The sequence below is a fragment of the Panthera pardus genome, unplaced genomic scaffold (genome assembly GCF_024362965.1).
Source record: "Panthera pardus isolate Hobbes unplaced genomic scaffold, ASM2436296v1 HiC_scaffold_15, whole genome shotgun sequence".
Classification (NCBI taxonomy): domain Eukaryota; kingdom Metazoa; phylum Chordata; class Mammalia; order Carnivora; family Felidae; genus Panthera; species Panthera pardus.
The window spans coordinates 65,222,739-65,294,827 of record NW_026526710.1 but is presented as its reverse complement, the minus strand read 5'-3'; the positions used below and the strand labels follow the sequence as shown (position 1 = coordinate 65,294,827).

Here is a 72,089-nt window from a genome sequence, read left to right as displayed (position 1 = left end):
TGCTGAAGCAAGTGGGTGTAATTGAAGGAGCAACACTGTTGACTGTGGATGAGGGGGTGGAATCCAATGCACACGTGAAGGGTCTGGATTCACGGAGCATATGGACAGTCTATTATACAGGGAAGGACGGCTAAGTAAATGGGTAATAGGTGAGAAGGCTAGTGTATTTGGTGGTGGGAGCCTGAAGAGATTCCCGGGCATAAACTGGGACTGTCCCAGGAAAACTGGGATATGTGGTCATCCTACTTATGACTCACTGACAGTGACAACTCTACTCCAGCTGAAGAACACTGATGACACCTGCCCTGCCGCTACCACCAGTCTTAGACCCGGAGTTCCACTGTTACCTCTGCCTCCAGAATGGATTCTCCACTGCCTCCTTCTGACTCATTAGCAACAATTCAAAGTCTGGGGTGGTGGTGTCTGATTGATTGAACCTTAGTCACACACCCACTCTAGCTGCAGGGGAGACTAGGAAAGCATCTAGCCTTTCAGCATCTAGCACCTTCTCTAGTAAAAGGAGGATTCTGCATCCTACCACCACTCCTGCAACATAAGAGGAGGCAGCCAAAAATTAGCAAATGTCCTCTACGGTCACCATTTCCTCATCTTTGACTGAGGCCTTGAAAAGCAACCAGCATCCTCTGGGTCTTTTTATTTAATCTTAAAAACATGATTAGGAGTTCAATTGGGGAATATTTGATTAATGATATAGATTCAATCAGAGTGCATTTACTACTAATATTGCAATAATTTCACATTGGAAGAGGTAACTGTGAACAATACATTCACTTTCTAAAATGCCAATTTTACACAAATAAAATCCATTTGAAATTGATTAACTCATAGCCACTGATATTTTCCAATAAAATATGAATGATTTAAATTATTCTTAATCAGTATTATAGAAGGCTTGAAGTTTTCATGGGTTTTTCCCATAAAACATTTTACCACTTCATGCCTCACTGTCCATTTATAAACAGGGTTGCTGAGGCTTCTCAGAGCTCGGGCCATACCCTCTAATCAATACGCCCTGATTAGGTACAGCAATTCCCTGACTACAAAAACACTATAGGTCTGCTTTTCTTAAATACAAACAGATACTTGCTAACTTAAGAGCTACATGGCAAGGGTTATTTGGCATAATATTTGCAACGCAGAATTTCCTTTCAAAGTAATAACGGAATAAAAACAATAATATGTTCACTCGGTGCCAGACGCTATGTCATGTGCTTTGTATGGATTATGTCACTTAATCCTCACAACAGCCTTTCCAAGTGCATGGGATTATCAACATTATGTTATAGATACAAAAAACAGATCACAGAGGTTAGTTTTTTTGTACAAAGTTTTACTGCTACTAAATATTGGAGCCTAGATGCAGACTCAACAACCACACCCATGTGGCCATCTACTATGTACCACACACAGACACACACACACACACACACACACACACACACACACAGACACTTTGTTTTCATTGTATAGCTAGGCTCCCAAACCAGCCTACAGAAGTAGATGAAATATAGGGGTGCCTGGGTGGCTCAGTCGGTTAAGCGTCCAACTTCAGCTCAGGTCATGATCTCACAGTCTGTGAGTCCAACTTCAGCTCAGGTCATGATCTCACAGTCTGTGAGTTTGAGCCCCGCGTCAGGCTCTGTGCTGACAGCTCAGAGCCTGGAGCCCTCTTCCGATTCTGTGTCTCCCTCTCTCCCTGCCCCTCCCCCACTCGTGCTCTGTCTCCCTCTCTCTGTCAAAAATAAATAAACATTTAAAAAAACAAGTAGATGAAATATATATGTTTTCAGTTTTTAATGTATTAAATTATTGTGTACACACAAATTTTCTTTACAAATATCAAAATGCTTCAAGAGAAACCTAACCAGAGAGGCACAATTAGATCGAGTAGGCCTGCGCTCTTTAGGGGCCTACCAGCTGCCCAAACCTCCAAATGTCCTTCCATGTTTGTGGTAGGGGGGAAGTACCTCCTGATATGGGAATCATGCAGTACAGAACTCCCCAATTCAAATTATTCTCTGGATAAAAATACAGGGAACTAGACGGACACTGTATGGACCACATTCTCACCTCCTAATTTCCTTTTCATTATTGCCCTGATCTAAATCTTCCTTCTCTACCACACCCTCAAGCTGTTGCTATTTTCCCTCCTAGACCTTATGTCCCACAGGCTTGAGCACTGGGGAGATCACTCCTTGCTCCACATTGCTGCTCTCAAATTATTTGCCTCCTTCTTCTTTCAAAAGCTTCAACTCCTTTGATGCACATATGCCATCAGCTAGAGAACCAGCTTCCCTTTTTCCTTCTGTCATCCATACCAGCACTGAATGGAGTGCTTTGCTCACAGAGAGAAGAGACAGGGCAAGATCAGCTTCGATTGTGGGCATCAGTCCCCATGATCAGTGAGTCTTTCCTGGCAGCCAATGTGTTGTGTATTCCTCAGTGATTCTGACTCCAAGAAGCGGTGCTCAGAAGTGTTCGGGCTCCTATTGCTGGCAGCTGGCTTTGTGATGATCTTTGCTATCCTCCATGTAGCTGGAGTCCTCCTCAGGCACTGGGAACCAGTGCGTGGTACTCTGCAGTTTCCAATCACGTTTTAATGGCTAGAACCCAGTCACACGATACGCACTTAGATACAAGAGAGTGTGTTAGAGGGTAGACCTCCAGCAGCTACTTTCAGCGATGAATCTATATTATAGAAGAGGAGCTAGCCACTTATGTCACACTCCCAGAAGAAAACTCAGCAAGCACTGGTAAAGCAGTATTACAATCCACAGGACATTTTATTTTCACAAAAAGTGCGCGCGCGCGCACACACACACACACACACACACACACACACCACATAAAATGAGATTTGACTCCTCCTAGAGACATTTCAACAAAAATTGAAACCTTAAGCTGAAGCGTATTTCAGCCAGGGGAATTCTGGCCGCCAGTGACTTCAGCGACTCACTTGGCAGTGTGCACGGGGAGCTGGGGGGCTTCTTTGTGGTTCTGACACCTCAGTGCATGGAGCTTCTGCCAACACACAGGTCAGCCCTGTCAGGCACTCCCTAGGCGTTTGACCACAGAGACAATTGTGAAAAACAAGAACAAAGAAAAAAGTAATGCTAGGGTGCCTGGGTGGCTCAGTAGGTTAAGGGTCTGACTTTAGCTCAGGTCGTGATCTTGTGGTTCTGAATTCAAGTCCCGTGTCGGGCTCTGTGCTGACAGCTCAGAGCCTGGAGCCTGCTTCCGATTCTGTGTCTCCCTCTCTCTCTGCCCCTTCCCTACTCATGCTCTGTCTCTCTCACTCTCAAAAATGAATAAATGTTAAAAAAAAATTTTTTTAAGTAATGCTACATCAAGGTCCTGCAACTGGTGTGCACTAACTTCTAAGGGTATCTGAACACTTGCATGAACTTTATGCAATCCAGTTTTCCATTTTCTGAAATGGGAGGAACAACCCAAACCCCAGAGCAAGCATAATATTGGGAGGGAGCCACAATGACTCCAATAATCGCACTGAGAGTTCTTTGCAGTCTTGTGCTTCAGTGTGTTTTCAGACCCAAGGACATTGTTGTTGCCAGCTCCGTCCCCTTAGTAAGATACCTTCACTAAACACCTACAAGGGCTGGCACATAGGTTGGGTCCTTTTCCAGTAGTATCTGGAGAAGTGCTGGCTCAGGAACCTTTTTTTTTTTTTTTTTTTTTGGTCCGAGGAACATCTGGAACTAGAGGATGTGATTAATAAAGACTAAAACACATCATCATCCAAAAGGCAATCTGGAATAAGAGTGCTCAATCTAGACATGCCCCCTTGCCCTTTTGCTTTCTTATGACTTCCTCCCTCACACACCCATCCCCAGTGGTTTTCTTTCATTGCCTTGTTTTGCACCAAAGAAAACAGGAGTATGCTGGAAAGGCAAATCCAATATTCTTGATTGACTGACAAAAACAATAAAATGTTAACTGAAAACTATCTGTACAGCAGAAGGTAGATAGTACCCAAAGCACATGGATAATCAAGGTCTGGCTCTTCCTCAATATCCATCTTCATGAATCTCTGAAAGATGTAAGTCAAAGGTGGTGATGCTGCTTTCTGTTGTGAACCACTGACCCATTGAAAAATCAATGGAGGGCCACAAACAAATAAAAAGCAACCTAGTTCTTTATTTCCCTTGGAGAAAGAGAAAGTATTGAACTCACCTGCTTCCTAAATTATAAATAAGGAGGCCATGGAACAATTCAATAAAAGAATAACAGGGAAAAGAATGAAGAAAGAAAGACTTATAAGACTTAGCAAAAAAAGGCAAAGTTAACTCTTTTTAACACTTCCCTTGAGAGCTAATTATCTTACTAATATTCTTAATTTTTACATCAACCTTAACATTTTAGCACAGTGGCTAATAACCAGACAGTGCAAAGCAGAATTACCTGTGATAAGTAGCAAAAAATGTGTATTCAGGGGCTTACCAAAAGGTTTCGATTCATTAGGACTCTGTTGTGTATATGGGTGATTCTCATACAACATTCTGGTTCAGACATTGGATTTAGCTTATGCTTGCAACAAGTCAGCTCCATCAAACACACAGGGGTAAAGAATTCTACTTCTCTATACCAGCATCAACATCATGGTCCACCATTGGACTTGATTTGGCCAATGAAATGTGGGCAAAATGGTATGTAGCACTCTGAATCAAAGCAGCTCATAATTCATTAGCTTTTTCCCCTCTGTCACCACGATTAGAATGTCCCAGAAAGAGGCTGCTCCATACTCCTGGATCCCACGGCAAAGAATAACGATGCAACTGACCTTCAATGAACCTGTAGCATGAATAAAAGTAAGCTTTTGTTTTTGTAAATCACTGAGATTTTGAGATTGTTACTGAAGCATAATCGAGCCTATCCTGACTGATACAGCTACTCCCCAAAATAAAATAAACGTTTGACCTTTTTCATGGGTTGGATGATTTCTATCTCTGCTTTAAGTAAAGAAGGGAACTAACACTTATTAAGTGACTACTACCTGCCTGGTGCTTTACATAGTGTCTTTTCAGTTTTATGACAGCCCCATGAGGAAGAAAGCATTATCTTCATTTTATAAACAAGGAAGCTCTGACTTAGAAAACAAGTAATGTGCCCAACTTGAGCAGTAAGTGATTGATCTTGGAATTGAACCCACCACACACATTTATTCTCAAATCCATACTCTCCACCACAGAAAACTGCTCAAAATATACCTACTTCCATCATTCTGTCTTTTTTCCTTTCTGCTCTACCAGGGTTTCTGTTTATGATATTAGAAAGGAAGGCTTATATCAAGGAGAACTGGAAATGAATGTCTTAGGAAGTGAGAAAGAGAACACTAACTCTGAGCCAGCCCCAATGCAGAGCACTCACTCTGGGGTCCCAGTAATGGACCTCATAGCACGGGTTTGAAACAGACGACTGTTGGGAGCATGTCTTACATGCCAGCAAAAAAAATGCCGATAATTAAATGAAAATGAAATCATCAATGCAAATTGCATTAAAATGTAATCTAGCTTACTTATTTCACAAAGAAAGAGGATGCTGGTAGCTGATTATAAAATATACCCAAAGAGCTTTGATTTATTGCTGAAGGAATTACATATTTATAACTCCTTTAAAAATAAATTGTCATGCAAGTGTCATGCTGGGTTCTGCATCTCCATTGCTCCCAAAATAAACATGGGAGTGCAGCCCAGAGTAAGCTGCAACTCCCCAAGAGCAAAGCCTTTCTCATGATCTATCAAAAGGAGGCCAGGGAGTCAAAGCTGCCCTTCCATTCTGCAGAGCGATCTTCTCATTCCATTCACCTGCTGAGCCATGTGCTACAGACAAGAGTGAGAACACAGTCATGAGACTGTGACACTCCTCCCCAGGCAGGACGTGACTGAGAGCAAAAGGTCACACAGTCCTTGAGATAATACAACACACAAAATTCACCCACCCCTTCACTCACTCACAGCATATAAGATGTGATGTGCCTGCAAATAAATATTTACACTGCTTTCAAGAGTAAGAGTCACCCGAGGTGTCATTTCTACCATAACACAAAGCAGAAGGATTTGGCTTTATCAGCACCCAACACTTCTCCGCGCATCACCAGCACCAGCTCACTGCTCTGTAAAAGTGGGTAGTTCGTCCCAGATTAAGCCTTTCTCCTCTTTCTGAAATCATTCTCCCACTTCCTAAGACCCCCAACATTCAGTTCTAGCATTTATTTAATACCAGGACCTTACTCACCTGATCTGACCTCCCAAGGTTCTTATCTCATTCATAAACATCATAGAAAGAATTTGTCACAAAACCTCTCTCTCTCTCTCTCTCTCTCTCTCTCTCCAGGAATGATCACATGAGCCATTTCATTATCTCCTTGATGCAGACATCCACCATCAGGTAAAGAAGAGGTTTGAGGAGAAAGGCTCCTTCATTCCTCCCAGGCAGTCCCCTGCTTTGCTGATAGAGAAAGCTAGTCCGATCTCTGCCTTTATCTCCAGGCACCAAAACCTCCACTGTTTGACGGGTCTCAAATTCCCCAGATGCACACAGTGCTTTGATTCAGTCCTGGGGGAAGCCACAGGAACACTGAGAAGTAAAGCATCATAGGTAAATTTGCTGAAAAATCAACTCTGAATGTCAGGAGTTGCAGGTTTTAGACCAACCTTTGTTTTGGATAAGCTGTGCTATTGCCTTGACATGAATTCTTGCTGTCTCAGACTTCCCCATTCTGTTTTCCTGCCTATGTCTTTATTTCCTTTATTAACCATTATTTGTTTGAAAGTTTTCACTGAAATCCAGGTCAAAGAACACCTCTGTGTGAAACGTTCTCTGATTTCCCTCTTTTTAGGATCACCCTATCCAATAGATTTGGCATTTTGGTATGTAATTACTCATGGTCTGGTATCGTTTAATTATTTCCCATTAGAATGCCATACTTCCTAGAGGGTAAGTGTGAGATTTGCTATCTGCAAAGCATTCCTCCTTCCTGTGAGGAAGATCCTGTCTTCCATTCCAAGGTGGTTCTGCTCCATCCCTATGGTTGGGGTGGGATTAACCTCACACCCCACCACCACCACCCAAGTGTGGACAGCAGACCCAGATTTGGCTAATCAGTGAAATTACTTCCCTTCTCAGTGAGTGTTTCTGGAATTAAAAGTAACCTAAGATAGGATCACTTCTGGAGCCATTTTCCCAGAGAGTTCAGGACTGTAACAACAGTGTAGCCCTGAGACAGCCAGCAGCCATGATGCTAATATGTGAAGAATACCAAAGTGAGGTGAGTAGAGCTGAGCTATGGGAAGAGCGGATACTTCTTGATACCTCTAGATCCAGCCATACCTGGAGCTAAATGTATTCCTCTGGAACTTAACTTTTACATGAATTAATCCTTTGTTTCTTCTCAGTTAGTCTCAGTTGACTTTCTGTCACTTGCAACAGTAAGAGTCATCACTAGCACATCTCCCCAATCTAATTATAAATTTATGTTATTAATCTTATACTTCTTTGTATTATTTTGCAGGAAAATGAAGTGGAAACAGCCTGGACATTGCTCCCCATATTTGAGGACACAGGCGTATTTGAATAGAAGAGAATAGTTAGGAATAGTGCCTCGCTTTCTGGAACACAACATGAATAGGCCAGACATCATTGTAGTACATCAAGTGGCAAGGCCCTTAGAAAAGAGCCAGTTGGGCCTGCTGGCAGGGGGTGGGGGAAGGGGGGGGTGGGGGGTGTCAAAGTCTCTATAATACAATAATGCAAGCGTTTAATATTTCAGAACAAGGGAGGTTAACTCCGCATTTGCCCCAGAATTCTTATTTCCTCATGTGATATTAAACTATGTTGTCTTTCAGAACACTCACTTTGGTCCAATGTACTTGCTTTATGGGTAAACAATAAGGAAATGAGAGGTAGCTGTGGAGACTAGAATTCACTCTTCCCAAACGATTACCAGTTAAGTCAAGGAGCACACTATTAAAATCTGGCTAAAGAATGGAGCATTTCATTTTACAAGAAATTGAGGAAACAAAGATCCCACCTTTGCTTCCGGGGGCAAAGTGGGAGGAAAAAGGCCTTTCTCACAAAAGCTGAGGGTGGAGAGACCCAGTTTGATGAGTTTAAAAGGACAAAATACAGGAAAACAGGGAAGAAGCAAAGATAGGAGAGGGAACATTCATGGCATATCCTCTACTCCAAGGTCTAAGCCTGAACTAGCCTTCGGAAGTATGGTATAGAAAAATCAATTCTGCTGCAGACAGATTCAGTCTCTGACATTCTAGCCCTCTAGATGTGTACTGCTAAGACTCTTTTGTGTCTTTTCGCAGCCTAGAGATTTTGATCTGGGGAAGTCTGGTGAGGTGGGAAAGGACCCTCATCTGGTTGTCTTGCATGGTAGAGACACGGTAGAAGACCTGTTCAGAATACACAAGGCAGTAAGATCAGATTTCTAATTAGTAAGCCCTTCCTCCTCAGGCTGGCATAGACTACCCCTTAGAGAAAAAAAGAAAGGACAGTGCTGGATCAAGGTCATATGCTACAATGCCCAGGAATGACTATTTGTTCTATTGACATTTAACCCATGCCATTTCAGTAAGAGCTGGAGGTCTGTATCTTTATTATTAATGTTCATCAGAAATTCGGTTCTCTGAAAACAGTGTTGCTGAGTTGTTTGGTGTTTCCATTATAGAATATTATAATGTTTTTACTGAATGGGAAAACACCCCCACAGAGAAGTATACAGGAATGGTATGTTCTTAATCACCAGAAAACCATTGAAAGAAAGAACACTCAATGATTTGGAAAGGGAAGAGTAAGAAGAAAAATAGAGGTTTAAAATATGGTATATTAGAGAATCTACTTTTTGTACCCTTTTTTTCAGGATAAAATAAATTGAAAGTCACAATTCAAAGACTAGGTCAAAGTAACCACTCTGGAAACAACAAAATTCATTATTGGAAGATAATTATTGTATGATAATACTAAAAATGACAGGGAATTCAGGAAAATTACAGTTATCCCAGACTCATACCCAACGAAACCAGACAAATGGGTCATTCAAAAGCTCCCACTTGGAAACTACAGCTCTGGTATGCTCAATTTTCGGTGAACTTAATAGGAAGTCTTGGAGAGCACACTGAAATACAAGTAAAAAGAATTAAAGTTTCATCTTATCTCTGCTACTAATTACCCCTGTGACCTTGAATAAGCCATTCAAAGTCCCCAGAAATCAAACAAGATGATCTCCAAGGGCCTTTGAACTCTGACCTTCTATGACTAAGTGGAAACTAATTTAGGTTACAGGAGAAAATCTCAAACTTAGAAAAACTGTGAGTTTCACAGTAACATGTTGACTGATAAAAATCCAAGGGCAGTGATTTTATTGAAATTACAATAAAAGCCACCATTTAATAAGTACTTACTACATGCCAATCCTTTACATATGTCATCTCCAATCATTAAACTTAGAGAGATATATTATTATCTCTATTTTACAAGTCTAGAAACTAAGGCTCAGAGAATTTAGGTAAACTGCCCAAGATCTACACAATTATTAAAAGTTGGAACCAGGATTCAAACACAGATCTTATTCTTACTGTATCGCTTGTGTCTCTTTTTTACTGTAGCTAACTGCCATTTTTATAATTTACTATGTAAGAAATCACACAAAAAGTAAAAGAAGGGGCGCCTGGGTGGCTCAGTCGGTTAAGCGTCCGACTTCGGCTCAGGTCATGATCTTGCGGTTTGTGATTTCGGTCCCTGCGTCAGGCTCTGTGCTGACAGCTCAGAGCCTGGAGCCCGCTTCAGATTCTGTGTCTCCTCCTCTCTCTGCCCCTCCCATGTTCATGCTCTGTCTCTCTCTGCCTCTCAATAATAAATAAACGTGTAAAAAAAACTAAAAAAAAAAAAAGGTAAAAGGAAATTTCTGAGATCTATGATGTGATGAGAAGGACCATAACAGAGATGGATAGCTGACCACCAAAAATTTGTGCCCATCTGTAGGAGGAATGTGGCCAGAAGACAGACTCATAGCCAAATAATACATTTCCTAGTACAACCCCACTTGCTTTCAGGTGGGGCCATGTGGCTGCCTTTTCAACAGAACATGAAGGATGTGATATTTTTCACTTATAGACCATCATTTTTGAGAAGTACACGGGACTCTCACAAACCCCCTCTCCCCAGAAGACTAGAGCAGAGAACTACAAAGCCATGGCGGATGTCGCCACAAGATGGAAATAGACTGAGTTCCTGAATCACTGTGTGAAAAAGATCAGCCTGCTGTCGAGGAAGAGCTATATTCAATTATCACCTTAGTGAGGAAAGCACTTTTATTATGTAAGAGACTAACATTTTAGGGTTCATTTCTTACATCATCTAGCATTTCCCTAATAAGACAGGGTGCCAGATAAACTACACAGTGATCTCCTCGTCTCTTTGCCCCTGGTATATCCCACTAACATAATGTTTCTCAACCTGAGTGTTGAGGACAAGTCAGGGAGTTGGGGAGGGAGGTCGGGGAGCTGCTATTCCATGTCTTAAAAGGACAGGGAAGGGGATAGAGAAACAGTGTGTCCAGTTGCCCCAGCCCATTCACAAACTCATCCCATCTTGGTAATTAATTCCTGCACATATATATATTCGGTAAGAATGTCTTGGTAATTATGATATGTACCAACATACAAACTGCACTCAGCTTCATAACACCCAGCCATGCATATCAGTTGAGACACATTGCCCCTAATATTTGAAGATCATCACACCCTTGGGTCAACCCTTAGCCAATCTTTAAAACCAATCCTATCCTCATGCAGAGAAATAGAAGAAGGACCAGACCAGCACTTCTGTGGTTCTCCATTAGATTGGCTTGCTTACTATGTTTGTTTCCTAGGGACGTCATTACCAATTACTATAAACTGGGTAGCCAAAACCAATATACATTCATTCTCTCATAGTTCTAAAGGCTATAAGTCTGAAATTAAAGCCAGTTGTTTCTCTCTGAGGACTATAAGAGACATTTTGTTCCATGACTCTTTCCCAGTTTCTGGTGGTTTCTGACAATCCTTGCCTAGTAGGCACACGACTCCAATCACAGCTTCTGCCTTCACGTGGACTTCTTCCCTGCATCTGTGTCCAAATTTCTGTCTTCTTATAAGGACATCAGTCATATTGGATTTAAGGCCCACCTTCATCAAGTGGAACTGTTCCCAAACTTGTAGATAACATCTATAAAAGACACTATTTCCGGATAAGATCACCTTCGTAGATACCAGGGGTTAGTCTTCAACACATATTTTGGGGGGACACAATTCATCTATTGCAGCTACTAAGGCAGTTCTCATCATATCGCCAGATTTTTATAACTGGCCTACTACAATCTAATCTTCTAAAATTAAGCCTTATTGAACAAGGCTCCTTGGAAGAAGGTTCAAACCTTATGCCCCTGTGCACAGGTTCCAGCCCTAGCATTCTCGCGTGTGTTTTCACCAAAACTGGGGTCCTGCCTCTGCAAGACCAACCAGAGTGTCTCTTCCTGCCTGCCCCTGGTATCCTTTACACAGACTCTAGATGTCGGCCTGCTGCACACCACACTGTCACTTTGAACGGACTCCTCATTCATCCACCCTAGCCATTACTAATGGACTGGACTTTCCACTCTTCGTCAGTTTGACAAACTACCCCCATCCCTATAGCCAACTAACCTCAATGGAGATCGGTCCCAGGCCCAGAAAATGCACCTGTGATCTGGGGAGAGGGAATTTGGGAGAGGGAATTTACTCGAGGAGGAAGAGTCAGGAATGAGATACCAGACCCAGGAAAGTGCTGAAAGCAGACAAAGCCCCTTGAGGAGAGCCCAGAATTTGCTGTTGTCATGGAATGTACTGCAGAGTATGTACTGAAGAGTCTGAGCTGTCATGCGTGTACTGAAGCATCTTTGTAGAGGATGGTACATGTGGGCTGGGGAATATTCCCAGTGCGATTACAAATTCCCAGTGTCTGGCACAAGTAAGGATATGCAGTCACCAGAGGCCAAAGCAGAGGAGTGGTCAGAAATGCAGGAAAACTGGCACGAGTTGGGGAGAATGCGGGTATCCGAATGCAAGGGAGGAGGTTAGGAATCCCATAAGAGCAGTGTAGAACATTGCTTCAGGTGTTTGTGTCTAGTCATGTTCTGTGGTAAATCTGATATGAGGCAAGTTTCTTGCTCATGTACTTCTTGTTGGGGCAGAAACACATTCCAAGGGATGGGCAGCCCTGGGCCCATGGAAGAGGGCATATGGATGAAAACAGTAAAAATAGAAGCACAAGACTTTTTAAAGCCAGGAGATCATCTTCAGTTCCCTTACTTTACAAATAAGGGACCAAGTTCCATTTGCCTATTATAACCCAGGGGAGAGACACACACATGCAGAGAGAGAGAGAGAGAGAGAGAGAGAGAGAAGGAAATAATTTCCTGCCTCAGTCACTTTCCTGCCTAGTTGCTAACTAGGAATCATATGCAGATAGAACTACAGGCAACCTCATTGCCTTCCAGAGTGTTAAGTTGCAGGCTCTGATACGAAGAGATGCCTTGCTGGAAGGGGACTTCCCAATGGACTCTCAGAGATTCCAGTTTGGAACATCCAAGCCTAACTATTTGGAATTTATAAAGCTGACTCCTCTGCTTACTAGCAGGTGGCTTCAGTGGCAGCATCTGGTTTGGGTGGAATCACCTTCTGCCCCCAAACGGTGCAGAGAAGGTTTGAGAGCAAGGACTGGGCAAAAGAAACTCTTCCCGGTCCCATGGCCCCAGATCCTGCTGAGAAGCCTGTACTGCTTTCTAAGATGTACTCGAAAAGGAAGTCCCCGGACTGGGGCAGCAGGAGGCCCTCCTCGAGAGGCTGGGCGGTAATCAGACCCCACTCATTAGCAAGCCCAATTCTCAGGACAATCAGAGCGAGGAATTTTCATGCTCACCTGTCGTGTTGAATCAATCAGCGTGACAAGCTTGTTAGACTCGTGTCACAGCGGGGCCAAGCTGCCTGCCAACCCATTCTTGTGAGAAGCTGCTAAAAAATGAAACAAAACAAAAGCCCCCCCCCCCAAAAAAAAGCCACAAAGCCAACAAACTGTGACAGTGTGAAGGGACAAGGACCCCCCCACCCCCAGGGATCAAGGGCAACTTTTCAGAGTTGGGCCAAGCCTGTACCTTGAGTCCCTGAGGCAACCTGTCACCTGCTCCTCAAAGACATATGACATTCAAGCACGTTGGCCCTTTGTGAGAAGTGCAGGTAGTGTGTCTGAAGAAGGGCCTCTTTATGCCTTGGCTGCTGTCAGGGTTCAGTTTCCCCATCCTGCAGGGGACTAGACGCTCTCCCTCAGTTCTGGACTCCCCACCAATCTCAGCACAGCCAGGACATTTGAAGTTAATAAAATTCAGGTGCTAAGAGGCAAAGTTTTAAACAGGTCACTCCAACTCTCTGCCTATCTGACTTCATTTTTAAAAAGCTTCATTCCCAGAGGGTCTGGTAAGCAGGGTGTCACAATCAGAGAGTGCACTAAGAGAGGACTTCGGGAGTGTTGGGTCCAGCCCCGTCAGTTCTCAGAAGGGAAAACTGGGGTACTATAATAGACTGCTAAAAATATAACATGTCCCAGATATATTATGCTATATAATACAATGTTTAAAGGGGTAACTTTTGAAACTTTAAGAGTAAAGATGACAAAAGTCACATAGATGCAGGGTGTGGCTAAAACCACCTGACATTCCTGAGCTATTCAATAAGGGAGAGGATTAGTTTGCTAAGGGTCACTGTGATGAAGTTCTGTAAACTGGGTGCCTTAAAACCAGAGAAGCATAGTCTCTCGCTGTTCTAGGGGCAAGAAGTCGGAAATCAAGTTTTCAGCAGAGTTAGTTCCTTCTGAAAACTCTGAGGGAGAATCTGTTCCATGCCTCTCCCACATTCTGGTGACAGCTGGCAATCTTCAGCGTCACTCCGATCTGCCTCCATCATCTCATGGCATTCTCCCTGAGGCTCTTCACATCATCTCCTTCTGTGCACGTGGTTTCCCCTCTTCATGTAAGGAGCTCAGTCATATTGTTCAGAGCCCACCCTGATCCAATAGGACCTCATCTTAACTTGATTAGATCAACAACAACAGTCACAGTCACAAGTACCATTGGTCAGGGCTTCAACTTATCTTTTGGTAAACACAACTGGACCCATGGCAGGCAGCAATATCTTTCCTGACTACTTATGCTTGAGGATAATAGATGTTAAAGGACTTTGAAAAACACACAGTTTGTATACACACTTTTAAACATTGTAAACAAACTGCATGTTTTTCAAAATCCTTTGCCATCTATTTTCCTTAAAAGGAAGGAGAGGAAAACATTTCCCCTGAACCCCAATCCACATCCTCCCTGAGCAGAAAGAATCCACATCGCTTCTTCAGAAACCCAATCTGTGTGTACATAATGACTAGTGATGACAAGGCAACAGTCTTCCTTAGGTGAAGTTTGATTTCTCAATCACTTATGCTTTAGGCAAACACAACTGATGCCCCAGACACCAGTGGTCTGCCATCTTTTAGGAAGAGTGAGGTCCCAGAGAGAGAGTTGTGAAGGACTCAACAGGAATCTGATGACTGGAAGTAAACCAGGTTCCTTTCAAGGACCGTAAAAGATAGGAAAAGTCTTGCATTTCTACCCCTGGCACTTTCCTTCCTGAATCTCAACCATTTTTGCTACTTTTCTGTAGCATCTCAGTAACTCCCTGGGGCCTTGATGAGATGAGATGCTCAAGGTTCAGACCACCTCACCCACTCAAGGTAGTTAACTGGCAAAAACCAGGACTGGGGGTGTGGAATGTCCCACTTTTCAGGATCATTTACTGGTTTCACCTCTATAGAGAACTGAGATTTTCAGAAATGTAATTGAAAAGGCAGAGTCTGACTGGTTTCTGGGTTTGGAGTGTAGATAAGAATGCCAAAGTTTAGGGGAAATTTTCAAAATGGATTCCATAAGAGATGGAGTGAGCCTAGTAATTCTAAATGAGTTTTGGCTTCAGCTTATAGCCTTACTGCCCATTAAATGAAACTTTTCTTAGGGGAGTCAGATTTTAAGTTCAACTCATTATAGCTTCCACAGAGTGAAACAAGGTTTGGAATACAAGGTTTGACTGAAAGACCAGGAGGCCATTTGGTCTCCTCCAGATCGTAAGTAATTAAATATCTGGGGTGACCGGCCTCACTATCTCCCAAGCACTGTGGAGGTCACATGAGAAGACCATGACCCTGTCTCTTCCCTCAAGGAGTTTAGAATATCCTGGGGAGATTTGATTCATGTATCTGAAACAAAGAATTTTAAATGATAGCATAAAATATAGCACTAAATAAAATATAATCAAGGTTACAATGTAGGAGCCACAGGCCATCCATGTAAGGAAGGACTGATAAGGAATGACTGATTTTATGTGGAGTTACAGGGAAGAGTCTCCATGGAGTCTTGCCTGTTCACCCCCCACTCACCTGGCTAAGGTGTCTGAAAACCTTCAGCCTGAAGCTTCAGAACAATGCCAACCATTATCCCAATTTTTCTCAACTTTTTGGCCACAACACACAGTAGCAAAAATACTTTCTTATTGCAACTCGATACACACAAAAGCATCCAGAAACAGTACAGTTCTGGATTCGTTCCTTTTGCTTTTCTAGATCCAGTCTCTACTCTTTTCCAGGTGATGCCTATGGATCCCATCTGTAAGCTCTCTTGCCCTCCTGCCAAAGGTAGGTTTGGCCAATGGGAGGCACCAGCGGGACATGCAGATGGCAGGAGGAGAGCGGGGAGGGACATTGTTTTATACTGGTTCCTACCTGCCAGCTTGCTGTGGGATGTCCACTTCCTTCTTGCAAAGATCACAGCTCCTGTCAGGCATCCCTCTCCTTACAGCATTCTGGAAGCTCGCTTTCTGTTTACATCTCCAGGCCTAAGAATGATAAAGTCTCTATGCTATTATCAGGCCCAGATGCTGAACCATCTTTCACTGCTTTTGCCTTTGTAAATAGTCTTTTTATTAAACAGTCCTCAAGTTATTCAATTTGAGTCTCATCTGTTTCCTGACAGTACCTTGCTGATTCAAATCCTTACCCTGACCACATGTGATGCAATCTGATGTTCTTTATTCCATTCTTTCAAAAAAATCCAAACAAACCCTTGTCTCTCACTTAATTGATTTCATAGTCAATGGGTAGTGACCCATAGTTTGAGAAAGAATATTCATTTTCATCAAAAATAACTTAGCTTGTTATTCTAACATGTTCTAACCATATTCCCATCAGTGGAATGTCTGGAATTAGTCTTACGGCTGAGAGAGCTCCTGGCCAAGCAGGCATTCATTGATCTGCAGCCTGTCCTTTATTTATACCTGGTGCCCTTTTGAAGGTTTCATCCCTATAACTGGGCTTCTTTCAGTCCTGATTATTGGTGTCACCTGGTTCCTAGTTGGCCTGTAACGTCTCCTGAGTCTAACCCCTGTGGCCTGGTGTATCAGTTTCCTAACTCTGCTGTAACAAATTACCACAAACTGAGTGGCTTAAAACAACATAAATTCATTCTCTCACAGTTGTAGAAGCCAGAATTCTGATGATTCAAGTTATCAAAGGCTCTAGGAAAAATTCTGTTCTGTCTCTTCCAGCTTCTGGTAGTTGTATGCATCTGGGGCCTGTGGTTTTATCACTCAAATCTCTGCCTCTGTCTTCACACAGCCACCTTCTCTCTGTGTCTTTCCTTCTTTGCATCTCTTATAAGGATACTTGGCCTCGGATTTAGGGTCTACCTGGATAATCTAGAATGATCTCATCCCAAGATCTTTAACTTAATTACATCTGTAAAAAGCCTTTTTGCAAATAAGGTCACTTTCATAGAGTCTGTGGAATTAAAGAGTAGACCTATCTTTGGGAGTCATCATTCAACCCATCACACCTGGAAGCATGACAAACCCATAGTTCTTGTAAGCTCCCTTGCATTCAACTTGGATAGACCCTCAAGCCAAGGCAATGGCAACAACCTCTCTAGAAGGATCACCATAGTTCAGAGACTGCTGGGTATGACCAAGCATCAATACCTACAATGCCAGATCAGGCTTTGAGCCATTATATTTTGGACTGTTAGTCACATTGTTTGGCCACTAATTACCTACATGGGTCTGTGCCTCTGCTCTGGCAATACCCAGCCACGATTTCTTTTTCTCCTGACCAGCTGACCCCAGGCAGCATGAGCCATTAAACCACAGAGCAAGTGATGTGGGCCCTGCAGAATGGAAACATTTTGAAAACTGAGCAGAAAGGTGGTAAAATGTGGGGAAAAGCATGAACGAAGACACAAGATGGCCCTACTCTTTAATCAAGCAACAAATCTGATTTGAAGCTCAAGACAGCAGTAGCATCCTTTTTAAATTTCTGTGAAAGCAAAAGAAACGTCTTCCCTGCATGACTCTCAACATTTCTGGGTACTCATCTCAGACACTGCAAAAATTGCTCCCTGCAAAAATAAAACAGTGCTACTGGTTTCTTTCAAAGGTTATGTTATGAAATTGACTGTTCATAGGAGTCTTTCTCCATCTTCTGTTCAGGAGCACTGGACCATATCCATCCTCTGTGCTAGGCACTGTCCTTTATAAGTCAACATGCTCTATTTACTTTGCTGTCGTATCTGATTTTGTGAAGCTCAAAGTGGCATACACGGCACTCAAGATAAATAGTCGGCATTTTCATGAGCTTTTAGACTATATCCCATTGTCTAAACCTAAAACTCAAGAAATGAATTCAAAGCCTAATAATACCAATAGTCTCCTTTGGATTTATTATACATCAAGCCCACAAGACTCAGATAATAAATACAGGCAGTGCCAAGTAATGACAATACAGAGATGGCTCTTACCTGAGCCTTTTGAATGTTATCAGTTGAAGAAAGCCATGGTTTTCATTTTGCTAATCTCAACAGAAAAGAGTAAATTGGCCAAGTCAGAGAAGAAAGCCTCTTCCCCTATGCTGTGGAATGAAGACTACCCAGTACTGCCCCATGTGGGAAATACCTCATGTGAAAACTGTTAAATTAGATGAACAGGATGTGACAGTTTCCATGAAGATAATCATGGCCATCCCCAAGTTTTGGGGCCACTTACATTGGTCTGCTGTAGCCCACTGTGAGAAGCAGAAGTTATCTGGGCCCTGGGTTATTTCCCTTTGAAATACCTTTACCTGGCTTTCCATGACTGGCCATTAGCAGCATCGTCAATGGTGCAGGTAATACAATGGGAATAAACAAAAAAATAAATGAGCTTGACATCTGAAAGTATGGATTTGAGTCTTGATTTTATTACCTACTATCTAGTGAACCTGGGCTAGCCATGGAGGAGCTCCCTGAGCCTCTATTTTCTCATCGTAATGTAGGAATAATAGTAATCCTTCATTTATGGAGTTGCTCTGAGAGCTAAATAAAAATAGTCAACAAGTTTTTATTGAGCAACAATTATGGGCCAGGTACTGTCCTAGGCATTAGGGTATATGAGACAAAACAGACTAAAAAGTCTTGTCTTCACTTAGATTACATTCTAGTGATAGAATATAGACAATAAAGTATTAGGGTTTTTTCCCCATTTTTCTATCAAATAACTTATATTTTTATTACTAATCTGAAAGAGCTTGAAAATATAACCTAGATGCAAACCTTTTATTTGTTATATGTGTTCTGAAAATATTCTCCTACTCTGAGGTTTGTATTCTGTCTCTTGTTATTTGTCCTTTGTGAGCAGATCTTCATTTTAATCTAGTCAAATATACCAAACCTTTATTTTATGGTTAGAGTTTATTGAGTCTTGTTTTTCCATACACTGAGGTCTGGAAGATACCACCTATATCACCTTCTAAAAGCTTTTATGCTTTTCCACTCACACTTAGGGACTATGTATACCTGGAATTATTTTTTATATATACTATAGAAAAGGGTCTTATTTCACTTTTACCTGTATGACTATCCAATCACCCTAGCTTTATTTATCGAAAAAATGTTCTTTTCCTTTGGTCACCTATGGTCACCTTTGCCAAAGATCAAGTGTCCATACATATGTCAATAAATATCTGGATCATCTCTTCTGCTCCATCAATCTGGTTTTCAATCCTTTTGCCAATATCACACTATCTTAATTACTATAAATTTATAAGTATCAGTAATGAGTAGGCCAAGTTTCTCAAGTGGTTTTTTGTTTTTTTTTTTCCTTCAAGGGTGTGTTGACCTTTCTCAGTCTTTGGATTTTAGCACAAATTTTAAATTTTTTTTAACCTTTATTTATTTTGGAGAGAGAGACAGCGTGTGAGCAGGGGAGGGGCAGAGAGAGAGGGAGACACAGAATGTGAAGCAGGCTCCAGGCTCTGAGCTGTCAGCACAGAGCCTGACGTGGGGCTCAAACTCACAAACTCTGAGATCATGACCTGAGCCGAAGTCGGATGCTCAACTGACTGAGCTACCCAGGTGCCTCTAGATTTTAGCACAAATTTTAGAATAAACCTGTCAAGTTCTAGAAAATACCTGCATGGTATTTCGATTGGGATTGCAATCAAAATCTCTGGGACCATTTGAAAGAACTGACATCTTTGACATAAATCTTCTTTAATAAATCTATATTCTGTAGATTATTTATTATATTATAGATTGTATTATATATTATATTATTATTTAATATAATATATTATATATAATCTGTTATATTCCATAGATCTATAGGTTTGTGGTCAATTTCTGTAAATATCCTATGTGGATTTTAAAATACATGTGCAGTTGTTGGTATAGCATTCTACATATGTGCATTAGGCAATTTTGTTAGTTGTGCTGTTCAAATCTTCTTTCTTATTAATAAGCTGTGTTGACTTCTGCCAATTACTGAGAGAGGTATTTTATCATATCCACTATGATTGCAGATTTGTCTATGTTTCTTTGCAGTTTTATCAATTTCTGATTTACATATTTTGAGCCTGTTGTTAAGAGCATATAAATTTAAAATGTAGATAAAGCCCAAATTTTAAAAATTCATCAAGGAAATGGAGCCTAAAAAATGACAACAGATTTGAAAAAAAAAAAAACAAAAAAAAAACAAAACCTAAAAATTCTAGAACTGAAAAACAAAGCAGTAACAAAAATCAAGAATTCAATAGATGGTTTTAATCCCAAATTAGACAGCTGAAGAATTAGTGAACTTAACATTAGGTTAAAAGAATCTATCAAGATTAAGCATGAGCAGGGGCACCTGGGTGTCTAGGTGGGTTGAGCATCCGACTTCAGCTCTGGTCATGATCTCACAGTTCATGAGTTTGAGCCCCACATGGGGCTTGTGGCTGTCAGCACAGAGCCCACTTTGGATCCTCTGTCCTCCTCTGTCTCTGCCCCTCCCCTGCTTGTGCTCTCTCTCTCAAAAATAAATAAAACATTTTTTAAAAAAAGATTAAGCATGAACAAATAAAAGGGTAGAAAATGCAGAGGAGTAGGTAAGAGACATCAAATGTGTAGTGACAGTATGTAACACACAATTAACTGCTGTTCCTCCAAGAGAAGCAAAAGCAATATTTGAGAATACAAAGCTGAGAATTTTCCAAAACTGATTAATTTAAGAAGCCAAAGGCATTTAAGTAGTCCAGGCCATCTTCATCTAATTTTAAGACCTAGGGTTTTTTGGTCTTCCCAGAGGACTGAAGTCCAGCTGTGGTGCATGTAAGAGCTGTTTTATTTTATTTCCTAATTAGCCATACCTCCCAAGGCGAAATCCTGGACAGATCCTAGATTCCTAGTGTTTTTATCCCTAGTCCCAGAAGGCTGCCAATGTGCAGCTCAGAAGCTCAGATATTGTATCAGCTTATTGTATCCAATAAGAAAAAAGGAACCACTCTATGTATTTCTAGCAGAGAGAAATTTAGTTGTTCATAACCAGAGAACTGGTTGTAAAAAACTATTGTAAGAACCGAAGGAACAAAAGGGAAGTTGCTTTGTGCCCTGGTCTGAACCCCACTAACCCATGTGATGGCCACTGCTCCTTCCACTGCAGTTGAAACTGACCCACTACTCCTCATCAGAAGCTCAGAAGTCGTCCCCACTGATGCCGCAGAAACCAGCACCAAAGCTGTCGGGGCCCACAGTTATTATCAGAGTGGGAAAATATCTTCTTTCTCTATTATTCCATCAGCACAGGACCACCCAGAGCAAACCTACAGTTCTACCAAGTCAAATTTACTGGCCTGTTGGGACAAGGGAAACACCAGAGGAAACATGGAGCATCTCACCAAACAATAGAAATGACCGAGTTATTCCGGGATTTGTGGGAAGGGTGGCGTTTAGGTGAAATTTAAATAAGGCAGTGCTGGGATAAGCTCAAAGCAAAGCAGGGCTACCAGTAAAGGGATCAACAACAGGTCTGGACTGCAAGGTGGATTTAGGGTCCTGTCTCCTTAGAAACTAAAAAACTGGGATAGATGTGGAGTGTTGTGACAAGAAAACCACTTAACCTGAAACTACAAATGGGCTGAAAATTGAGGTTGCTTCAAAGCATCTAAGACCCTTTGGGCAAAAGCGAGATGTTTCATTCTTAGTGATATAATTTCAAACAACAAATGATTTAAAAAATTTTTAATGTTTGTCTTTGAGAGCAAGAGAGACAGAGCAGGAGCAGGGGAGGGGCAGAGAGGGAGACACAGAATGTGTCTTCACAGAATGTGAAGCAGGCTCCGGGCTCTGAGCTGTCAGCACAGAGCCCAACGTGGGGCTTGACCACAAGAGCATGACCTGATCAGAAGTCGGACACAACCAACTGAGCCTCCCACGCACCCCACAACAAGAAGTGATTTTAGAGAGAAGTATTTTTCACTGGTAAGGGAACAGTAGTCACTTAAAGAAAAAAGTCATTATGACTGTTTACAACTGCAGCGTGTCCTTGGAGTAATACTGCTCCCCATTAACTTGGTAGTTGGCTTTATCTGTGGCTGTTATGTTAACATGATGAATGGCAGGGCAGATTTTTACTTTGTCAATCTGGGTTAATTTTTATATTCTCATTCCTTTCTTCTGTTTAGTTTTCCACGGGTATTCCCCATTGCCAGAGACTAATTGGAGGTCCACTGGAAAGGAAGTCAGGATATGTAGTTCTCAGGCTTTCTGCCCCCTGAGATACAGAGCAGAGTCTTGAAAAGAACTTGAGAGCCAAAAGGAAAATCAATGCACAGAACGTACCTCTTCAAGTTCAGCAAATGCCCTCGAGAACAAAGTGGTCCTGAATGATAATCTCCTTCTAGTTGCTCATCTCTATCAAGATATTAGCTTATGGTCCCTAACTATCTTTTTAGTTCTCTGACACTTTAAAGAAAATGATTTTTAGATTTTCCTCAGATATTTTAGTTGCTTGAACAGAATGGCTATTTCAGTGAAATTATCCAGTTTACCACCCCATCCACTTTATGATGAATCTTGCACATTTCTATCAACATAATCTTCCTAAACTCAGCTCTGATTATGTCAAGAGATGAGCACCACACAGGCAAATGAGAAATGATGCCAGCCAGTTTGTGGGCAAGAACATTTTGCTTGTGGGTAAGCCCCAATGCTGACCTGAATAAGGGTATGTGAGCTCAGGACACAGGGCATTTTTTATTAGGTCATACTATTCAATGTTCTTCCATCCACTAATCCAAAATATATTTTTCCAATCTATGAATCCTTTCAGTAAAATGGAACCCATATGTTTTTAATTCATGAACAATTGACTCATTAACAAATTATATGGTGAGAACAAGTTGATGTCCTCAAACTTTTCAAACCTTGCAGTGAGGCTTGTTTCTCGTTCTTTTCCTTAGAAACATAAAATTTATTATGCTAAAAAAATTTTTTTAAATATCCTATACCCAACTCTACATGGTCTCAATCTGCCAAAGCCTAGAGAAAGCTTAGAGTGTCTATCAGGAGGGGAAGGGTGTTATGACCTAAGATAGTCCATGTTTCTCTAACTTTGTTGGATTGGAATTTCACCCTGTCTTTGACTTTCAGTCTTCACCTCCAGATCAGTGACATCAAATTTTCCATCAATATAGTTCACCATTTACAAAGGACTTTTTCATCCATTACTTTGTTAGATTTTCAGTACAACCCCATGAAGGCAGCACTTCTAGCCAGTATTTTTATTCCCATTTAATAGAGGGGAATATGTGGCTCAGAGAAGTTAGCTGTTTTACCCAAAAGTTCAATGTGTGCTAGCCTCCAAAATGGCCCCCAATAGTCCCTGCCTCTCATATTGTACCAGGATTGGGCTACATAACCAATAGGAATCAGCAATAGTAATGGTATGTCACTTCTAAGACTAGGTGCTAAAAAGGTCATTGCTTCAGTTTTGGACTCTCTCTCCCTCTCTCTCTCTCTCTCTCTCTCTCTCTCTCTCTCTCTCTCACACATACACACACACATACACACACACACTCACAACTCACAACTCAATCTGGAGTAAGCCATCTGTCATATTATCGGGGCATTCAGGGAACCTAGGAGAGGCGCATGTGGTAAGGAACTGAAGTCTCCTACCAACAGCCTGTGAGGAACTGAGACCTGCCCAAAGCCATGTGAGTGAACTTGGTCCCAGTAAAGCCTTCAGATAACTTCTGCCCTGACCAACAGCTTAACTGCAACCTCATTTGAGATCCTGAGCCAGAACCACTGATCTGAGCTATTCCTGGATTACTTGCAGTAACTGGGAGATAATAAATGCTCATTGTTTGAAGCTGCTAAATTTCAGAGTAATTTGTTACAGAGCAGTGGATAACTGATACACAGAGCTATATCTGCTCCACAACAGCATGACACAACAGTAATACATCAGTATATGTATCTATCATCCCCAAAGTGGTGAATCCTATATTCACTAGGAAATACAAGCAGTTTCTGAACTCAAGATACAATAGTTTTAGGTAATGGGGAAAGTTAGGGAAGAAATAAGTTTTGTTTATGGCAATACAGAAACTTGTTCCTTTATAATGCACTTTTTCATTCATTTTTTTCTAAGTAGACCCCAGGCCCAGCATGGAGCCCAATTTGGGACTTGACTCACAATTCTGAGATAAAGATCTGAGCTGAGATCAAGAGTTGAATGCTTAACTGACTGAGCCACCCAGGCACCCTTGCAATTCTTCATTCTTAAAAGCTTCGGGGCAATATTTTCCATTTGATCCCAACAGAATAGTCTCAAGTTGGAAGCCACCCTGTACTTTAAAGTCCACTTTCTAGGGGCACCTGGGTGGCTCAGTCGGTCAAGCGTCTGACTTCGGCTCAGGTCATGATCTCACTGTCTGTGGGCTCGAGCCCCGTGTCGGGCTCTGTGCTGACAGCTCAGAGCCTGGAGCCTGCTTCGGATTCTGTGTCTCCCTCTCTCTCTGCCCCTCCCCCGTTCATGCTCTTTCTCTCTCTGTCTCAAAAATAAATAAATGTCAAAAAAAAATAAAGTCCACTTTCTAGATCATAAATATGCTCACCAGCCAGCTCTCACCTGCTACCAAGTGTCTACTTGCCTTCATGGCTTCCTTCTTCTGAGAAGTAGGACTACAGCTATAGTTATTTTCTCAGTGTTTACCTAACATGTTTCTATATCCTCTAATCATCAGTTCATAAAGAATGTTATCCACTGGAGTTCATGGCAAACTGGGTTATTGATAGTATTTCTGAGTCAAGCCATACTCATTAAACATCTTAGATTCTGCCTAACCAAGGAGTTGCTATACCTTTCACCCAACTGATGAGAGGAGTCCCTAGAGGTACTTAAATCCTGAAGGGTTAAGGGCTTTTGCTATTCACTTGTGAAACCTTCTACCCTAACAAGGAAAACTCCACAAAGCTCAGCATCTGGCCTCTGTGTCCTTTTATATTCTTGAAATCTGAATGCATTCTCCACTCCTCCCTCTGCATATTTTATCTGAATTCTATCCACCACTCAAAGTTCAGCAGATACCTGGGAAGATTTTTCTAACCCCAATCCCAACCCTAAATGAGTTTTCTCTTCTTTGAAATCTAATAATTCATCTCATTTTTTTTTTCGTATTTCACTTGATAAACGGTTATTTTGTTTCCAGAACATGACTGAAACTCTTTGAGATGGGGGAGTCCTCAGTTATGGAGCACATACTCAGTGGTAGCTTCCACCAGCATTCTTTACGGATTACCAAGTACATGGATGTCATCCCTCTGTGAGGGAGTTGGGTGAGTACTGCTGAGTGCTTAACTGACTAGCAGGCTCAATCTTGTCAATGGATTTGATAAATGATACAAAGTTCTATCTCGAGTTCCCAAGCCCCTACATTGGATTTTCTTCAGGCTTCTAGTAGATATGCTCATTAGTGTCTCACTGTCTCTATCTTGTCCACAGCCCCTGAAAGGAGTGGCTCTGAGCCACACATGACTGCTGGTACCACTGACTGGGCAAGGGATAGACCCCTGACTCAAAAATGGACGCTCTCTTTAGGACTGTGGAAGAAAGAGGTCTCTATGAGTCTGAGGAAGTTGGATCATGAAAGGCGTGAGACCTTTTAGTTCAAGGTCATACAGTTTAGTCAGCATTGGCACTGTGCCAAGACAGTTTGGAATTAGGAGGGAGCAGAAAATCCAAAGTTATTTAGAAGAAAGGGGTCTGCAGTAGGACGCAGGGGAACGGAGCCACTATCCAAATGAAGCAGTACTGGGAAAACTTGAGGTTCCCTGAGACGAGAATGGGACTGCCCAAGCCTGCCTTTCCATTGTTTCCCTGTGGCCTGGCAGAACCTCATTTCCTATCCTGGATGCTCAGTACAGTCCCCTGTAGTCCTTCAATAACCTCCCTTGATATCTGGGCTAGTCTGAGGGGTCTCTGTTCCTTGCAATTAGCAAAGCTAGAATTAAATAATGCTCAATATTTTAAAAGTAAAACAGGGATAAAGGGTAAGCAATTCAGGTTCATACTGATTCTGAAATATTAAAGTCATCCTTAGGCTGTACGTATACCTAGAAAAAGCTTCTCTAGTAAAAGCTTCTCATTTTATAGATGAGGAAGATGATACCCAGAAAGGAGAAGGGACTTACTCCAGGTCACACAGAAAATGGTAGAACCAAGACCAGGATTCAGGTCTCCTCCTATTGTCCAGGGTTCTTCTATCACTTTGCCACCATCAAGTTAGCTCTTGCCAATGACTGTTCTCCAGGGCAGGCAAAACAGGACTAAATTAAAGAGAAATAGCAGAAATCATTAGTACCTCTCCACCCCAACCTCCCCAGTGGATTTTGGGGGGGAATTTTGCTTAGATCTCAGGCAAGCTAAAAGAAAAGAGGACAGAGATGTTGATGTGGTGTTTCTTTAAAGACCTGGGTCAGAGACACAGGAGAGAGGAATGGAAGGAGTTACTGGCTACCCATTTGAAAATACCATCCATATGCATCTTAAGAGGACACCAAGAAGGAAAGTTTATCAATTTTCCCATAAAAATATGAGGTCAGTCTGTTAAGAAGAGAAAAGTATTGCAACTTGTTGGAGAAATTGTGCTGAGCAGGCTGAATTGCCTGCAGAATGCCCTTGTTATATACATGCTTACCGTAATATACCTACTGGATAATTTCGTGCTTCAAACAATCAAAATTATGTTGTGTTATAATGTATTAGATTTCCAGTAACCACACAAACATCTTCAGTGGTCCCATTTCCTTGTGCATTTTTGTACCTTAAACATTTTAATATCACTGCAATTAAATGAAAATGTTCTCAATGTATTTTTTTAAATGCTTATTTATTTTGAGAGAGAGAGAGAGCGCACGTGCGCGCGCGCGCTGCGCGCGAGAGAGAGAGAGAGAGAGAGAGAGAGAGAGCATATGCAGGGAAGGGGCAGAGAGAGAGGGAGGGAGAGAATCCCAAAAAGGCTCCTTGCTGTCAGCGCAGAGCCCAATGTGGAATTCAATCTCACAAACCCTGAGCTCATGACCTGAGCCGAAATTAAGAGTTGGATGCCTAACCGACTGAGCCACCCAGGCACCCCTCAAAGTATTTTTATTAAGATTTAAGTTAACTCATTTGAGTGTCTCAAACAAGTGAAGTAAAGGTGAGCAAGATGCAGAATTTTAAAAAATGGTATTTAGCCTGATAGATGGGCCAAGAGGATACTAGAAGAAGGGAAATGGTCCCACAATTAGCCAGTCAGTGATGAATAGGCCTAAATGCAAACAGAGAAGCCCCAGGATCACTATGAATGAGAAGGAAGAGGACGCTCTCTCCTTATAACAGTTATTTCTAACATTTATTAAGCATTTACTCTACACCAGGCATGGTACTAAGCACTTGATATGCATTGTTTCATAAAATCTTGATAAGAATCCTAGTAGGCAGTATTACTTACATTTTCCTCATTCTGTAGATTAAAAAATACCAGAGCTTAGGGAAGTTAATTAACTTTTACCCAGGTCTACTGGCAGTAAAGGACAGTTCTCACTCTTAAAAAATGAGAACAAACTGAGGGCTGATGGGGGGGGGGGGGGAGGGTGGGAGGGTGGGTGATGAGTATTGAAGAGGGCATCTTTTGGGATGAGCACTGGGTGTTGTATGGAAACCAATTTGACAATAAATTTCATATATTAAAAAAAAAAAAAAAAAAAGGACAGTTCTCAAAGAACCAACGCCCTCAGGGCTTTCTCCCTATCTTTTCATTTCTGTTTCATTCTAAACACCAGCTTTCTGCTTCAGTCTCTTCCATGTGTTAGGAAGCATGGGCAAAAGTGGTTCTGGGGCCATGTTCATACAGTTAATTTGTACTATCTTAAGTATCGTAATATAATTAACCATATAATAACAACAGCAGTGGCAGTAGAATCCAAGAGAAAACTCTTTAGTTTGTATACGAAAAATTCCAGGGAAGTGTTTGATTGGCCTGATCTGGTCCACATGACAACCCTGGGCCAATCATTATGTTCAAGACGGTTTTATGACTACCCATACCCGAGGTCACATACCCACCCCTATGATCAGTAAAACAGATGCCGTGACTGGCGGTATCCCCAGAATTCCATTATTATAATAGGAAAGGAGGTAGGTGGATGGATGGTGGGCAGATAAAAGCAGATACCCACACAGCTCCTACTGTGAGTGATAGACCATAAAGTGGAGAGCCCAGAGGTATACCAAGAAGAAGATAAAACAGGAAGACAGGCATGACGATGTCACATAACACAGTGTGTCCAGAAACCAGCAAGTATTTTAGATAGGTCTGAAGAACAGGATGTGTATGGCAAGGGCGTTAACATCTGAGATTGAAAATCTTTGGGGAACTTTATGTGATATCCCAAGAAGCTGGTACTATATCCTGAAAGCAAAAGTGAGTCACGGAAGGATCTTCAGCATGGGGATAATATGATGAGTTCTGATTGCAAGAAAATTCAGTTTTAGGGTAGATCTACAAGAAAGGTTAAAAGCAGAAAAACCGGTGTGGAAACACAGTAGTTCAAGTAAGAGAAAATGAGACCAATAAGGGCAATGGCAACTGGACTGATGATGAAGAGAGGGCGAGCAGTGATACTAAAGAGGCGGGATTCATAAAAGAAAATCTGAATCCTTCCTGTGAGGCTAATCACCGATGCTCAGCCAACTTCACGGTCACCCCAACAGGACCACCAACACAGCAATGAACCACAAGTGTCCACGCAAACAGAACCCAAATCGTGCTGGCTTCCAAGAAGCAGCAGAAGCAATAGCAACCACATACCCAGAACCTACAAGCCTTAAATTGAAGCTGCTGGTTTTGCAATTCATAAAGGACACTTCAAGCCCGTGGCCTTGCAAATGGAATGATGAGTGCAGAAACTTATCCTGTAGGTCTGTTAACCAATTGCCTGTGACAACCAGGTCTCTCAGGAGGCAGCTGGGCCCACGGAAAGGGCTGGGACATGAGGGAAGACAGATCCGGGTTTGGCTCCTGGCTCTGACACCTTCTGTGTTTCCTTGGACCGGGACTTTCACTCTCAATCCTCTGTTTTCACAGGAGATTTTTTTCCCTGGAGATGATGCCATTTCTTTCTCAGGGGTTTTATGAGGACCACAAATAATAGCATAAGCAAGAACAAAACAAATTTCAAATGTGGTTGGAAATGAATCTGCTTGGATCACTAGTTTGTTTTGCTCAAGGGGACAAAGGAAGAAAAGTCACACCATGGAACATTTATGCTTCCCACCAACAAGTGAATTCTTGCCATTTATTTACTGAGGTGACAGAGTAAAGCCAACCATGTCATGAACACTGAGTTAACCATCACAGTGTGTACATCAAAATTGAGGTGAATTAATTTAATTTCTATAACATTTTCTAATGAATTATATTTTCTTCTTTAACTTATAATGAATAAATAAGAATTCTTACCAAAACAATGTAAAGTTTTGCAACAATCACAGACACATGGGTAAGGGTTACATTTCCATAGGAGATAGCCATGAATATTTGTAGATAAATAGCAGTCATCACAGGAGGGCTTATCCTTTTCAGCAAGTAAGTAGTGAGAAATTTAATGTAGTAGTTCAGAATACAAACAGATATAATTTCCAAAGAACATTTGTCCCACCTGGCTAAAGTTTGTTCCTTTTCTTTCTTTCTTTCTTTCTTTCTTTCTTTCTTTCTTTTTCTTTCTTTCTAATGTATTTTATTTATTTTTTGAGAAAGAGAGAATGAGCAGGGGAAGGGGTTGGGGGGAGGGACAAAGGATCCGAAGCGGGCTCTGCACTGACAAGGTGACAGTAGTGACCCCCATGTGGAGCTCGAACTCATGAACCTTGAGATCATGATCTGAGCCAAAGCTGGGTGCTCAACTGACTGAGCCACTCAGGCACCCCTAAAGTTCTTTCTTATTGGACATTTTATAGTAACTGATTTGTAAATATTCCTCCTCTCCTATCTTCAAGGGAAAGGATAATGAACTAGCCCGAGGCTTTCTATTCCCATAGTCTCTTGGGTTAAGTCTCCTTTTTCACTCCTATTTTCTGTCAATCTGTTGAGATCTATAGCAATAGTTCAACCACAATTGTGGCCTAGAAAAATTGTGAATTGAAAAATATGACTTTTAATTTCATTTTTCCATATATGAAAAGTGCCTAGCTTTTCATATATCATCATCACCTAGCCTGATGAAAGAGCTCAGGCAAAACAGGACTCACTCTGCTTCCTGTCTGGTCTGTGCTCTCTCTCACTCTGGAAAGGCTGGCAGAAGTCCAAGCATCAAAGTTCTCCCTGGGGAACTCTCTGCCATGGGGGTGGGGGTGGTGGGCAGAAGGGGACAGAGTAGACCTGGTTCTTTCTAAATCTTAACCAGAAAATGAAAACTGGTTTGGGGCCAATATAGTCGGTAACGTTTCATGATAAACAATCATAAATCACACATGTGGAAGAGCTACTTTACTCCTCAAGGAAAGATAATTTCTTTCTTCACCTGGCTTCTCCCTGCTCTCATAGACTGGCTGAGATCCATTGTAATAAAAGTAAATTCACCTTGCAGGTAACTAGAAGGAAAAAAGACTCCACAAAATTGGCACAATAAACCTTCTCCGATTGCAAATACACATCACATAATTCTAATACAGGTGACCCTGGATTTAAACTTGCTGAACTTGTGATGCCCCCTACTTTTACACCACAGTAAAGACCAAATCCCACAGTGATGGCTTCTAATTCTTCTGCAAGCAATGCTTCAGCCTGCTGACTGGCAGCCTGATGTGCTCACCACGGTTGGCAGTGGCTCAGCAGACATCATCTGCAGGTGCACTTAGAGCAAGTGAATCTCTTTCAAACTGCTCTATACCTCATCTTTGCAAATTCTCTCTAAACTTTTAAATTACTTGCTCTTCACTGTGTCAAAGAAAAAGAAAATTTGATGGAATACACAGAATGTCAAAACTACCCACAAAAAAAAAAAAAAAAAGGCAAGACAATCCATCTCTTTGCAAAGGAAACATGAGAGCTTAACTTAGCAGTAGGAGAAACGAATGTGAATGAGCAAACTTCCAAGTCCAGACCGTCACACTCCATGCACAAACACAATTCTGGAGTTCAAGGAAACATATCTGAAGATACGAAGAGCACTGGGCCACTGCAGTAGATGGTCTTTTTTAAAAATGAAAGGGCATTATTTATCAGATGGAAAATCTTACATTATGCAATAGGGTGCTGAAGCCATGTGCCACTTCTTTGCCGAGTTGGACAGAGCTAGTCACCTTGGAAAGGGTCTGCCGTAATGAAAGAAGAATTTTAAGGGGTCTTCCTTATCTGATAGGTGCTCATTGTTCTAGAAGTGTATATAACAGACTTTTAAAAATTGTCTAATAAGTAGGCTTTTGAAGTGTAGAACTGATGCCAGAAGAAGGTAAAGTAAGTTGAATGATTTTTCTTGAGGCATTTTGAGAGGGAAGGAACAAAGACCCCCCCCCAATACCTGCTCCCTAAAATCCAACATTAAGAAAGACTATTAGTGAAGACTAGGGCTGTCTGATCCAAGTTCTGCTGGCCTAAAGAGATCCCAGGCACTCTAAAGCATGACTGTGCTGGTGTGCTAGTTCCAATGGAAGAATCTGAGTGTGCTGGTCCAGGCTGGAGCTAGAAGCATTTCTATATTTGGCTACCTGACACCATGATTCCTGCTTTGAAAAAAGCAATGGGTGAGCATGTAAATGTGACCAAGAGCAACAAAAAGGCCCTGGACATCAAGCACGTGGCACCACAGGCAGGATCTGGGTGACCGAAAGCATCATCCCACGATCCAGAAGAGCCAGTTGGAAGATGGAAAACTAGCCTTCATATGAGATCTCACATAAGGGCCACAAAAGCACCAGCAGGGCTGACCTGTTTCTCCAGTTATTACACCAGAGGTATGAACTGATTGGGAAACTAGAGACAGGGAAAAGTCCACAAGATGGAAATATTAACTGCCTGCTAAAAGCACGTGTCAGGGATTGAACAATTAATTTGAAACCATTATACTTAGTACAAGTATACTTGTACACCAGAGGTATGAACTGATTGGGAAACCATTATACTTAGTACAAGTATACTTGTACACCAGAGGTATGAACTGACTGGGAAACTAGAGACAGGGAAAAGTCCACAAGATGGAAATATTAACTGCCTGCTAAAAGCACGTGTCAGGGATTGAACAATTAATTTGAAACCATTATACTCAGTACAAGTACTGAGAAGAACTCAGTACAAAAGGCTATGTATTATATGCTTCCATTTATGGGAAAAATCCAGAATAGGAGAATCTATAGAGACAGAAAGTATATCAGTGCTTTCCTAGGGCCAGGGGAGGGGTGCAGAGTGGACAGAGAGGGATGCTAAGGGGTACAGGGTGTCTTTCCTGGCATGACGAAGATGTTCTAAATGGACATTATGGTGACGGTTGCATAACTCTATGAATACACTGTAAATCATTAAGTTATACATTTGAATGGATAAATGTTATGGATGGGTAAATTTTATGGTACACAAATTATATCTCACTGAAGATGTTTTTAAAAAGAGACAGAAAGAAACAAAGTCCACATTTTATTCTCTCCAGAGAAATGGAGATAATTTTTCTTCCATTTGGACTATATTATCTCATTTTTCTCATTCAGCATGGAGAGACAATATATTCTAATAATGAGAAGCATTGGGTTTTAGAGTCAGACTCTCTGGGTTTAAATATCAGCTGTGCTTTGTACAGTTTGTGACTCTGTGCCTCAGTCTTCTCATCTACAAAGTGGGGATAGAGTAAAACATACTTCTTGGAGTTGTTGGAAGGATTAAATGAAAGGGGTTAGCATAGTACCTCACATGGAATTGAGTGCAAAATGAATGTTTAATATTCAAGAGGACTTTTAAAATATGCATATTTACTTATATGTAAAAATATTCTCTCTGCAGGGTCCAAGAAACTGATAAGGTTTATTGCATGGGGGACAGAATCTGGTGGCTAGGCAAAAGAAGTCTAGCGGGCTAGACTAGTTACACTTGTATATTCCAGGATCTGATAGAGCCCATCAAGTATCTGCAAATCAGGCACCAATCTTGGTAAAGGCACATATCTTATCAGAGAGAGAGTCAATACTGGTAAGTTGAAAGATACCCAATGGAAAATTTGCTATTGTAAGCAATAGATAATCTTCTTGCTTCAGACAGAAAACTGGTTGATAGAAAATCAAAGGGGCATCGTGATAATGTGGTAGTTAGTTGAGAGCATGGAATCTATACCTGGACTGCTTGGTTTGAATCCCAGCTTTGTCATTTGCGGTTGTGAACCTCTCTGTGCCTCAGCTTTCTCATCTGCAATATGGGAGAACACTGTCTGGTTTCCATGAGGATTGAATGAAGAAACAGACTAGAACCTAGAACATAAGTGCTACATGAATGTTGGCTGTTGTAGTTTGTGGAGTTCCAGGGAAATTCCACGCTCTGACACAGAGGCATGGAAGAATGACCTGAAATGTTAAATGAAAACATTGAAAAGATAAGCTATCATCTGAGGAAGGTGTTCTAAATTGGAAAAAAAGAAGTATTTTAGGGGCAAATATCTTAGAAATGATGTATATCCAGCTAAGAAAAATCAATAACAACTATAAAGCAACAAATGATAAATAATTGGTTTGAAATTAAAGAAATGGAAAGAAAAGAGAGACAGGAGGAAGAAGAGGAGGAAAAAAAGGAGGAAAAGAATGGGCTGCCAGGGGAAGAATTTTTCTGTTATTTACCATTTGCGAACGTCAGAGGCATTCATGAACAACGAAATCAGAAATAAAGGATGTTGGGAGCGACAACTCTAATTTTGATCACTGTTAAAAGGTGCTCAGACAATGAAGAATTTTCTTCTTGCTGGAAAGAGATTCCCAATGAAGAGATATCTTTTGTTTAAACTTCATTGGATATTTATTTGAAAAATTCTTCCTATATGAGATCTTTGGCAAAATATACATGAGATAACTATTTTATATTTTTTCACATATATAATTATACCATATGTAATACATACATAAAGGAGAAAGTACAATAAAAAATGAACATGTATGGAACTATCACCCACTTAACAATTGGAGTATTACCAAAATCACTGTATCTGTACATGCCCTTTCCCTAACTCATTCATTCCCTCGCTTCCTTCTCAATATATTGTTTAGTTGTTCTTGTTCTTAAACATTTTTTAAAATGTTATCTTGCTGTGTGGATTATTCTATGACTTATTTTTCTCATTCAGCATTCAAGTATTCATCTATAATGATGAATTCACCTGAATGAACATTCAAGTGAATGTTAAATTCATTTATTTTCACCCACATTGAAAAAATATTCCACAATTAATCATATTCCTGTCAATGGCAGTTTGATTGTTTCAGAATTTTTGCTCTTACAAACAGTGCTTCTCAGAACATTCTTGCATTTGTCTTTTTCCCCCCAGCTTTATCAATCCATAATTGACAAATAAAAATTCTATGTATTTATGATATACACCATGTTGTGAGATACACACACATTGCAAGATTATCACAATAAAGCTAAGTAACATATCCTTCACCTCACGTAATCATCATTTTGTGTGTGCTCAGTGAGAACATTTAATTTAGCAAATGTCAAGCATAAAATATAGTATTTTAAGTATAATCACGACACTGTACATCAGATCTCCAGAACCTGCTCAACCTGCAGAGACTTTGTAGCCTTTGACCAATATCTCCCCATACTTCTCACCGCTACAATGCTGTCCGTGATGGTTCTACCATCACCTGCAACTTACTACATGAAGTATTTCTTCATGACACCTGTGAGTGAAGTTACTCAGTTGTAATGAAATGTCCAGCTTTACACAAGAATGAAAGAATTGTCTTCCAAAGTAGTTGTACCAACTTACACTCCTATAAAAAGTGAATGAGAATTCCTATACATCACATCCTCATCTATACTTGGTATTGACAGACTTCTTAATTTTTGAGATTTTATATGCACTTAATGTTCATTCTCCCGGTTTGAGTGTGTGTGTGTGTGTGTGTGTGTGTGTGTGTGTGTGTGTGTGTTTATCTCTTTGCCATTTGTGCTTCCTCTTTGGGGGAAATGGCTGTGATCTTATGCCTATGAAGTGAATTATCATTCTGTTGTCTTTTTCTTTCCAATAAGTAATCTTTTGCAAAGTATATGCATTGCTACATGTGACTTATCATTCCACATATTTTGATAGAAGCACTTGATTTCTTAATTTTAATGTAATCTACATCATCAATCATTTTTATCTCCTTTAAGAATTCTTTCCCTACTCAAAGCTTCCAATGAAATTTAAAAATTTTATCTTTCACATCTAACTTCTTAAGCACTTGGGAATTATTTTTTGTGTATGAGTTACGGAACTAAGTTTATTTTTTCCCCACTATGGAAACCACCTTTTCCAGCACCATTTCTTGACAATTCTATTTTTCCTTAGTGATTTGCAACACTACCTGTGTCAAATACAGAATTCCCCTGCACAGTTGGGGCTGCTTCTGAGCTCTGGTTTTTCTATCATTGTCTATTTTGTTTATGATATTAACAATACTGCACCGTTTTAATTACTATAGCTTTATAATAAAGCTTAATATATGAAGAAAGTCTTCTATCCCTCCATCTTATTGTTCCTCAGGACTATCTTGATGATTCTTAGGCTTGGCTATTCCACACATCTAACAGGTAATACTGGTCCCGCAGCAGGTTTGCTTATGTTCTGGTAACACCCAGAACCACCACATCCCAGTGGTTTAAGAAGAGAAACTTGATTTCTTGCTCATGGTACGTGATCCCTGCATCAGCTCTTTTCCAAGACACCCCTATTCTACAAATCTGGCTGATAGGACAGTTATATAATGCTCCTCACTGAGGGAGAGAGAAGCAGAGGGAAAGAGAGTTCTGGAGGGTGCTACACTGGCAATGCCCTGATAAGAAATGACATACATATCTAAATAAAACTCATTGGCCAGAACTGGTCACATGGCCCCACCAAACTCCAAGCAAGCCAGGAAGTGCAATCTACCATGTATCTGGAAGGCAGACAAAAGTATCCATTGAACGAATGACTACCACATGGGCCACTACCTTGAGGGCCTCAGCACCTTTCCGATGGGCTTGCAGAATGGTACAGATAGAAACAGACAGAAGGGCAAGAGACTGGACTCAGGATCTAAAGAATCCTACTTCAGCATTTTGCCCAGGGCCTATCGGCTTGTTTACTTCGTGGAATTTTAGATTCAAACTAAGACATGCCTTAAATAAACCTTTGGCAAATTCTGTGGAAAGAGAATGCTATAAGTCACATATTTGAGAGTGGAAATGATTAAATCAGAGAATGAATTCACTTTGTTTGCATTAAAGGAAAATTATGAAGCAGAGTACTTCGATCTCAAATTCCTTTGTTCCAGAAACCGTGCTGTAAACCCCTTCTCTTTGTTAGCTAAGCAGAAAAGCTATCTGCTGGTTCATCACGTGGAAGAAAATGCTTCAAGTGAGCTGGCTGCATTTGACTATTTCTAATTTTTAATCACAAACTATAAACCCTCTCTGTTTCCTGACATTGAATATAAAGAAAGATGAAGACTCTCTTACTGTTACATTCTTATAGTACAGATCCAGCCAAACAAGTCTGACCTATGAAACATTTTAGATAACTTTGAAAAGTCATAGATTAAATTGTTCATAAATTATACATAATGTTAATAAGTTCATCATTTCAGGTAAGACATCGTTGACAATGCCCGCACTCCTCACGACTGTATTTTTCTTTTCCCTCTTAGAGTTGAATCCATCGTTGCACAGTCTCAAGAATATCCGTGCAGCTGGGTAGTGCTTGAAATACATATCGTTGCAATCTTGCTGCCACATTTGTTGACAAGTATGAATTTTAAAAAATGCCTGTGATTCTTTCTACGTGGAAATACAATAAATACAAAGTCTCATTTTCCCATAAATGTGTATAACTCATCTATACCAGACAGTCCCTAGCTACTAAGCAATAGGCTGTGAATTCTTCTAACCTCCACCTGTCCCCAAGTCGAAAAAGAGCTAGCACCTGATTCGATACATCTGGTGAAAATATGTGTAAACACAGATAAAAATATAAACGTAGTGCACAAGAAACAGTGACGACTCTGAGTCAGATTGTCTGGGTTTGAAGCCCCACTCCTTCACTTTTTAGTTGTGCAAACAGGAGTGATTATAACATGGAGGCTACAAGGCAGCGTTCTGGATTTAGGTTTATAGAATCTGCCTCTTGCTAGCCAGAAGTCTTTGCAAAAGTTATTGAAACTAAGCCTCACTTTTCTCATCTGTAAAATGGAGATAATATTAGTATTTACCTCATAGTGTTATTGTAAATGTTACATTTTTAATAATTTTTTTTAACGTTTATTTATTTTTGAGACAGAGACAGAGCATGAACAGGGGAGGGGCAGAGAGAGAGGGAGACACAGAATCCGAAACAGGCTCCAGGCTCTGAGCGGTCAGCACAGAGCCCGATGCGGGGCTTGAACTCACGGGCCGCGAGATCATGACCTGAGCCGAAGTCGGACGCTTAACCGACCAAGCCACCCAGGCGCCCCTAAATGTTACATTTTTAAAGTGCTTGCAATTAGTGCCAGACACATAGTAAGTATTCAGTTAATAATTGCTATTACATTGCTAATATTGATAGTATACAAAGGTACGTATATTTACTACAAGGAAAATGTTATTGTTTGTCATTATAGATAGCCATAAGCTCATCAATAGTGCATAGGGATTATCTTTACATTCCAAAGATCACATTTTTTTGTTTTCCTACTAGCTCATCTGGGAAACTTAGACTTTACTAGAAATATGGACATAGGATCCTAGGAATGAAATCAGTCTCATCTTATCAATATGCACGAACATGAGACTCTGCAGGTACAACCCTCACGGGAAAGCCTTGAAACACACAGGGATATAAACCCACAGGGCAGGCAAACCCACTGCCTGACCACGTGCTACACTATCTGTCCCAGAGGCTGCTCCTGTCCCAGGTGTCTGCAGGTTGTTCCAGAAAACAGGTTGTTCCTCAAGAACACAGCCTGCATCCCAAGAGACCAGAGTCCTGGATGGCTTTGTTCAAGGACGTGTGATTGCAGCACAGTGGGAACAAGTTTGGGTCATCCAGGAAACCCTCCCGAGTTCAAAGAGAAGGCTTATACTGTGGGCTGAGGAAAGAATCTTACCAAAGTTCCCATGGCAATTTGGCTGCTGTCATGTCTCCAATATAGAAACACTCCCGCAGTGAACAGAAATTTCCAGATTTTTCTATTTCTGTTAAATTGGGTATCCAGAGATAGAAGCTAAAGGCATCTAGGAATTTTATAGTTTTATTAGCCATTACAGAACCTCACTACTGGCTCTTTCCTCCTAGTGCTGAGAAATAGTGGGGACTGTTGGTAATGGTGCTGATGAGAATGAGGCAATAAGTCACTTCTAGGACAAAGGTCACACACAGAGACGCATCTTTTCCATGGAGGCTCAGTGATGAGCGTGATACAGGACTCCTGTGACCCACAGCCTGTCTCTGCTCGTGGCTTTGCCCCAAGAACTCTGCTAATTGATAACAGGTTGCAACCTTTCATTTCCTTCTCACTCACCTTCTAGAAGCACCTTTGGCCTCTCCCTCACCTCGCTGATGCTCATTTGTTCTGATGACAGATCTCCCTTCCACTCTCAGGGGCTAGCCCAGCTCTGTTAGTTACAACTCCTCCATTTCCTGCCCAGATGCCCTTTCCTGAATAACCCCATTCATCCCACGCATGGGAGAAATTGGCTGATCTCTAAGCACTGATTAATGCAACCGCCAGAGCTGGTTTCTTTCCAACAAAGTAACCGATTTTCTTCCCAACAGACCAGCCCATGAGCTCCAAGGGTGTGTGTGTGTGTGCACGCATATGTGTGTGTGTGTGTGTTTTAACACAGCAACAGAAAGCCAAGAATTTCTCATCTAATTACCTGTTTGGTAACTACTTGTTTCAACTTCTTCCCTTTCTTCCTTTTTTTTCAAATTCCCCAAATCCATTTACTAATTCCCATTATGATGACAGTTGGCATCATTAATACTTTAGCAAAATCACTTAAAATTAGCCAAATATCTGAGATAGTTACATGTACAAAAGATACAAATTAAAACCATTTAAAATGTAATGCATACCATAATTTGTACTTGGCCTTATAACTAACTTCTGTATTTAGACATGATTATAAACTTAAAACCTTAGAAAAGCTGGACACCGTATACAATGAGTTATTTACATGGTAGAAAACAAAGGCAGTCTTCACTGCTACACATTTATTGTCTCTGGTGGCTCGAGAAGAGAAATACCAGGATACTTTGAACTTCTGTTCTTTCCTCTTATGGACTGTTGTGCATGCTGTGGTCCTCTGAGGTAGATCTGGTGAAGGTCCACGAGACAGGGATGGAGACCTTCCAGGGTATATATCTTTAGTCTTTGGAACTAAAGTTTCAGGCCAGCTTTGTCTTGCGACTGTAGAGTGCTAAATGAAAGCCCCCTCCAGCAATCACTGATGGCAAATACTTTAGGTGTGGGTCAGCATCCATCAAAGTTAATTCTCCCAAAAACATCGCCAAACTTTCAACTTTGTGGTTTGCAGACTGCTGGTGCAGAAAGCATCAGGTAAGAAAAAGTCTTGGTGTGGCTAGGTCAAAAGCAAAGTACCTTCATAACTAGGTGCTCCGTCCTCAGGGCTGGTTTCTTGGTATAGGTATTACCTGTGATGTGCACAGACTCTGCTATTTCTGGGGTGCATTTCTTCAAATTTGGAGGCTAACAGCACAGCAGCGGGTACCACCGAGAGCTGAAATTTTCCTGCCAATGCCAAGCCGACGTGGGCGAAAGGAACCCAGCAATGTAGTTTACAGCCAAATGCAGGGTCTCATTCTGTAGTTTACATTCTTCTCCTACTTTGATGGACCGGTCCACAAGCATAGCCCTCCTACTGTTAGTGACGTCTGGCTGTTTCTTCATGTAGCCCACTTCAGGCTTACATATAACCTCCACTTCCCTAAGGTATGTGTGAATGTCCTCATGGCTACCTGTCACTTCAGGAACACCCACTGGCTTTCGTCTTCTAGTGCAACTTGCCCATAGTATGTGGTGACTCAGAACTACCATCCACTGGATAATGAAGGGGTACCAGCAGTTTTCTTGGCCCTGATAAAGTAATAGCTGAGCTAAAAGCCAGGACATTTTCATGTTCTGTTTTGTTTCTAGATGGAGGTGGCCTCTTTTGTGTCTCTTCTTCCGCTTCATCCACGTGAATGGTAAGGGCAGGCTGTTGACTGTTGGCTTTCCAGGGAGGAACAGGTGCATGCTCATCATTTAGAGGAAGATCCTTAAGAGGTGCAACCCATCCTGTCTTCGGCTCTACGGTGGTGCTGGGAGGCGTGGGTTTCCAGCCCAGGCGGGCGGGAGGCTGCTGGGCGGGCTCTGCCTTCTCGGGGTTGATGTTCTCCTGATCCTCTTGAAGCACCCAGCCACCCTCGAAGGCTGCAGGCCTGGGCGTGGAGCTACCCGACGTCACTGCTCCCGGGCGCAGTGAGGTCAACCTGCAGAGCCAGGTTGAATTTTTCCCTCTTAACTGGGGTAAATTCAGGGTGTAATCAATTAAGAAAAAGTTATCTCATTTCTTTATCAAGAGAAAAGATAAATCTTATGGCCCAAACGGACTTGTGGGTGTAGTTAATTCCTGAAGAGATCCCAGCTTCTGAAAATATGGGAAAGTCCCTCTTTCCATTGGTACACATGATGATGGGTCACAGTGATGGTCACAAACTCAGGAAGACTACAGACTGAGATGCAGACGCATCAAAATGTTGTGTACTACAAACCTCCATTGGTAGATCCGTATTTTGGTATATACCGATTTCCTAGCAATTTTCAGACACCGTGTTAGTTGCTGTTGAGAAATTTAAAAAATTGCCTCATTGTTATGACCTCACAATCTATGGTGGCCTCGCAATCTATGGTGGAGAAGAAAAACATCAACAAAGAGCTCCAGTTGATGGTAGAATGATATAAACGCCTTAAAAACACCAAATAAAAAGAGCTGGGACTTTACAGAGAGGGAAAGAGGCAATGAGCAAATGGGGAGACCAAGGATGATCTCGTGAAGGAAGTTGGGCTTTGCAAGACTTTAGGGTTGAATACGAATTAAACAGGCAGAGAGACCTCTGTACCTGCTTTTTTACTTTCATGGCATGAATCAGGAGGAGACATGATGTTGTACATCCGCTTGTGTCTCCCCACCCCAGTAGAATGTGAGGTCCATGAAGACAGTCGATTCTGTTATCTACACTATCCCAGCACCAAAGCAGTGCCTCCCACATAACAGGCACATGATGAATACTTGTGAATAAAGAAAGAAATGATTGAAGAGTCACAGCATTCCAGGTAGAAGAAATAATATAAGCAAAGGAAGATTGGAATAGAAAACTCATTTATTGGCCGTCTGCTCAGTGTTAGGAATCATATGCTTTCAATATACTCTGCTAAAGTGAGAGCAGGCAAATTTTTTCTGCGAAGGGTGGGAGACTAAATATTACAGACTTTGAGGACCGTCCAGCCTCTGTTACAACTACTCTGTTCTGCCGCCATATAATGAAAACAGCCATAGATAATATGTGAAGAAATAAGTATTGCTGTGTTCCAGTAAAACTTTACCAGAACAGGCATAGGGCTGAATTTGACCCACAAGCTATTGTTTACTGGTACCTAACCTTTATCAATCAAAGACAAAAAAATTATTGCACTATATATGATTGATTAGTTCATGCAAATGTGTAAGAAAGAGATATATTATCAATATTTTTTTAATTTTTTAACGTTTATTTATTTTTGAGACAGAGAGAGACAGAGCATGAACAGGGGAGGGGCAGAGAGAGAGGGAGACAGAGAATCCGAAACAGGCTCCAGGCTCTGAGCTGTCAGCACAGAGCCTGACGCGGGGCTCGGTGCTCAGGTCTCACCGACCGTGAGATCATGACCTGAGCCGAAGTCGGACGCCCAACCGACCAAGCCACCCAGGCGCCCCTATATTACCAATATTTGCATCATGAATTGATTACCGGGCTGCACATATTGTAGACATCAGGCTGGCCAAAGAAATAAAGTTTATACTCAGTCACATGAATTTTCCTATGTTGAAAACTTGTCTCAGTTCCCTCCAGAGAATTTTGAACAGTTACCAAATATGATGAGCAAATTTCTGAATGCGCGGCAGAAACACTGGAGCAAATGTCCCCAGGAGAACTTCCTTTCATGATTCAAATTCAAATTTTTACTTGAACTACCTAGATGACTCAGCACTTTTCTCATCAAGGGCAAATATATGTAGGATAAAATATTAAGCTCTTTTGTAGTGATTTCACATAGGAATCCCAGCAATTAGTATATACCATAATCACATTGAGATGAAGAGAACAACAAAATAGTGCTCAGCAGGACTTATATAATAAGTCTTATGTAAGGATTTATAGTATAAGCAGGACTTCTATCACAACCCAGAATGTAGCTATGTCTCAGGAGACAGCCCGTTATTGACTCATACAAGTTAAAAGGAAAGTTCACACAGGCACAGCCTGGGTTGAAACAAGTAGGCAGAGAAATTCAGGCCGTCAAGAAGTGGAGGCCAAAGGAATTAGCTGAGGCATAAAGAGTCAGGCAAGTCTCAAAGGTGTGGGCAGCTCGGGGTAAAATCTAAAAACTTTGGCCAAGGCTGGAAGATTCAGACATCTAGATGCTGGCTCAGAGGAGTCAGAAAGGCAGCTGAAGGGAGGAGAGGGGTAACGCTGAGTATTACCCCTGTGGGGCACATACAAGAATATGTTTTCTAGTGAAGGATTACTAGACCTTCTAATTCGTACAGCTGTTCTGTCCACGAAACTTTCTTCATTTTATGGTCAGTGAATGTTGATGAGGAAGACTTTCAAAAGGCACAGATTCTCTGCCCAACTTCTGGTTAAACACATCAAATATATCAAGTGGAATCAAAGGTATATTTCCCATTACCTTTATCAGTCCCCGTTTCTACACCTCTTATGAATAAGAGATGGATGCAAATAAAGAAACAAACAAGCAAATAAACAAATACATAGAAGTTATTCAGCAGACCCATCTCCCCGTGTATCTGAGCATACAAATATATTTACCTTTCCCAGCCTTCCTGACAGTTCTACAACTGAACTCTCGTCAATGGTCTGGGAATAAGAAGTAACGTAATGTTCCCTCCAATCCTGGACAATCAAACATATTCAAACATAATCTTGCATCTTCTTTCCTCCTCTACCTGGCTGGAGCAGAAAAGGCTCCCAGGGCAGACTGAGATTCATGTGTATAACATGGCACAGATTCACGACTGACGAAACTGGGTTTCTGAGTCACTGCGTGGAGGAGAGCCAGCAATCCAGGAGAGCCGTCATTGTACTGTGACATCACTTTTAAGCCTCTGATACGGGGGGCACATCTACTCCAGCGGTTAACATCACCTTAACTGATGTTCAATAGGAGAGCACACTTCGGTATTGGAAATTTTTGCAAATATTGCCTGACCTCACAGAGCCAGGGAAGGGAGTGGGAGATAGAGGGGTCCAGTTATAGAATGAGTAAGTCATGGGAATAAAAAAGGCACAGCATGAGGAATATAGCCAGTGATATTGTAACGGTGTTGTATGGGGACAGATGGTAGCTATGCTTGTGGTGAGCATAACATAACGTATAAACTTGCCAACTCACTATGTTATACGCCTGAAACCACTGTAACATGGTGTGTGACCTATACTCAAAATTTGTATAAAAAATCAGTACAAAAAAGAAGAAGAAATAAATGAAATTAGGTTAACATAACGGTTTCCTCATTTAAGCGAAGTTCAATCATATCTCTGATGCGTATGGAAAAGAATGAAGTAAAACACGACAGTCCTTGGGAACTGGGACAGGATTGGGAGATCTAGACTAATGTTGGTTCCTGGAGACCGTTGGAAAAATGGTGAAAATAAGGAACTTCCATAGACGGCCACACAGTGGAATGCCTCTGAGGACCATTGGCAGACACCACAGAACATTTGCCTTTTCCTCTTTTTTTTTTTTTTTTTTGTCTTAAAGTTTTGTCATTTTTTTTTCTTTTTTCTCTATACTCTCTCAGCTATCGTAGTACTTCCTATCTAACTCATGAATATATAATGTCTTATTTATTTCACACATGTGACTCCTACCAAATTGCAATTCCTCAGGGCAGATGTCGAGTCTTTAACATTTTTCCTTTTGCTCCTAAGAGGCCAAGAACTGAGTCTATCCCACTTCTCAATTCGAGATCCAGAGTCAGCACTGATCTGTGACAAGGTGCTGGTCTGGTTTGTTTGTTGTTTTTCTCCTTTATCCCTCACCACCAGTCTCCATCTGCCTTCCTCCGACATAGGCACTTGCTTTAGTCTATTTAATGCATGTATATCTACTATCACTCAGACATGTGTTCCGCTTGGAAAACAGGTAGCACTGAATACGATGCATGTTATATCCGTAAATGGTATTTCACTATCTATCTTATTCTGTACCTTATTTTTGTATTCACTCCTTTGTTTTGGAGATCTCTCCATGCTGCCATATGCAAATCTAGCTCATTTCTTCTGACTCATGCATAGTATTCTCCAGCATGATAATTGATTTTGAATCCGTCAGCATGTTGCAACAGTGAATATAATTTAAGAACATGATGAGAAAGTTCCTAGTTGGCTACCAATTGTCTGGATTAGTCTGGGATTTTATTAAATTTACCTCCTTGGTTAATGACCTGGAGTCAGAATTGGCAGTGTGCTCATTTCATTCGTAAACGATAATAGCTTTGGAGGTAAGAGAATGGCAGGATGATACCACACTACCCCTGCACACTCCCTGCCTGCTGTCTCTATCATAATGACCTCCGCCTTAATCTGATTATAAATTTGTAAGGAATTACCCACAGTAGCTTCCTGTTTGGTACAGCTTCTAGAGAACCATGGCATTTTGGAGCAGTTTTTAGAAAGGGAGAAGCTACTCACTGAGGTTTTCATTTCTTGATTTAACTATCAAGAATACCATGTGTATCTCCCCTCTGCCCTTCACCCTAATCCCTCCCTCCTTCATTCAAGAGATCAGCAGTTATGATCTCCTGAAACACAAAGCCCTAGTTTGGTGTTTCTTAAGGTAAATAGTATAGAGTCACATGGGTATCAGAATGCCTTAGGCATTTGCTAAAAATAAAGATTCCAGTCCTTCCTAGCTGAATCAGAGTCTCTGGGGGTACCTTCAGTAAGCGATCACAATGCACTTTAAGGCTTGAAACTCTCTGCCATAATCCTTGACTATCTAACTCAAAACTTAACAATAGTTAGTGTGCCCAGATAGTAATAGACTTTATGGTTATAGAACAGTGAAATGGAGGCTGCTTACCTGCCTTTACCTGCCAGGGCACCTGTTCTTGACATTTATAGCCAAAAGGGTCTACTTTGTCCAAGTTTTCATATAAACAATATCCAAAGAGGGTTATTTCACTTGGAATTTTATAAAGATGACAGAGTCACTCGAGATATTCTATGTAGAAAACCATATTCCATTTTCTGTACATGCTTATAGCTGACTGAGTTTGGAACATACTGACTGAGTTTCCTAATTGAAAAAAAAAAAATGGTGACCACCTTCTAAAAAGACTACAGCTCATCCAGTCTGCATTCTCGTCTCCTAGGACAGAGATGCTCTCTCTACTGCTAAAATCGTGTATACTCATCCTTTTGCATATTTTTGCTAACATTTACTCAAGAAACTCCACCTATGTCTGAGTCCTCTCTTACTACACCTGGAGGGGTTGCAGACAGAGATGCTTCCTACTGAAAGTGTAACAGGGATGGGAGCCCTCATTGCCCAGAAGCTGAAGAGCCCTGCCACCAGCACTTCTCATGGGACATCCTTAAACACAACCCTAATGACAGTGAGGCTCATACCAGCTGGCGCGCATGAGGAAGGAGGGGCCTACACGCCTCCGCCTCCCGCTCCGAGGGGCAGCTTTGGTGGGAAGGCAGCAGTGTCACTGAAGCCTGGACACAGGACCTCCAGGTCCAGGCCCCACGGAAAACTCTGGCACCCAGGTGTGTACCAAGTCACAAAGCACAGCCTGAGCACCCGGCTGCCTCTGGCTGCCACAAAGCATCTGGGCACCAAGGACACGATGACTCACAGTTCAGTGAAGTCATTTTGAAATACTTTGCTGCACTTCCCTTCATCAAATCGAGGCCCAGACAGGCATTATTTTTTTGGATGACAGTCACTTCAAACAAAAGCTTATAATCACCGTTTCTGATTACCAACAAATTACTTGGAAATTATTAAAACGATGTGATGAGCAATTTGCACCTCATTTTAAGTCACTCAATAAGCAATATTATAATATGCTCATTTTATCCATGTATCACACATAACATATGTAATATATTACTTGCTGAATGTTAGATATGTTGAGTTTCAACTTTGGATGCACACATAAAAAAGTGGTGGAAAATTAGTATTTAATTTCTTTATGCTCAGTTTTATAGAAGAGAAACCTGACTAGATTATACAGCCAAGATCCTATTTTGGTATGTAAAGATTCTTGGCCTGACCAATTAAATAAACTGGCTGGGCTTCTAACCACTTTTTCAGTCCAAAGGTAAAAAGAGTGGCACATCTCATTTCAGCTTGTAACTCTTAGGAAAGTGTCCTCAGGGCACCTGGTGGCTCAGTCAGTTAAGTATCTGACTCTTGATTTCAGCTCAGGTCATGATCTCATGGTTCATGAGTTTGAGCCCTGCATCGGGCTCTGTGCTGACAGCATGGAGCCTGCTTGGGATTCTCTCTCTCCTTCTCTCTGGCCCTCCCCTGCTCATGCTCGCTCTCCCTCTGTCTCTAAAATAAATAAGTTAACTTAATTTTTTTTAACACACAAAAAAGGAAAGTGTCTCTCCTTTCATTAAGACCTCACATAGTCCTTAGTCTCTTGGCCATCCTAACAAATGTTTGAAGACACCCAAAGATTTATCTGAGATCCCAGTTACCAAGAGAATCTAGATGAACTGTCTTGACAACTAAGGGCTTCCACGGTCAGGCTCAAAGACTGCTCATCACTCAACAATCCATCAGCATACAGCTTCATTCTGTTCTAATTCAACTCTTCTACTCACAGGCTCCAAAAATGTGCTTCCATACCATATGCTGTGTTGCCTCTTTCCTTTGTCATCTCACATACCAATTTCTCTATCTGGTTCCAAACCAGATTATCTCCCCCATCCCTTTCAGCTTTTCCAAATCCTGCCCATTCTTTGGGATCCAAAAAGTGTCCTGGCTGTGTATGTATGATCTTCCCTCGGGTCCAGTTTTCCACAATCATGGCTCCATCTGAGTTCTTAGAGCATGCACCATACGCTCATTTCACATCTATCATTCACCATTGTGATGTCTCATATCTGTCCTGTGTATCTATTTCCCTCTTCCTTTGCTCTTAACTTTCCAGATGCATTGTGCCTTCCATGACCATGTAGATGGTAAGCTCCTGAGAACGGGACTGTTCCTCATTATTTTTGGAGTCGACAGCAGCCCTGGGTTCAGGGCCCTGCACACAGAGGCAGCTCATCAAAATCCTCTTTATTTCTCTTGAAAGGCTTCCTGCGGCTTCAGGTGCTGTCTTTGTCAGGAGGCTTTCAGGTTTGAATGAGTTGCCTGTCTTTGCCATCCGAACCTTCACATAGTGCTTAGCCTTCTCTCCTGGCAAGTACCTTTCTTGTCATTCATGCCTTTTTTTAGTAGAAAAGATGTGAGCGACATCACTTAAAAAATAAATTTAATATAGGCTTTTGGAGACAGGGAAAAATAGTTATTCTTGGTTAAAATACACTTTGAAAATGATTATCTAGGGGTCAAAGATTCTGGATTGTAAACTCTGCTAGATATAGTGAGCATTTTGAAGATGAAAGGTACTCCCCAAAGTGATACCTTTTAATTCATGATTCTTTTTTAGACTGGCTCTCATAGGCAAGATACAAACTGTAGCAAAGGCACCTTAACTTTAAAAACAGAAGTTTAGCAAATCATTCTCAAGGATGTTCAGACTCACCAGTACAGTTCAGGGACTCATGACGGCTTTAATCTGGTTTGGGACACACATGTAGCTTTATCTGGAACACAAGTTTCTCATTCATATGTCTCCTGATGCAAAGAGACTCAGAACAGAATAGTTGGGAAGCAGTGGTTTCTCTGTGTGACCCACTGAGGATTGATATAAGGGAAGGGAAGATGTGCTTCATTAAAATCTAGGTCCTTGGTGTAATTTTGCAGAACATTATACCTCTCCCAACTGCCACAGTAAGAAACTAGCACAAATCAACCAGTTTTTTCCATTCAGTTCTGTTTTCATCACCTCTGTAGTAAATAACTAATATTATCCCTTTCTCATGGGGCTCTTGAGTTAATCCCAGAAGAGATAAATATCATCAATAGCATCTGGGGAATTGGTTAATGCTTCACTTACTGAAGAACTCTGTTGTTTTTGAAATCGCACTAGTTTGAGATACACTTTCCCTTGAATTACAATGCGTTTCCTTGAAAGTTTATCTCTCAGGAAAACTCCCCCAATGCCAATGTAAACGCTCTTCCAAGCTCCAAATTAAATCACATCTTAGTGCAATTCAGATGTCATAAAAGTAGATAAAACTAAAGCTGAGTGAATAAAGGACACAAGTTCTCCTTGGAGGGAAATACAATTTGATATATATTTTTAAGTCTGAGACTTCTGACACTCAGCTCTTATCATCTCCAAGATGTGCAGCCTAGAGATTTTCAAGAATTGAAAAAAGAAAAACCTTCAACAAATAAACAATAAAACACATTTTAAAGTCTTAACCAGTGACTTGAGGGTCTATGGGTATAACACTATCATATGCTTGCATGGCAAACCATTAACACTTAGTAGTTGAAAAATAACAGCCATTTTATTTGCTCATGATTCTATGGGGTCAACAGTTCGAACTGGGATTGGAGGGTGGTTCTTCTATTGTTCTTGGGGTCACTTATGTACATGCAGGTGCCTGGAGGCTCAACCACAGCTGTTGGATCCATGTGGTTTCCCTTACATGTCCAAGGTTTGGTATGGCTGTCAGGGGAGTCACCCAACCCTAACAAGCTGGACAGGACTTCTTCCCAGGGCAGCTGATTACTAAGGGGTGAGAACAGAAGCCTAGGTCCACACTTAGAACTTCACACCGTCCCTTCTGCTGCATTCTATCAATCGAAGCAGCCACAAGGCCAGTCCAAAGCCAAGGGTAGGGGAATAGTGCCCAGTCTTGACAGCAAAAACTACACAGGATCTGTTGCCCTTTTGAACCACCACATCATCTACTTTCCAAAACACAGAATGGAGAGGACTGAATATTCTGACCTTAGCAGCGCTGGGTTGCTGTTTGTTTGTTTGTTTTTTCTTTTCTTCATGGGAAAGGAACACTTATTTTGTGACAATATCACAAAGACCACCTCGATACCACCAGTATTGAAAAGACTCAAGGTTAAGGGATACCCAACATGGAATCAGAACACAAATAATGAAAATCCATTATTCATGAACTAAAGAGTCTAATAGCTATTAGATATATATACTATAAATATTCTTGCTTTTGTAAAATATTCATATCCAAGTCTCACCTCAGATGTACAGAAGAAGGGCTCCTTGGATCAGTGATTCTTATTTTATTTTTTTATATTTTTTATAATGGAAAGGTCGGGGCGCCTGGGTGGCTCAGTCGGTTGAGCGGCCGACTTCGGCTCAGGTCACGATCTCGCGGTCCGTGAGTTCGAGCCCCGCGTCGAGCTCTGAGCTGACAGCTCAGAGCCTGGAGCCTGCTTCCGATTCTGTGTCTCCCTCTCTCTGACCCTCCCCCGTTCATGCTCTGTCTCTCTCTGTCTCAAAAATAAATAAACGTTAAAAAAAAAATTTAAAAATATAATGGAAAGGTACCCCAAAGTAGAATAATATCATGAATTCCTATATATTCATCACTCACCTCCAGTAGTTAACAGCATTTTGCCAATTTTCTTTTATCTTTCCGTCCTGCACACACTTTTTTCTTTCCAGTATATTAAAGCAAGTTTCAAACAATACGGTATTTCACTTGATGTGTGTGTTCATTAAAGACTTCTCAGATGATTTACACGTGGGTGGCTAGGACAGAAACAGTCAGTGGTCACTATATCTTCCATGGGCTCCTCTACAATCTCAGTCTTTTTTATACTTTGGGTCTGGGACATGTGACTTGTCCTGACCAATAGCTATGGGCAGAAATACCTGATGTCCTTCCAAGTTGAGGCATTAAGATCTAGGGACCTTCTCCATCAAAGCCCTCCTGCTTTGGTGAGCTGGGAATTCTGATACCCCAAGTGACATAGCTACAAGTGGAAGGAGGCTGCTATTTCAGAGCGGATTTGATGTGCGAAGTAAGCTTTTATTTTCTCAAACTACTAAAACAGGGGAGTTTCTCTTTTATCTCAGCCTATGCTGAAATAATAGAACACCTGGTTTATACAGCCATAAAAAAAGGAGGAGATCGTGCTATTTGCGACAACATCGTTGGACTTAGAGGTGTTATGCGGACTGAAATAAGTCAGACTAAGAAAGAGAAATATCGTATGATTCCACTCATAAGTGAAATCTAAAACAAACAAATACATACATACATACATACATACATACATACATACATACATAAATAAGCAGAATCAGACCTGTAGATACAGAGCAGAAACTGATGGTTGCCAGCAGGGAGGGGGCGGAGCATTGAGTGAAATGGGTGAAGGGGAGAGAAGGATACAGGCTTCCAGTTATGGACTGAATAAGTCATGGGATGAAAGGCACAGGATAAGAAATACAGTCACCGACGCTGTGATAGTGATGAAACCCCACAGATGGCAGTTATACCTATGGTGAACATCCCGTAATACATAAACTTGTCAAATCACTACGCTGTACACGTGAAATTAATGTTACATTGTGTGTCAACTAGACTCAAATAAAACACTGAAAAAAGAAAATTAAAAATTAAAAAACACCCAATTAGAAGGGAACACAGCTAGGAACTACTGACTGACTATGTGATCAGAGGCAAATCAGCAAAACTCTATAAGCCTCAGTTTCTTCATCCACAGAATGGGTAACAGTAACACCCATGCTCTCTCCATACCTCAGAAGGTTATCGTGAGAGTGAAGTGGAAGAAGGATAACTGTTTGAAAAGCGACACGCTATTATAAAATGTGGTGGTTTGCTAGACTGTTGTTCAGGCTATCAGACCTGCTTCCCACCATCAACAGCTGAAGAACGTGACTATCCACAATTTGCCGCACAGAAAAGTTTTTATTAGCTCATCTCCAACGTTACTATCTTTAAAATTACTGACTTTGGGATTGTATGTATCGATGGTCACAATTTTAAAACCTCAACAGTAGGACAGATGGAAAAAGAATCACTTTTAACCGATTCATCCACTCTCTGCCGCTCTTTGTGGGATCCAGTGCTAGGTGCTTGGAGGGTGTGTGGGGTCACTACCCACAGATCAATGTTCCCAACTCCACCAACGTATTTCGCAGGAACTGGTTCACATGACAGTAAGGTAGTGATATAGCCCATCATCCAAACCCACACATTTTTGAGAGTGAAAGGAGAAATAGTAATAACTATGCCAGGATGACAGGTGAACCTAGGACCCTGGGAAGTATGGTCATCCTACGCTGTCATGGCAGAGAGAATAGGGAAGAGCAGTAGGAATGATTTCATCAAGTTTTCAAGAGGTGAACACTTGTACTGATTTTTTCTGTAAAGAAGAGGAGAGGAAGGAAGAGGGAGAGGAGGAAGGAAGTGAAGAGAGGGCAGAAAAGAAAAGCTAGGAAGCTAGAAAGGGAAGAAAGGGAAGGGAAGAAGAGAAAGAAAGAAAACCTGCTGATGCCCTAACCTACCCCTGTGATGAGACTAAACCGTGGGGAACAGCCGTATGGGCCCAAATTGACGGGCCTTTGTGGGAAGCAAACCACACTCTTGAAGGTCAGGGGACTGCCACCATGGGGGAGGGTGGTGGGCGGCCTGACCACCCTGACGGGGCATGTCTGAGGAGCTGGGTTTGGAGAAGACAGTTTAGCAGCCAGAACGGCAGCTTGCTGGAGGCCCTGCCAGCCAGGCCAAGAATTTTGGTTTGTTAATTCTTTAAGTTCAGCTTCTCAGAGTTACCGTGTCGTTGGGAATGCACATTTGCAGTCCAGAGAATATAAGAAACCATAGAAGAAACTAGGGGCATATTTCTAAGGGATCGAATCTTTAAAGGGGCGCCTGAGTGGTGCAGTCAGTTAAGCATCTGACTCTTGATCTCAGCTCAGGTCATGATCTCACAGTTCGTCAGTTCAAGCCCCATATCAGGCTCTGCACTGACGGTGCAAAGCCTGCTTGGGATTCTCTCTCTCCCTCTCTCTCTGCCACTCTCTATCTCTCAAAAATAAATAAACTTTTAAAAAATTAAAAAGTAATCTTTTAAAAGTGGTGGTGGGGTATAGGCAGATATTGAAAAACTTAACCAAAAATCATTTTAAGATGATTACACTAAACGATCAGAAGTGTTATGAAATTCAAATGCTTTATATCATTTAAAGACAAAAAACAAGGATTCACTTAAAAAAAAACATTTGTTTTGCAATTTTGCAGAATTTGTCTATTCAAGCATGATCCCCAGGCCACAGAAGTTTGTATTTACTCTTTTCTTCAGAGAGGAGACTTGCGGGGTGCAGGGAGGGAGGTTTGAAAGAGCCGCGTTTAAGCTGGAAGACATCGGCACAGAAACAAGACGGCAGGGGGTGTGACACAAATGCCACCTCACGGGTTAGTGTGGCACAGGTGGGGTGGATGGAGTGCAGGACAAGTGACAGGTCAGGCCCACAAAAGGCAAGGCAAGGGTAAGCTTAGATCTTTTTCTTTTTGTTTTTTTCGTTTGGCTTTTGTTTTCCGATTTTTGTATTGGGACAAGAAGGAATAATTTTATTTCTCATTCTATTTTAAGTTATCATTGTCTTTTTCAAATATCCTATTTCTTTTTGTGCTGATTTATGCATTTTATACTTGTCTAGTAATTCGAACTTTGCATCTGGTCATGCAGTTACCCACATATGCTTTTATGATCTTTATCATACATCTGTGGTTGGATCGCCATTTTCCATATGATTTGTTTTATTTGTATCTTTTATTAGTCCTTCCAGGAAATTGGCTCCGATGGGGCCATGTGGCCAGAAGTTTGCGGTGCTCTGATTGGCTGGGTCTGAGTCACACACCCTGCCCCTGGAGCCAGGGGGGATATTGTTCCCTAGACAGGGGGAGGGTGGTTTCCCAGGATACATTTAGGGTACGGCTATCTGAACAGAGTGAATGTGCGCTGGAAACAAAATACTCCTGTGTGTACTAATTTCACACGTGGAGCCAATGCAGACAGATATGCCACAATGTAAACAAATTTGTCAAAATGAGAATAGAAGGAGTAAGTACTTTTAGCCATCAAATCGTTATACAATGTAGTCAAGTTTTCGTCTGCTAATATGAAACAAAGAAACATGACATCACTTTCTATCAGGAGAGATTATATACATTCTTCCACAGAGATCAAACTTCTAAAGTTAACCTAAGGGCAAGCATTTCCCAGATGCTGTGTGTGGAGCTGAGTGACAGGGTCGGCAGGTGCCCTTTCCAGCTCTCATGCTGACAGTAGGAGCAGCCAGTGACCACGGTGAAAGAAACCAGACACAAAGAAAGTTGAATCTGTACCTGGATTACCCCAGAGCTAAGGGTGTTGCTGAGGTTTTGCTGAGTTCTTCACCTTCTTCATGCTTTGCGTGGCCTTTACAAGGACAAACTCCTCCAGCAGAATTTGTCTATTCAAGCGTGATCCCCAGGCCACAGAAGTTTGCATTTTTTTCAGAGAGGAGACTCGGGGGTGGGGGGGAAGGTTTGAAAGAGCGTTGTTTAAGCTGGAGGACATCGGCCCAGAAACAAGATGGCAGGGGGTGTGACAAATATGCCACCTTATGGGTTACTCTGGCACAGGTGGGGTGGATGGAGTACAGGGCGAGTGACAGATCAGGCCCACAAAAGGCAAGGCAAGGGACACGTGGCCTGGCTGAAGAGCTTAACTGGGCTGAGAGCTAGAGGGAGGCCCCAGGCTTCCCTTGTGCTACCCCGAAACCGGTCATTGTCACAGGTCTCAGCCACCCCATCACGTCTTCATACAAAGATAGAAGAAAAGCACTAGACATAGGAGCTTCCTCTTGCAGCCACAGCATAGCACCCAGGGTCTGGCATGTAAGAGATATCCCTTAAGTGTCTGTGGAACAGGATGGGATGGAACAGAAGTGACAAAACTTACTGACTGAATGAATAATCATGTGGGAAAGAGAATCCAGAGAAAAAGTACTGACCTGCTTTATGAGGAAGAACATGTAATTTTTTCAAGTTTATTTATTTTTTTTCAGGGGGGTAGAGGGGCAGAAAGAGGGGGAGAGAGAGAATCCCACGCAGGCTCCACACTCAGAGTAAACTCTCACACGGGGCTTGAACCATGAACCATGAGATCACCACCTGAGCCGAAACCAAGAGTCAGACCCTCAACCAACTGAGCCACCCAGGCACCCTGAGTAGCATGTAATTTAATTTGAAATGAAATGTGAGATGTATGCAATTATTACAACAGAGATTTGGTGTCGGGCAAACTAAAAAGCTCCTTACATTTATAAAGAGCTGTATAAATAGATGCAAGGTATTGGTGCTGGTGATGTTATTACATCCTGGATAAAGGATCAGTAACACCAGAGGACATGGCTCTGGGTACAGACTCCAGGGCCCTCACCATCAGCCCACCAGCCTTAGAAAGGTGTTTACCATATTTTCATGGAATAGACATTTCAGGTTATGGATGTTTTATACAATTTACATGGACAATAGAAAAAGACAAGGAAGGTGTCTGAATTTTCCAATGAGATTAGTATTAGGTTGCTACCTAAACCAGTAATTCAGCACAAGAGAATTCTACCTCCAGCCAAGATGAAGGTAAGGGGACTAGATTTACCCTCCCACCAGAAACAAACAAAAAGAGGGATCCTTTTTCCATCTGTCCTACTGTTGAGGTTTTAAAATTGTGACCATCGATACATACAATCCCAAAGTCAGTAATTTTAAAGATAGTAACATTGGAGATGAACTAATAAAAACTTTTCTGTGTGGCAAATTGTGGATAGTCACGTTCTTCAGCTGTTGATGGTGGGAAGCAGGTCTGATAGCCTGAACAACAGTCTAGCAAACCACCACATTTTATAATAGCGTGTCGCTTTTCAAACAGTTATCCTTCTTCCACTTCACTCTCACGATAACCTTCTGAGGTACGGAGAGAGCATGGGTGTTACTGTTACCCATTCTGTGGATGAAGAAACTGAGGCTTAAAGAGTTTTGCTGATTTGCCTCTGATCACATAGTCAGTCAGTAGTTCCTAGCTGTGTTCCCTTCTAATTGGGTGTTTTTTAATTTTTAATTTTCTTTTTTTAATGTTTTATTTGAGTCTAGTTGACACACAATGTTACATTAGCTTGATGTGTACAACATTCATGAGAGTTTTCACACACTGGGCACCAGGAAACCAAGGATTGTGATCCCTGGGTGAGGGGGAACAAACATGAGTTGTGTGCTTGCCCCACATCATTGCCTGGACAGAGTTTCTAGATGTTCTGTAGGAAGGAAGAAACTTGATGAAGACTGGTGAACATCTTGAGCCCCAGGATTGGGACTATCCAGACTCAAAGTTTTCTGTGTCTATCTAGAAGACAAACAAAAAAAATGGAGTGTGATGCACTGCAATTCACCCGGTAGCCAGAGCTGTGACACTAGAGTTGGCCTGGCTTTGGTCTAAATCTAGGAATTAAATGAATCAAAGTCAGAGTTATGCCTTCTTGGGTAAGTCCAGAAGATCCAGACAAATCAGAGTTTAAGATGTATTTATTAAGAATTTAATCACGCTTGGGGCGCCTGAGTGGCTCAGTCGGTTGAGTGTCCGACTTCAGCTCAGGTCATGATCTCATGGTTTGTGTGTTCGAGCCCCACATCAGGCTCTGTGCTGGCAGCTCAGAGCTTGGAGCCTGCTTGGGATTTTGCCTCCCTCTTTCCGCCCTTCCACCACTCACACTGTGTCTCTCTCTGTCTCTCAAAAATGAATAAATGTTTAACATTTTTTTAAATAAAATAAAATAAAAATTAAAAAAGAATTTAATCATGCTGCAGTAGAAGGAAAGAGGTAAATGTATACCTACTAATATGAAAAAATCTGCAAAGCATATGGCTGCATGAAAAGGAAAGTCATAGGATGAATAATATAGTGGACATCTGCCATTATTTTGTCTACTCAGCAATAACAATGAAAACTTTCTATTTGGGTGGACTTGCCTACTTTAGGGGGATTACTGGGCGGCAAGGCTCCATTTTCTGCTGACAGTCTGAGAGTGGTAGATATCCCCTCTCCCCAGCCCAGGCACCAGGAAATGAGCCAGGTCTGACCAACGGGAAATTCCTGCCTGCGATGTTTAATCTCCAGGGAAGAAGGCAAAGGTGGAGGGACAGTGGAGGTCATCTGATCCACCTCTCATCTGGACTATTGCCACAGCTTGCTAACTGACTTCTCCTTCTGGTTGCACTCCCAGCTCCTCCACGCCTCTCTTCACAATGGCTAGCGACCCACTGAAAGGGTAAACCCTGCTGCTATCCTCCAAAGAGCCCAGCATTAACTCCTGAACACCAATGGAAGGCAGTTTGAGCTCTTTAACACCTAGTCTGCCTCCAGGATCTGCCTCTGTCCAGCCCTTCAGCCCCATCACTTACCACTACCCATCCCACCTTCACATTAGACTCCACCCTTGTTGACCTCTTGGGAATTTCTCCAGCTCTCCAGGTTTTTGTATCACTCTTAGTTTTCTGTTCTCAGCTCACTCAGATGTTTCTTCCTCCAGAAAAACCTTTCATAACCAGTGCCAACACCTCCCAACACCCAGACTGCCTTTCCTTTTGATGATGCCTCCCCTTTCTTCCATAGTCCACTCTGCATTCTCCTGTTCCCACATGAATCATATTTCAACTATGGGCAGTAGTTATGGCTGTACCTCCAGTGAGCAACACGAGGACAGGAAATACGTCTTATTCGGCATGGCGGTCATAAGGAGTATTTGTACAAGTGAATGACAAGCAAAACAGCTTGGATTTTTTCCCCTTACTGCCTGTAGTGAGTGTCCTCTTCCATCCCCCACAATGATTATTTTATCCCTTCTTCACACCTCTCATAATTCACACAGATTTACCCAGCTCTTCCCTTTCAGCAACTCTCATCTCTCCATTCGTGAGGACACCAACCAGAGGTCCACCAGAAGGAACACCTGTTCCTGCTCACCACTAATTCCTTTGCCTGTCTGTCTCCACCCATCTTCTTGCTCCAGCCTCAAAAAGCTCACCCCAGCCCCGTGTACCATGGACCCCTCTCCTCCCCACCTTGTTGGGAACAGATTACATCAGTTTTGCCTCTCACTTCTTCAAGTATCTTCAGCCTGCTTTCTATCAACATCCAAAAAAGCTCTATTCTCTCCAATCTTGAAATAAAAACAAAGAAGCCAAAATTAAAACTAAAACATGCTCCTTGACCCAAAGATTGTTCTACTTCTCTACTCTCCTTGACAGCCAAGCTACTCATTATGAATTGTCTGCAGATCCCATCAATTCCTCATTTGCCTTTATTCTCCCACTTACCTCAATCTAGTACCAACGACCTGCAATCTATGAAACCTGATGTGATCAGGCACATCAAAAAATCATGCTACTACCAAGATCTTAGCAGCCATCTCAGGAGCTATGCTCTCTTTTGAAAAACTGTCTTCTTGTGGCTTCTGTGACTCCACACCCCACTTTCCAGCTCCCCTTCTGCCTTTCTGGCTATTCATTCCCAGCCTGCTTTGCTGGCTCTTCTCTATCTTTAAAAAAAATTTTTTTTAACATTTATTTATTTTTGAGAGACAGACAGAGCACAAGCAGGGGAGGGGCAGAGGAGAAGGGGAGACACGGAATCCGAAGCAGGCTCCAGGCTCTGAACGGTCAGCACAGAGCCTGATGTGGGGCTCGAACTCACAAACCGTGAGATCATGACCTGAGCTGAAATCGGACGCTTAACTGACTGAGCCACCCAGGCGCCCCTCCTCTATCTTAATGCTATTGCAGTTAATCAAGGCTGGGACCTGGGTCTTCGGCACCCCTCACTCGTCATTTTCTCCCCTGGCAATTTCAACTGTCCACAGCCCTTTATGTGCCAAAGACTCTCAAATACATATCTCTAGGAGAAACCTCCCTTCTGGGCTTCAGATAGACTATTCTACTGCCTGTCTGCTCTCTGCTAGAAGATGCTATCTCATGAGCATCTTAAATTAGTCGGTCCAAAACCGACTCTTGATCCTCCCGGCCCCAAGCCCTCAATAGGCTCCTCCTCCAGCTTTTCTCATCTCCCTAAAGAGCCTTTTCCTCCATGCTGTGGCTCATGCCAAAAAAACTGGGACTCATCCTTTGCCACTGTCTTTCCCTCAGCACTTATATTCAGCCAATGACCAAATCCCGTAAGTTCTATTTTCAATATAAACTTCAAGCCCATCCATCTACACTGCTACCACCCTAGCCTGACCACCGTCAGCTCTCCCCAGGATTACTAAATCTCCCCTATCTGGCCCCCCTTCTCTGAATAGCCTCCAGAATGATCTTTTTTAACAAACACTGAATCTTAACATTTTCTTGCTTAAAACACTCTAATTGCTTTCTATTGCACTTGAGATAAAAATTTAAAACCCGTAACAAGGGTAATAAGATGTTATGTACTCTGGTCCCTGCCTAATTCACCAACCAAAACACATGTCACCCACATCCCTGCTCACAATGCCCCAGCTCTGATGGCCTTTTTTTCTTTCCTGGAAATTACCACCCACATCCTTTTCCTGCCACTGGGCCTTCCGCACGCTAATCCTATGTCCCTCCGTCCTTCCCCCTGGCTAGTATCTACTCATCCTTCAGGACCAGTCCTAAACATCCCCTCACCAAAGAAGACTTCCCTTCTCACCCAAGTAAAATATGGTCTGAATTTTTCCTTCTCAAAAGTTCCAGAATTTACTGTTATTTATCGATTCCCGTGATTACTTGTCTAATGGCTATAAGCTTCATGAGAACAGGAACAAATGCTATGGCATGGATGAGCCAAATGCAAAAAGCCAAAATTGTATGTTTCCATTTATTTGGAATGTCCAGAATAGGAAAGCCCCTAGAGGCAGACAGCAAATTAGTCGCTGTCAGGGGCTAGAGAAAGGGGTAATTGGGAGTAACTATTAATAGGTATGGGGTTTCTCTCTGGGGTGATAAAAATGTTCTGAAATGAACTAGTGGTGATAGTTGTACAACTCTACGAATATACTAAACACCACTAAAATGTACTTGTTAAATGACTGAATTGCATGGTATATAAAGGATATCTCAATTAAAAAAAAAAAAAAAAAAGGAACACAATGTCCTTGCTTTGCCCTCAGAAACTTGCCGTGAAGATATTGCACAAGCACAAAGCAAAATATGGTAAGTGCTTAGAGAGAGGGAACCACTAAGTCTTTCCAGGATGCTCTGACCAGGGCTTAATCAGGGTCATCTGGACTGCTGACGCCAGAAAGGAGCTCTGACTTGATTTGATTGTCACTCTTGGCCTGACTCTGAGATAAACCTTTGCAAGCAAGATAGTGAAGAATTTTCCTTCCACGCCCTCCATTCTTCCCTAGTCACTCCACAAATCTAGGAACACCCTTCCCTTAGATAGATAGATGTCCCCCTGCACACACACATTCCAATGAAACATCAGCTCATGAAAAAGACACACAGCCTAGTGCACTGCCTCCAACCTTGATTTCCATCCCATAGGGAAGACCAATGTGTCAGGGCAGACCAGGAGACCAGCCAACCTCACACAGACAGAAATGGGAAGGCTTCACCTCAGATTAGCCTCTGGTTGCTTGATATAAAATTGTGTATGATCTGTTTCCTTCACTATAAGGGTATATGTTATTCTAGCCATTTCCATGCAAGAATTTTACCTTAATATAATAATGTCTATAATTTAAAATTCTGTATTTTTACATAACATTATAGTACAAGTACTTAAGATGTTATTAGCTACTTTCTTAAGCAATTGTACGAGTTTATGATGTTCCATCAAATAGATATTAAACAGTTATCTTAACTAATCCCTCATGGTAAGATATTTAAGTAGCTCTCAATCCAATGCATTATGAAAATGCAGCAAGAAACAAATTTGCACATAAAGCTGTTTCCATACTTAACTTTATTGCACTAAGATAGATTCCCCAAAGTAAAATTTTTATTCCAATTTCTTTAATTTCTTCTTCTTCTTCTTCTTCTTCTTCTTCTTCTTCTTCTTCTTCTTCTTCTTCTTCTTCCTTTTTTTTTTTTTTTTTTTTTTTTTGTCCATAAGCAGAGGCACATTATTTTGTTGGGTTAAGTTTGATCAGATCTTACAACTGCTTGCTCCTCAAAGTGTAAATGCAAAACTTAAAAAAGCAGAAGCAATGTTCACACTTTCTTGATACATGCAATACAACCAAGTGATAGGAAAAACACCCCTTTGATGCTTATATTGAACCTACTACATGCCAAGTACGGAACTCCGTGTCTTAAAAATATTAACTAATTTAATCCTTTCAACAACTCTAAGAAGTGGACACTATCACTATCCCTGTTTCACCAGTGAGGACACCAGGCAAAGCCTTACGTGATGGATCCGTGGTCATGGACACTGGTAGTTCGGCTCCAGAGTTGGGGTTCTTGACCACTATGCTACACCCAAATTTGGAGTCAGAAGATCTGGGGTTCAGGTTCCAGCTGCACCACTTACTGACAGGGCAGGTCAGTAAACTCTGCCAGCTAGTTTCATCATCTCTCTTATTTAAACATAAGCTCTCATGATTTTGCGTAAATGCACGCATTATCATATCACTCATTTTTAATGCGGTCGTTTTCCTTCCTTTTTAGTTTAGCTTTATCCTTCTCTCCCACCCCTCTCCACCATTCACCCCCATTCCAATATTCCATGCTAACAACCTAGTACTAATCCTTTTATGGTTTCTCCACACTCGCATAATCATATATTACACATATATTCCACACAGACCTATTTTGTATAGATTAGCATTTTTTATCTAGAAGGATCATATTTGTTTGAAACAGGACCCAATCAAGAAAACAGAAACCATTCTAAGTAAGAGAGAATTCAGTGCAAGATATCGGTTACACTGGTAATGAGTGAGCTAAGAAGCCAAACATGGAATGCTGAGGCAGCCCAGAAGCTGGCAAGAGCAGCAAACTGCTCTCAGCCCTAGGCTGAAGGTGCACGGGAGATAATGCTACACCATCCCAGCAGCTATGGTCACCTGGTGGAAGCTGGCACCATGGTGACGCTGTCCAGGTGGTCAGAGCCATGGAGGACAGACACAGCTGCCAAAGATGACTCCCTGGTTCCTCTCTTGCTTACAGCCCACAGAAATCCACCATGATTCCCATTGGCTCCACTCAGCTGGAAGCCAGCTGACATGGGAGCCTGGAAAACACAATCTGCAGGCATCTGCCACTTTGTAATTCAGAGAACAGAGGAGGAGGGAGGAATGGATCAGGGAGCAAACATCCAAATGACCAACATAATGCTATGCACACTTGCCTATATCTCCTCTCAATCAACATTACCCTGGGGGAATTTCTCCATTGATGAGTCTTCATGTTCTTGTGCTCTTAAGCGGGAGTAATATTACTTCCATATGATAATTGGAAGCATGCAAGTGAATGGATATTGAAGCTAGAAACCCAAGTAGTAGAATGTAAGTTTTATTAGAATTAGTATGTCACTGTAAGGTGGTATTTATAGCTATTGCCAAAAACCTGATGAAAACAGCTAAGCTAGAAGTTACAATCTAATCAGATTCTAGGCAGCAGGGAAATGCCCACCTCCCAGTACTTTCCCCCTCAGGGAAGGTAGGTCCTAAGACCTCCCTCTGACCTCCCATCTTGCTCTGCTTCCCAATGTGCCATTTCTTGACTTAGAATACACAATAAACGTATTGGATTCGTGCTTTATAGCAGCACTGACCAATAGAACTTTCTGTGATGATGGAAATAGTCTATATTTGCACTTGATATGTGGCTAGTATGAGTGAGGAACTGTACTTTCAACTTCATTTAACTGATTTAAATGTAAATTACTACATGTGACAAGTGGCTAGTGTATTTGACAGGGAAGCGTTAGAACTTCACCATCATTAACTCGTGAGAGTAGTATTCTTATCCACAGTGACATGGGAGAATCAACTGAAGCTTTTTCAAAATTCATGTATTTAAACCCACTTCAGATTTACTGACTCAGAACCTCTGGTATTTGTACTATAATGGTCTGTTAAGTTCCTTGCCGCTGTACATTCTCTGCAAGACAAAGAAGAAATGTTACCTTAGAAGTGTACACATTAGCTCAGCTACTCATTAGTGAAGATTAAAATTTTTTGGATTGATTTATTGCCTTTTATATTCACCTAGCTGAGAACAAGACCCTGCAGCGATGGGGGGGGCGGATAAAAAGAAGGGGTAGGTTTTAATAGAGCAGAAGGCAGCCAAGAAAGCCCCAAGAATTTGGCAATGCTCATGCCTTCATAGGCTTTGTGTTGGCATCTCTGGGCAGCCCGGGGTCAGCACGAAGGCACTGGAAAAAGGAGCATACTGTCCGTAACTTTTACCTACTTAAAATGTTTTCCAGGGTCACCCTGGCAGTACAGGGGCAGTGCCAGGAGATCTGGAACTGAACAAGCCCACAGTACGAAAAGGGAAGGTAAACCACGCCAAGACGGATTCGTGGCTAATGAGGCAGGCAGCTGCTTTAATTGCACAATAGGATGGATAACAGTGCTGCTGAAAGACAAATGATGGAGTAACGCACTTATTAAATATAAACACCAGGGTGAAGGTGAGGTGTTAATTTTCAAGGCAAAAGACAGCCGTCGTGTCCTGTCACATAATTCCATTTCACATTAAACTTACTGTGGGCAAGAAGGTAATAATGTCAACGACTCACCTCTATTCCTCAACAGCAAGGAAATTGATGGTGAGCTAAAAAGTTTCCAGCCCTGAAGTTAGTACATGACTTGAGGGGATAAAACTAGAATAGGGAGAACATGAAAAATTCAGAACGAATGCCTACAATGCTCTCTTGGTTACAACTGCTCGGTGTTGCTAAGAAAGCATTAACATGCCCTTCTCTGCTCTGGATTCTGCCAGTAGCAGGTGAGAAAACGCCCTGCCCCTCATTCTGACAGCTTGAGTAGGTGCCAGTGTGGATCAGTGGAGTCTCAGACACTCTCCCTTTCATTACTTCCCTTTGAGAATGGGTACAACCTAATAAACAAATTAGGACTGACAGGAACTGAAGTAAAAAAGCTCGCATTTCAAAGATGAGCTGAGGAATTTACAGCTGCCAGGTTAAAGCTTCCTAACTCACCTCCTTTATTGTATCCTAAATGCCATTTCCCAAAGTCCCAAACTGAAAACTTTGACGGCCTCTCCATTGTCTTTAAGATGAGCCTATCCTCCTTCACTGGACATCAAAGCCTTTATAAAATAGCCCCAACCTCACTTCCTATCTAATGTCGCTGAACTGCTCCCCTTTGTGAGTCTTTACGGAATAATTGGTGGGAAAATACACTGGCTGTGTGAGGGATGGCAAGTTAACTTTCATGAACAGCTTCATTATCTGTAAAGCGGACTGAGCATCAGGAACGTAATGGAATTATAGTTGACCCTTGAACAACATGGGTTTAAACTACACGGGTTTGCTCATATGTGGATTTTTTAAATATATATACAGTAAAGTGTACATGTATTTTCTTAATACATTTTCTTAATAACATTTTCTTTTCTCTAGCTTACTTTAGTGTAAGAATACAGTACCTAAGACACATATCATACAAAATATGTGTTAATTGACTGTTTATGTTATCAGTAAGCCTTCCAGTCAACAGTAGGCTCTTAGTAAAGTTCTGAGGGAGCCAAAAGTTATACACAGATTTTTTTCTTGCCCAGGGGCACCGGTGCCCTTAATCCCTGCCTTGTTCAAGGGTCAACTGTATTGTGAACATTAAGTAAGGTACTTGGCACAGGGCCTGGTTTATGAAATGCAAGCTCCCTTCACTTCCTACCCTGCTCACAAGTCACACTTGTCTTCTCATTGTGTCTAAACACACCCAGTAAGTTCCTACTTCCCTTTATCCAATCCCTATACCCCCTCCCCATTATCGCCCATGCTTCTGCTGGAATCTACACCGTCTCCATTTCCCAGCTCTCCACTTAACCAATTCTACTCTCTCTTTGAGGTCTAGGCCCATCTGCCCCCTTCTACGAAGGCAGACTCAAGTTTCTGCAACAAGAGCATGCCTTAAGGCAGTCTTGGCTAAAGTCTCCAACTCTAACATTCCATGATGAAGCTGTGCAGGTAGGACAAAGTGAAACTTTAGACTCACCAAAGAATATAAGATGACCTCTCCAATTGGTAAGCAATTGGGCAGAAAGTGAAAATACTATTTTAAAAAATACTAAGCTATTTAAAAATCTGCATTCCTGTAAAGGGTTATTATTTTAAAGTCTCGTGTTAATAGGAGCTGTTTCAAGCCAGAGAATAGGCTCCACCAAATATGGAGCCAAAGTAAGCTTGTAGAGAAGTCCCCCACAGTTTCAGAATGATCAGAGTCATAAAGCTCAATGCTATCTACCTAGGAAGTGGATGATGTGAGAGCTAGACCATGGACTATGTCTGTGGTCTTGTAGAGAATTCTGGAATCCCTCTCTGCACTACATTTAACTTCCACAAACCCACCCATTTTTCAAGTGCCTTGTTACATATAGGACCTTCAGTTAGCTGTTGGCAAACGTGGGCACTTCTATATGTATAAGATGTACTTCTTTCCCTCAAAGAAGTTGCAGTCTAGAAAGAGAAATAGAATATAAATAGAATATAGGGAGAAGTCACCGGATGTGTCAAAATGGCATAGTATTTGAAGGAAATCAAAGGATGTGCAGATCCCTTTCAACTAATGTGATCAAAGAGTTGTGCCCAGTGATCTAACTTACCAAAACTGCATCTACCCTGCTCTAGAGAAAAGAATGAAGCTCTAAAATCCTACAAGCTCTTTAAAAAAAAATCCAGAAGCCTATTTTTTATACCTCTTTCATGCTCACCCATTGGAAATCTTGAAATCTCCTCCCCAGCAATAATTCTTCTGTGATTTCTCATTAGAAACTTGCTTAAGATAGAATATTAAATCACAGCAATAAAACTGGAAAATGTGACATCAGATTGAGATGTAAAAGCTAATAATTCATCTTATAATGACTATTATATACAAGAGAAGATAAAACCTTTTCCCCAAATGGACTATGGAAATTCCTATTCATACTGAAAATTACTTTTGATCCTCTCTCTCTCTGCACTCAGAAACCGAGATAGTAATAATTTTCCTTAAAACCTCTGATTTGATAATTCTTCTTTTATAAACCTGAAGTCCATCTTCCAGAATCCATTGTGACTTGTCAGAGCTCTAAATGAGCCACAATTACACACCAACTTTTTTCCTTCACAGTCACTACCCCTGGGCTAAAGTCACCTCCATAGATCAGAATTGTCTATCGCAGTTAACAGAAACTTTAGATTTATTCTTCAGCTAGTTATGAAATACATTCATACAACTGATCAACAGCAAAACACCTGGGGTGCTGGGCCCACCTGACAGCTTCACTCATTTTGGAAAAGAATACTAAAAAATGTCTAACAGTAGGAATAATAATAGGTTATATTTATTGAGCATGCACTGGGTCTCAGGCATGTTGTAAGCCCTTTTCACAAAGTATGCACACAGCTAGGTAACAAGAGGAACTCCAGTCCCCATCACTGGTTGGGTCTCCCTAAGCTGCTCTGTATTGTCTCAGGAAGTAGAGAAGTTCCAGAAATAGGGGAGCTAAAAAACCTAATGGTGCCTAGAATTACTTTAGAATGAAACTCCTATTTGCCAACTCTTTCTCCTGTTTTCTGTTGCTCAAACTTCCACATGTGAGCACAAGGATTCCTTTGCTGGCTTCTTTGCACCCATTTTGCTTCTCAGTCTTTCTCGTGCTCAGATGGTCTCTCTTCCTTCCTGACAACAAGGCTCTCTAGGCACTGGGCTTCAATGCCCCATAATTCAGACAGTTACTAAGTGCCCCTTCCTGTGGGAGCTACACAAAAGGGATCCAATCCCTGCTCTTAAAGAGCTTATAGTCTAGAGGCATAATAAGTAGAACATAGGGTAGTGATATTGTACATCACCATTATATTAGCCAGGATTCTTTCCACTGCAAATGATAGAGCCCCAATCAACATGGCCTTAACCTGGACTTCTCACATACAGAAGAGTGAGTGAAGAAATGTGTTATTTTAAGCTGCTAGATTTGTAGTAATGGTAATGTATTATGGCAGCAATAGAAAACTAAAATATATACCAAGCCAGCTCTGGAGAGGAGGGAAAAAAGTTATTCCACAAATCTCCAGAAGTTCTCTAAGAAATTGCAAGAAACCAAAAAACACCTAGACCTACGGCAACAATAGTAACTCCAGCTGCTACCATTGGTGGGGGCTCCCTGACCTGATCTACACTGGCTCAAGGAGAGAAGTTCCAGAAAAGCAGGAGCTAACAGTCTGGGTGGTACCTAAAAATTTTAGCCAGGTGTCCACTGCTGTTAGTTAAATCAGGAGTTGGCAAATAACAGGCTGAATTTGGTCTGCTCCCTGTTTTTCACATCCAAAGATCTGATTTTACCTTTTTTAACAGCTTTTTTTTAAAGCAAAAGATGAATAATATTTTATGACACATGAAAATTACATGAAATTCACATTTGAAGTGCCCAGAAGTAAAGTTTTATGGGAACACAGCCATGATCATTCATTTACATGTTATCAATGGCTGCATTTATGTGACAACGGCAGAGCTGAGCAGTCCCAATAGACATCATACGGCCTGCAAAACCGAGAAGATGTACTATCTGGCTCCTTAAGGAAAAAGTTTGTCAAACCCTACATCAGAAAATGCGAATGTAAATACCCATGAGAACTTTAACACACCTGAGCATGCATTTGTCTTGATTACTGGCATGGGACACGTAAAGAGTTCAGGAATGTCTGAGTCCCAAGAAGGCTCAGGGCAGGGGCACCTGGGTAGCTCAGGGCTCAGTCAGTCGAGCAGCCAACTCTTGACTTCAGCTCAAGGCACGATCCCGGGGTCGTGGGATCGAGCCCTGTGTTGGGCTCTGTGCTGAGCATGGAATCTGCTTAAGATTCTCCTCTCTCTCTCTCTCTCTCTCTCTCTCAAATAAAATTTTAAAAATTTAAAAAAAAAAAGAAGAAGAAGGCTTGGGGCAGTCTAGGTGAGAGTTCTGAGGAATACAAGGACAGACAGCCAAAGTCTAGCTCTTCTTACTACATGTTTGTGTCCAGGGTAGACCAAGAGATACCCATGAGGAACTGTTCCCTCACCCCCTACCATGAATCCCCAGAGTGGCGCACCAAGCCTAGGCAGGATATAACCTTCCCTTTTGGGTAGACAGGTGGGTACCTCTGATTTTTTGCTACATTACACCCTGTGCTGAACTAAGTGGAGAGTGATGGCTTAGTAGGGTTTAAGTGAGTCCAAGTATAGCCCATAAGTAGAGGGCTATACTTGGACACAACTGAAAGTAACCAGTATGAAAGGCAGAAACACAGGGCTCAAGACCAAATGCTAAGATGACAGACAGACACCCCCTTCTCTGTCACCAGCTGGAAGTAAGAGCAGGATTAGTAAGAGGAAGCTCTGAGTTCCATTCTGACATGAGTTCCATTCTTCCCAGGCTGGTGGCTTTTCTTCCTGGAATTGTGGTCTAGCTGGCCAGATCAGCTCCTGAATGTTCAAGGCATTAACCCTATAATTAAGAATTCTTCTCTATTGAAAAACAGGTTTATCTTTATCAGTGTGAGGCAGGGGCCTCTGGCATCTGTCAAATGGTGGAATTAGGACTGATAGGAAGCAGGCTACAATAAGGTGACTTACCAAGTGGAGCCTTAAATGTCACAACTAGATATTCCCTGAGTTTCCACAGAATCAGATTGGCTAAACCTGGCTTTCCTTTTTACTCTTCCTCTTCAAATTTCTTAGGTTTTATTTTGAGCTTCCCAAAGTAGGAACCAAAGCTAGAATAAGACTAGACCCTTGTCAGTAATTAAAAGAAAGGATTTGTTTCTTAAAAGGAAGTTTGGGGGCCCCTGGGTGGTCCAGTCGGTTAAGCATCTGACTCTTGACATCGGCTCAAGTCGTGATCTCGTGAACTCCATGCTGACAGCACGGAGCCTGCTTGGGATTCTGGGTCTCCCTCTCTCTGTCCACCCCACACTTGTGCTCGTTCTCTCTTTCTCTCTCTCTCTCTCTCTCTCTCTCTCTCAAAAATGAATAAATAAACATTTTTTAAAGGAAGTTTCTTAAGAGATTAGAGTATCTGTCAAATTCACCACATTCCTCAAGCAGAATTGTAGCTCAGTTCTGATACTTGGGTGAGTGAGAGCAGATGGCATGAGTCTAGAAAGAGTATTAGATGAGAATGTTTGCCCTCCTGCAGAGAACACGGGAAAAGGTGAATGGTGACAAATATTTTTAAAATCGATGATATGAAATAAAGACCAGAATTGCAGAAACCGAGCACGTGAGAGACGGAAAGACATATAGTTTAACGGGGGAGCACATTTCCAGTGCTCTGGAGAATCCAGGTCACTGGATTCCTAGCCTGTGTGCTTTGCACGCTGCCACAAGCCCCACAGTGGTCACTCCTATTGAGCACCTGAGCCTGTCCTGAGGTCTTGTCCACGGAGAACGTAGCGCAGCTATTTTCTTGGCTGAATTCCATCGGCCCCTGCCATCCCTGTCAGGCTGACCCAGCAACTTGGCTTTCCAGGACCAGCCTGGGTAGATATTTCCCTCAGATATTCTCTCCACCACAAACAAAACCAATGCTGAACATTCACAGAACAAATTTTTCAAATTAACCTGCAAAATCCCCTCCTGGCACTGTCAGGCAAGATGCTGATGATTCCGTAACTCAGCATCAGGCATCCACGTTTCACCACACACTGATATCAGATGGTCTCTCCCTTGCTCAGGTTTTTCAGAGTAAGAAAGGTTACATTTTTCATCCACAGAAAGCCAATGTCACAGCTAGTGATAAGAAAGAATTTATTATGGGAATCACAGAAGAAGCGAGGCAAAAAAGCACTAGATTTGAGGAGGCAGAACGATGCCGTAGAAAGCTTGGAAGACTTCAAAGCAGAGACCTCAGTTAAAATCCTGGCTCCTCTAACTAGCAGTGTGCTTGATCCTTCGAAGCCTCTGTCCTTATCTGCAAGGCAGGTTAATGCCTGTACCCCAGGCTGGGAAAATCAGATGAGGCAATGTGTATGGAGCATGCCGAATGCTTCTCAGTGAAGGACTGTAAGTTATGCGTAAATATGAGTAGGTGGGCATAACTAGGGAACACTTAGAGATGCAGTGGGTATTAAAGGAATCTAGTGCTGCCTGCCCCCTGCTCCCACCTCAACATCAACTATGTCAGGAGTTGATAACTTTTGCCATGGCTCCTTCCTCTTGACTCTTCTGACATAAGAGTGAGGCGATTACAAAGGGGACATCAGCAAAGTAAACACTGTACCAGCGAGGAATCAGCCAGGTTAACAGACCTCCTGCTGGTACGGTAGAGTAGAAATCATTCACACCACCCACTGGACGAGTTGAGTCATAGAATCCACTCAGCCATGTAGCCGAGAGCTGCACTCCTGGGGGGAATTAAAAAATTTCTGACCCAAGACCCAAGTCGCGGGGGAAAAAATGGCACTTTGGCATCTGAACACTTCAACGGAAGGATGGCTGAGCAGGTGGACAGAGCCCTTGGGCATTCAGACACCAGGGACAGCATGAAGTGGGGGGAAAGCGAGAGGAAATCAAACAAGAAGAAGCGAAAGAGGGCTTGGAAAAGCCAGTGAAAGAACCCAAAGGAAACCACAGCCTGATCTGTGATTCTGCTAAGAGCCCTGGTGATCACCCTGTGTAGCTCAGCGTTGGTATGAGTGATGATTTACGTTGGCCTTGAACTCCAAACTACCATGCAGAGGCTGTGGTGAGGTCACTACTAGGCTGGAACAATCATGCAATTTGAAACAGGAAGACCGAGTGCTGACAACTCTTGGCACTTCTGGATGGTTCTGCGACCCTGAGTAAATCATGCTCCTTCCTTTGCACCTCAATGCCTTCATTTGTAAAATGAGGGTTAGACCAGCTGAACTCAAAGCTTTGTTTAGCCTCCAATTCTAAGAGTCCCCAGAGAGGACATATGACTAGAGAGGAAAGCTTCCCTCCCACACAGAATCTGCCATGCTCCTTGTTTGTTATTTCTGTGGGAGAGGGGACAATGGTTTTCTCTAAAATTCTCACTGAGTGAAGAGAATGATGACATATCTAAGAGTCTTGATGGCCAATGAACACAGGTTATGAATTCAGTCCACAGAGACTCTGTACTGTAAGTGCCTCTTCAGACCCTCCATAGAAGGATAGGTTTGGGTCACAGCTCTGGGGTGTACACGAAGGGGCGGGGAGTCAGGAGTGAGGGAGATGGCCAACCCCACACGGACTGCCTCGCAGCTTAGTGCATCTGTGTTCTTGCGCATCTCCACATGTGCCTGCTCCGTGCTTGCCAATTTCCATGCCTTTCAGTACAAGTTCTTGGTTCCCGGACTGTTACACGTCCCAGCTGGTATTCTGCTCTCCCACAAGCTGCCTCAGAACACACAGCCCCGATGTCTGTCCACCCACCTCTCCCAAAGCTTCATTCTTTCCTCAGCAGCCCCACACCACCCAGCCCAGGGAGGCTGTGTGCCCACTGCCGCTGAGGGCCAAAGAGCATGGAGCCAATTCCAGTTTCCTTTCCCTCCTGTTCTTTACACACACGCACGCACACACACATACACACGCACGCACCCCAGGAGAGGGGTTCACAGAGCTTCTGCTTCTGTTTTCCCTCCTCCTTTGACACACTTCTTTTCATCTGGATTCTTCTTCCAAATGAATTGTTCGGTTCTGACGCGAGAGTGAGGGACTGGATGTCTCCCTTCTATGTAAATGGTAAGTCAACGCATTAACTCAGTACAAATTTGGCATATGCCTACCACGTGTCACACATTGGGCTGGTTGGCATGAATGCCGATAACAAATCAGACACAGTCTGGAGAGTGTTAAAGACCAAACCACTGATGAGTGAGGCATCCAGAAACTATTCCTTCAATGCGGTTAACCAACACATGCAAGTTAATGATCAAGAGAGGCTTATCAATAACTCAGCTCTACTGCTGTGTGAATTAGAAACAGTCTCCACGGCATGTCCACCAAGGCTCCCTCTTCTGCCCCCTATTCCAATCATGTAGTCGGGGGGGGGGGGGGTGTAACATGCGTGTCAGTCTGTGGTATTGTGGCAAGAGCGCGAGGTAGGGGTTAGGCGCCCTGGCACCGAGCTCCACCTCTGCAACATAACTAGCTGTGGGAGCTGGGCAGTTTCCCTCTCCTTGTCCCTATGTGACCTAGGGGAATTGGAGTCCATTGTTTCCAGCAACCTTTCCAGCTCTGAACAGCTTTTATCCCACTATCTGATGCATACAATTCATTACAGAAAGAAAGAAAGGCTTATTTTGAGACCACCAAGC

General features: G+C 42.0%; 1 pseudogene; it reads right to left on the bottom strand.

Annotated features, from left to right (window-relative positions):
* Nucleotides 1–39,290: 39,290 nt before the first annotated feature.
* Nucleotides 39,291–44,539, bottom strand: LOC109275597 (cyclin-A2-like; annotated as a pseudogene).
* Between the last annotated feature and the right edge of the window lie 27,550 nt (nucleotides 44,540–72,089).